Source organism: Piliocolobus tephrosceles, chromosome 3, assembly GCF_002776525.5.
Source record: "Piliocolobus tephrosceles isolate RC106 chromosome 3, ASM277652v3, whole genome shotgun sequence".
NCBI classification, from domain to species: domain Eukaryota; kingdom Metazoa; phylum Chordata; class Mammalia; order Primates; family Cercopithecidae; genus Piliocolobus; species Piliocolobus tephrosceles.
The window spans coordinates 91,994,781-92,066,869 of record NC_045436.1 but is presented as its reverse complement, the minus strand read 5'-3'; the positions used below and the strand labels follow the sequence as shown (position 1 = coordinate 92,066,869).

Sequence of the window (72,089 nt, the reverse complement as noted above, 5' to 3'; positions counted from 1 at the left end):
TGTGTGGTGGGTATGAAGAGCAAATGGGCTGAGTGAGGCTGTGAACAGTTGTCATTAAACTAGGAGAGCTTCTTATTATAGGGACATAATTAGTCTGACCAGAGAGCCTGAATTGGTTAATCACAATACCTTCTGCTATAGATAAAGTAGATAAATATTGACAAATCATTGCTCTTTGGTTCTCACATTTTGCACCCCATATTTATCATTATTCTTCAGTTATTGTAGAATGGCACCGTTGTAGACAATAATAAAATATTCCTAAAGTTATCATTATATTTACTCTCTTTAATAAGGAGCAGCATGGTCTTTTTGATGGAATTTGGAGAACACCCTAATATTATCAGTACCAGTTTAAAAGTTAACTCAGAAAGTGACTTCTATTCATCTCCTTCTCTCCAAATTCTGAGGAGTTCATTATTTTTAGAAATTATATGTTCAACTTATTGTGGGTACTTATTATATTTTGTGATGAATCTTTACCTGTTTTGTCAAAAGGTGACAGCTTTTTTCTTTCCCTTTAGCATGGTCAAATGACAGAGGTAAGGAATGTCACATCATAAAACATATGACTTTATAGGGTTTGAGGTATATAGATTTTTTTTTTCAGTGTATAGAGTGACTTGAAATATACTACAATATTTTCTGTTGTAATTTTTTAGCACATATTTACTATAAGATGGAAGCCGGAATGGCACAATAGTATGCTTTCCATTTCAGACATATCAAATCTGTGGGGTCAACGAGAAACAATACGACAAAGTCCAGAAATCTATTGGAAATGTGGAACTACACTGTGGGTAAAGATGAGGTCTACAGACACTAGAGTTGGAAGTCAGGGAAGAGCAGCAGATGAGGTCAATAAGAGAATCTGTGGAAATGGAAGAGATGCCATGTGGTGTGAAGGGAAGATATATAAAGTATCTGCCATGGTGCTTGGCATGTGCTATGTACCTTATACATGGTAGATGCTAACAGTGGATCTGCAGCTGAGGAACACTGGGATTACAAAAAGGAAAAGAAGCCAGTGAGAGGGAATGTAGCAACATTTTAGAATATAAGGTAAATATACAAAAATCCATTATATTTCTCTATATACTAACAATAAGCAGTTTAAAATTGAAAATTTAAAAATACTATTTACAAAAGCAACAAAAACCATGAAAAACTTGGGATAACTCTAAATCAACTTCATTATTTTTCTCCTTTCATCTTCTGTTTCTAATCCCATTCCTTCTCCTCCAGACACTAGAATTAATGCATATAACATATGCCTTTACAGTATGCTCTCCTAATACTTATTTGGACATATATGTATACTTGAAAAAATACACAGTGGTCTTCCTGTGTATTTAATTTTTTTTATATAATTAGTGTAATCTGGCCTTTCATAATTTGGCCACTGTGTTCAGACAATTAAAAACTTACAAAACAAACAAAGTAAAACAAGACACAACCCCAAGATGTTCAGGAAGTAACTGCAATTACTATATTGGAAGAAATAGACATACACTTGTTATTTTGTTTCTATTATACTCCTGGAGGTATCTGTTTTACTTTTTTGGGGGGGAATTAAAGCTGTTTAAGGAATTTTCTTTTTTAGTACTATACTGAGAAGTAATGGCAATATAGTTTATGTCTTTTGGTTTTATGGTGGTTTTGTTTGTTTATGTGTTTGTTTTGAGAGCTGGGATTCAGTTCTGAGGATTGCCTACAGGAAGACAGTGCAGAAATACTCAGGGACATTTCCTTGACATATTTAGGAAGAGCTGCCACCTGCAGGTAAAAAAATGAAATAAATGCACTGGGCCTTTTTTTCTTCTTTTTTAATGAATGGAATTCATTATCACTACTTGTTTTTCTTTATTTAAAATAATCTTGCTCCCTCTTTCTCCTGCCAATTTATGAATCTTTCCTGCCTTTCCTTTTCTTAATTCCCAATTCTTTCACTTTTTCTTTTGAAGAACATCATTCTCTTCACCTCCTTCATTCAATCTACCTTCTACTCCACCAAAGACACATATGACAAGATGTCTAAAATACAGTGATTAGATTGAAGGATTTAGTTTTAGTTTCAGTTTTCACATTTAGTATGTTAATAGCCCTAGGCTTTGTCACACATAAAACATTATCTTAGATTTTAGCCTCCAAACATTAGGAATATGCTTATTTGATTATTTTATTCTTGTTTTCATAATTTTTTTTTAAAGTCTTATATTCAGCTTTCAGAAGTATCAGTTTAGAATGGTTTCACTGTAAGGTCATACACTTCTTTTATCATTTCTCTTAATCTCTGTGTTTTTCTGAAATTAAAGCTCTATCAATTCTTTCTTAAAGTTGTTTTTGTACTCAAGGCTATTTTTCTTTTGGTCTACAGTTAGATCACAGCTACCTGCATGAGGCTCTACTGACTGGATTTAAATATTTTAGTATTAGTTTCTATTACTTATTTTTGAGTGGAAATGGCTTAATTTCCAATTAAAAATTTGTTCAAGGCCTAAGAGAACTGTATTTTTACATGTGTATTGCTACATTTAAAATGAAGCAATATGTATTAGTCACCCCTTGGTATGGTATGCTGACGAAAACGTTAATTTCCAAATTTTAGTGGCGTAAAATAATAAACATTTACTTTTCATTCACAACACAATCCACTATTAGGACACCCTCCTTCTTCTTGTAGTTGCACCAGCTGGAACATGTGCTGTTCAAGGTTGCCATTGCAAGGAAAAAGAGGGATAGAAAAAGGCTACTTAGTTCTTAACTGTTTTATCATTTATGTGACATTCATTACTACCACTTACATTTTATTGGCCAAAAATTGTCTTAAGTCCCCAAAGGAAGGCTATGAAATGTACACAAGCACATGGATATGTTATGGGAATTAATAGTCTTTATCACAGTACTTTTCTGGTTAGTCTTTGACTTTTTCCCACAGAGAGTAATAATATATGAAATGGAGGAAAAATTTTGAAACAAAAGGATTAGAACCCGATCATATAACTTTCAAAATTAGTAAAGTAGGATTTGGAGGTAAATTAATACATATATGAGCTTATTTTTTATTTATTTATTTATTTTTGAGACGGAGTCTCCCTCTGTCGCGCAGGCTGGAGTGCAGTGGCCGGACCTCAGCTCACTGCAAGCTCCGCCTCCCGGGTTCACGCCATTCTCCTGCCTCAGCCTCCCGAGTAACTGGGACTACAGGTGCCCGCCACCTCACCCGGCTAGTTTTTTGTATTTTTTTAAGTAGAGACGGGGTTTCACCGTGTTAGCCAGGATGGTCTCGATCTCCTGACCTCGTGATCCGCCCGTCTCGGCCTCCCAAAGTGCTGAGATTACAGGCTTGAGCCACCGCGCCTGGCATGAGGCTTATTTTTAAAGCATAAAGTATACTCATATTAATCAATTTATTTCAAAGGGATTTGTAGAGATTTTAAAATACATCCACAAATTCTTTGTCATTCCTCCCTTCTTTTTTTTTATTATACTTTAAGTTCTAGGGTACATGTGCACAAGGTGCAGGTTTGTTACATATGTATACATGTGCCATGTTGGTGTGCTGCACCCATCAACTTGTCAGCACCCATCAACTCGTCCTTTACATCAGGTATAACTCCCAATGCCATCCCTCCCCCCTCCCCCCTCCCCATAATAGGCCCTGGTGTGTGATGTTCCCCTTCTCATGTCCAAGTGATCTCATTGTTCAATTCCCACCTATGAGCGAGAACATGCGGTGTTTGGTTTGCTGTTCTTGCAAAAGTTTGTTGAGATTGATGGTTTCCAGCTGCACCCATGTCCCTACAAAGGACACGATCTCACCCTTTTTTTATGGCTGCATAGTGTTCCATGGTGTATATGTGCCACATTTTCTTAATCCAGTCTGTCACCGATGGACATTTGGGTTGATTCCAAGTCTTTGCTATTATAATAGTGCTGCAGTAAACATACGTGTGCATGTGTCTTTATAGCAGCATGATTTATAATCCTTTGGGTATATACCCAGTAATGCGATGGCTGGGTCATACGGTATTTCTAGTTCTAGATTCTTGAGGTGCCATTCCTCCCTTCTAAAGGTGGAGACTGATTCCTCTCTCTATGAGTATGGGCTGCACTTAGGGACTCACTTCTAATGAACTGAGTATGGTGGAAGTGATGATGTGCAGCTTCCAAGATGAGATCATAGAATGCTTTGTCACCTGCTCCTTGCTCTCTCTTTCAGATCACTGGCCTGGGGGTGGGGCAGGAGCCAGGTGACATGTTGGGAGGATACATCAAACAGCTCTATGTGCAATGAGGAACTGAGGCCTACTGCCAACAGCCGTGCACGTGAGCCTTTGTAGAAATGGATCCTCCAGTTTCAATCAAGGCTGTGAATGCCTGCCGCTCTTGCAACCTCATGAGAGCTCCTGAGCCAGAGCCACCCAGCTAAGTGGCTCTTAAATTCCAGATTCACAGAAACTGAGATAATAAACATTTTAATTTTTAGTCACTATGATTTGGGGTAATTTGCTATGCAGCACTAGATAACTAATTCAAGGTTATAAGAAAAGTCTATTTTATTGGCATAAACATTTTGAAACTGACCCAATAGTCCCACAGACCAGGGGTCCCCAACCCCCATCCATGGCCTGTTGGGAACTGGGATACAAAGCAGGAGGTGAGCTACGAGTGAGCATTACCAACTGAGCTCCATCCCCTATCAGATCAGTAGCAGCATTAGATCCTCTTAGGAGTGTGAAACCTATGGTGGACTGTGGATGCCAGGGATCCAGGTTGCATGCTCCTTATGAGAATCTAATGCCCGATGATCTGAGGTGGAACAGTTTCATCCCACAACCATGGTCCCCAGTGTCCGTGGAAAAATTGTCTTCCACAAAACCAGTGCCTGATGCCAAAAAGGTTGGGGACTACTGCCATAGACTGTTTTTTGGATAAACATAGAAATTAACTGTTCTGGTCTTAAGGCTTGAAACTTACATTTATTTTATCTGAGCTTCTTCCTCTGGAAGGCCTCTTAAAAAATGTATCAAAAAACTGAAACACACAAAATCACTGCATCCAGACAATGAGATGCCAGTCCCTTCATTCATTATGATCACTTCCTCACCTCTCCCTAGTTGCTGTTTTCTTATACATTGTTACATTTCTTTCCTGCTATATAAACCTCTAATTTTAGTTAGTCAGAGACGGATTTGAGACTGATCTCCCATCTCCTCAGCTGTAGCACTGGATTAAAGCCTTCTTCCTTGGCAATAATTGTTGTCTCAGTGATTGGCTTTCTGAGCTGTGAGCAGCGGGACCTAGACAGAATACCTGGTGTTTCAGTAATAATTTCCTATTGAATGCTAACCAAAAATATTCTAATTAACAATTTTTTTCTTTGTTTCGATACAGGGTCTTGCTGTGTTATCCAGGCTGGAGTGCGGTGGCACAATCATGGCTCACTGCAGCCTCAACCTCCCAGGCTCAAGTGATCCTCCCACTTCCGCCTCCCAAGTAACTGGGACCACAAGCTTGTGCCACCATGCCTGGCTAATTTACATTTTTTATTTTTTGTAGGAATCTCACTATTTTGCCCAGGCTGATCTTGAACTCCTGCACTCAAGTGATCCTCCTGCCTCAACCTTTCAAAGTGCTGGGATTCTAGGCATGAAACATCATGTCAACCTTAATTAACACTTTAAAATAAAATTACATGAATATGCCATGTGTGTAGGGAGGGAAAAGAGAAATGAGCGGTTGAGCACCTCAGTGATTTTATTGTCCTCTTATTATACTATATTAACAACCAAATAATTCCAAAGAAAACCCCAGAGAATTTAGATATTTTCATTGAAATCTACCAATAAAATATAGAAATTTAATAACTACTGTATATGCCCAACATTAAAAAAGGATTCCCATTTTAAATTAGTCATAATAAGGTATAATTTATAGTAATTAAAATACAGATTACTTGTTCAGTGTGTAAAAGAAGGAAATGTGTTCATGGCTATGAGAAATCAGATTTTGATCATACATAAGCTGCTAGTTACTTGCTGTAATGAGTCTAATTTGATATTTAGGGTCATATTGTTGTCAGTTTTTACTGTGTGGTAGTTTAGGCTTGGTGGTAAGATGTCTAAAAATGACTAGAACCACTGTCCTATTATAATGAAACTCTGTAAAATAATCAAATTTGCTTTTATTTATGTGTCATATTACCTTTCTTTTGGTGATAGATTTCAAAGTAAAACTTAAGAATTAATATATCACAAAGAGATTTTAAATATGGTCTACATCGATTAGTTTTATTATGCTATCAAGTAAGTAATATTAATAATAACACCATGATCTCCCAAAGAATCAGCTCACAGGATGCTTGTATCCATGAGTCCAATAAACTTGATCATATTGATACCCTGACCTTAGGCATGAGCTCCTAATGAAATAAAAAAAAGATCATTGATATATAATTTACATACGCATATAATTCACCCCTTTAAAATGTAGAGTTCAGTGGCTTTTAGTATATTCACAAGATTGCACAACCATCACCACAATCTAATTCTACAACATTATCATCATCCCCCAAAGAAATCTGGTACCCTAGCAATTACTCCTCATTCTTCCCTCCCCTCAGTCCCTGGTTACCCATAATCTATTTTCTGTCTCTGGACGTTTTATATAAATGAAATTATGCAATATGTGACCCTGTGTATATGGGCTCTTAGCATAATGTTTGCAAGGTTCATCCACATTGTAGCATGTATCAGTATTTCATTTCTTTTCTTTTTTTTTTTTTTTTTTTTGAGATGGAATCCTGCTCTGTTGCCCAGACTGGAGTGCAGTAGCGTGATCTCGGCTCACTGCAAGCTCTACCTCTTGGGCTCAGGCCATTCTCCTGCCTCAGCCTGCCAAGTAACTGGGACTACAGGTGCCCGCCACTACGCCTGGCTAATTTTTTGTATATTTAGTAGAGATGGGGTTTCACCGTGTTCACCGTGTTAGTCAGGATGGTCTCAATCTCCTGACCTCATGATCCTGTGTCCAGAATTGGTTCTTTCCGGGGGGTTCTTGGTCTCACTGACTTCAAGAATGAAGCTGCAGACCCTCGTGGTGAGTGCTATAGTTCTTAAAGATGGTGTGTCCAGAGTTGGTTCCTTCAGATGTTCAGATGTGTCTGAAGTTTCTTCCTTCCAGTGGGTTTGTGGTGCTGCTGACTTCAGGAGTGAAGTCACAGACCTTCACAGTGAGTGTTACAGCTCTTAAAGGTGGTGCGTCCAGGGTTGTTTGTTCCTCCTGGTGGGTTCATGGTCTCGCTGACTTCAGGAGTGAAGCCGCAGACCTTTGTGGTGAGTGTTACAGCTCTCAAAGGTAGTGCGGACCCAAAGAGTGAGCAGCATCAAGATTTGTTGTGAAGAGCAAAAGCACAAAGCTTCCACAGTGTGGAAGGGGACCCTAGCGGGTTAGGGCTGCTGGCTTGGGTGGCCAGCTTTTATTCCCTTATTTGGTGCCGCCCACATCCTGCTGATAGGTCCATTTTACAGAGAGCTGGTTGGTCCATTTTACAGAGAGTTGATTGGTCCATTTTACAGAGTGCTGATTGGTGCGTTTACAAACCTTTAGCTAGACAGAGTTCTGATTGGTGCGTTTTTACAGAGTGCTGATTGGTGTGTTTACACACCTTTGGCTAGGCACAGAGTGCTGATTGGTGCATTTACAATCCTTTAACTAGACAGAAAAGTTCTCCAAGTCCCCACTCGACCCGGGAATTCCAGCTGGCTTCACCTCTCAAGGCCCCCTCTAAACAGGACACCCCAACTGCTGTTGGGAATTGGGCAATGACCACTCTAGCTACTTCCTGCTGGATAGGGGCGATGAAGGAGCCCTGCAGTTGTAGTGTCCTCCAGAGGGGAACTCTTTAGGCCAGTGAAAGGGCCAGTGGGTGGGTCCAGGGGTCCTTGGTAGAAGTTGTTAGTTGAGCTCATTTGGGGTTTCATTTGTAAGACCATCTATAGATTGATGGCCTTGATCCCAGAGGAAACAAATTTGACAAGGAGGTTAAAAATACAGGGCCCAAAAGCAAGTAATAACAAGATGGCTGCCATGGGACCTAGAAAGGGGAGAAGCCGTGTCGCCCAACTCCAGAGGTTGGTATAAGAGTTTGAAAGGCGTTGTCTGATTTCAAAAGCCTTTTCCTGTAAATGCTGGGCAGCATCTCGTACTATCCCTGACTGGTTAGTGTAAAACCAACACTCTTCCCCTAAGAAGGTGCAGAGTCCTCCTTTCTCAGCAGCAAGGAGGTCTAGGCCTCAGCGGTTTTGGAGAGTCACTGCTGCCAAAGAGTCTATTTGGGATTGTAGAGTAAGGATAGATTTTGTTATTTCTTGTAAACTGTCTGAGAAATCCTTTGAGAGTGTGTGGTAGTAGGATAATACATGTTACACTCTTAACTTTTAGCAAATTTTACTTTTGTTGAAAATCTTGTAAGTTCGGGATTTCAATTATTCTTTGCTATCAAGAAGACCTCGTTCAGTCCATATTAGAATTGGTATAGATGGCTCCTTCCTGATACGGTAAGTACTTTACGGTTTGGCTGAGTGCAAACAACACGCAGACCAATTATTAGACAATTTTCCTAACTCTGCTTCTACAAGAGTTTGCTTATCACTTACTGAATACCCATTGTGTCTTTTTCCCTTAATCGCCCAGGAGGAACCATCTATCATCCTGTTCTGAAGGGAATTCCTCCTAGATCTGGTCAGACCTTTGTATGGTAATTAAGATTTAGATCCCCTATTAGGAAACCTGCTGGGTTAAAGATTTTTGATAGGAAGGCTACAGGTTGTCAGTGGCCTCAGTGCTTTCAGGCTATGCCCTTGTTTACACTAACAACAAGGTGGTATTGGAGTGTTATAGGGTTACAGAGAAGACCTTAAATTATCAATTATAGGTTTTAAATTTACCCTGGCTTTTAAAGGAATGGGGTACACTTTTTTCTTTACTACTTCCATCTGTCTTTCTTTCTCTTTGACTTCTTCTTTGTCTCTTTTTCGCTTTCCTTCTCTCTTTGATTCCTCCTTTCTTTCCTTCTTTGACTTTCTCTCTCTCTGTCTCTTCCTCTCTCTGTCTCCTTCTCTTTGTCTCTCTGTTTCTTTCTCTCTCTCTCTTTCTCTGACTTTCTGACTCTTTTTTTCTGCTGCCTCTACCAGCTGCTTATGCTGCTGTTCTCCCCTCTCCTTCCCCTTTTGATGGCTTCGGCAGTGTAAGACTGCCACATCCTTGGGTTTTTGCACTGTGTGCAATAATAAACAATAAAATATGCTTGTGATATTTAATGGGGGTTCCCCCAGAGGTTAGGAACTCCCTTTCTTTCCATATTGCAGCATGGGATTGTAGGATTAGATAAGCATACTTGCTATCTGTATACACCTTTATTCTTCTTCCCTTTCCCAGTTCTAAGGCTCGCGTAAGTGCCACTAGTTCTGCTAACTGGGTGCTGGTCCCTGGGGGAAGAGGCTTACTTTCAAGTACTAATACATCACTAACTATGGCATAACCTGCCCTTCGTATCCCATTCTCCACAAATGAACTCCCATTGGTATATAGGTTAAGGTCAGGATTAGCTAAGGGGACTTCTAAGAGATCCTCTCATGCAGCATGAGTCTGGACTATAATTTGTTGGCAGTCGAGCTCGATTGGTTCCCCATCCTCTGGGAGAAAAGTGGCAGGGTTGAGGGCCACACACATGCGTATTTGAAGCACTGGTCCCTCAAGGAGTAGTGCCTGGTATCTAAGTAGGCGGTTGTCTGATAGCCATAAACTTCCTTTGGCACCTAGCATGCCATTTACATCATGAGTAGTCCAGACAGTGAGATCCTTTCATTGTATTATTTTGATAGCCTCTGACTCTAAAACGGCCACTGCCGCAACTACCTGTGAACAGTGAGGCCAGCCTTTTACTACTACATCAATTTCCTTACTTAGGTATGCCACTGGTCATGGGATTGCCCCACAAGTCTGAGTAAGAACCCCAAGAGCTATTCCTGCTCTCTGTGATGTGTAAAGAGAAGTTTTGCCCTGTGTGAAGGCTTAAGGCTGGAGCTTGAGTTTGTTCCTTCCAATGCCCAGACTTCAGGGTTGATTCCCTCCTCAAGCAGGGTGCAACAAATGGGTAACTTGTTCCCCATATTCATGTAGATAATAGCTCAAACTTTGGGTAATATGTCCCTCCCTAATAAGGGTATGGGACTTTCAGGCATAACAAGAAAGTCATGTGAAAAGATCAAAGTCTCCCAATTACAACTGAGGAGGTGGGAGAAATACCTGGTTACAGGCCATCGTAGGGTTCCTCGGATGGTAACGGACCTTGAGGACAGCTTTTCGGGACAGGAGATTAACACTGAGAAAGCCGTGCCAGTGTCCAGGAAGAAGTCAATTTCCTAGCCCTCAATGGTTAAACATACCTAGGGCTCAGTGAGGGTGATGACATGAACTGGTACTAGCCCCGGGTACCCTGAATCCTGCTGTTGGATCATCTGGTTGGGGGCTTCTGACCTAGAGAACCTTTGTCTTCTGGGGCAGTGCACCTTCCAGTGATTACCTCGACATAGCGGACATGGACAAGGGGGCGACTTGTTTCTCAGTGGACAATCTTTTTTTTAAAGTGTCCTAGTAAAGCACACTGATAACAAACCTTACCAGGTGACTGGCCTGCTCCATTTTCTGTCCTCTCTGAACCATCAAGATTTGTTTGTATGAGAGCCATGACTAAGGCTGAGGCCTTTCTCTGATCTCACTTTTTCTTTTGGGCCTTTTCCTCTTGGTCCCTATTATAGAACACTGAGGTTGCCAGGTTTAATAATGCCTCCAGAGTTTGTTCAGGGTCCAGGGCTCGCTTTTGGAGCTTTCTCCTGATATCTGCGACTGATTGGGAAATAAACTTATCTTTTAGGATCAATTGACACTCTAGTGAGTCAGGTGACAGGGGAGTATATATTCTTAGGGCCTCCCATAGCCACTCGAGGAAGGCAGAAGGATTTTCTTCCTTTCCCTGAGTTATGGTGGACATCATTGAAGAATTCATGGGCTTTTTCCTAATTCTCCTTAGTCCTTCTGGAACACAGGTCAACAGATGTTTACCACTCCAGTCCCCATGATCTGAGTCTAGATCCCAGTGGGGATCCATACTGGGGATGGCTTGCTAACCGGTAGGGAATTTGTCCTTTTTTTTTGGCTGTCATTCTATCATTTACTTGACTAAGATACCAGGTATCTCCAAATTCTTGGGCTGCAGCTAAAACCACGTTCTTTTCATTAAAGGCCAGGGTTTGATCTAACAACAGCCTGACATCTCTCCAAGTGAGATTGAAGGTTTGCCCTAGACCCTGTAGGACGTCTATGTACCTATCAGGATCATCTGAAAACTTCTCTAGGTCTGCCTTGATCTGCTTTAAATCAGAGAGGGAGAAGAGGACATGTACCCGGGTTGGGCCAAATTCCCCTCCCCCTATGGCTTGAAGGGGACATAATCGATACCCAGGGGTTTTTGTTGCCCTTTGGAGATTTCTTTGCTTGTTTCCTTCTGGGTGGGAGAGATTAGAGGAGGCTTTTCATTAATAGGAAGTGGAGCTATAGGGAGGCTAGGATATGGGGGTAAACTGAGAGGTCTTCCTGTGGGATGTAAATTGCAAGCTTTGCATAGTTGTGTATTCTCCTTCAATGAAAAGAAAGCTTGGACATAAGGTATTTCACCCCATTTGCCTTCCCTCTTACAGAAAAGGTCAAGCTGCAGGATAGTATTGTAATTTATACTTCCCTCAGGTGGCCATTTTTCCCCATCAGAGAGAGAATATTGAGGCCGGGCCTTAGTGCAGAAAAACAATGAGCCACGTCTTTTTCAGGGTTTGCGGGTCAAATTGGTCGCAATGGCTTAGGATGCATTTCGAGGGTGAGCCTGTTGATGCCTGAGTGTTTCCCATCTGAAAGACAAAACCGCCCATGGTTTTGGTTTGTTTGTTTCTCCCCCTGCCCAAGAACTTGCAATGGTCCCTGGACGCTGCTGAACGGAATAGTTGAGCTCACCGACGCAGCAGCAGAAACACCTCTTGTCTCCTAAAGTGCTGGGATTACAGGCATGAGCCACGGCTCTCGGCCTTCGTTCCTTGTTATGGTGGAATAATATTCCATTATAAAGATATACCACACTTTGTTTAGCCGTTCAACAGCTGATGGACATTTGGGTTCTTTCCACATTTTGGCTATTAAGAATAATACTGCTATGAGCATTTATGCACAAGTCTTTGTGTGGATGTTTTCATTTCTGTTCAGTATATATGTAGATATGGAACTTCTAGGTCATATAGAAATTCTATGTTTTAACTTTTTGAGGAACTACCAAACTGTTTTCCAGAGCAGTTGCATGATTTTACATTCCCATCAACAACGTATTGAGGATTCCAATTTTGCCACACAACTCTTATTATCTGTTACTGATTGTAGTCAGCCTAGTTTTTGTGAACTAATATCTCGTGATTTTCATTTTCATTTCTTAATGACTAATGATTGTGAGTATTGTTACAGGTACTTATTGGCTATTTGCATATTTTCTCTGGAGAAATAATAAAACCATTTTTAAAACTCTCTCCTGTCACTTATTAATCCAAACATTAGTAGGGGTAGGTATAAAAGTTTTAAAGACATTTTGTGTATGTAATTATAGTTTATTATTCTCATGTTGACAGCATCCGCTTCTCTATGGCCAGTCTCTAGTAGTTAATGTATAGAAATTGCTTATGCTAACCCATGTTAGGAGTGCTGCTTGTCCAGTTTTGCACTTCCTAGATACCCAAATATCCAAGGGTAGAGACTGCTTAGTTCAGATATTTGTAATAGTTCTTACATGGGCTTCCTAAGATGTGAGATTATTAAGAAAACAAAGAATATTAGGTGGAAATAAACACTATATTTAATTTTCTATATTGTTGAGAAGTAAAATTACATGTAACAACTAATACTGTACAGTGAGAATATTGATATTATTAATTTTAGTTATTTTTTGTTCATGCAGTCACTATTTTTCCATGTTATTGGAGGAATTTTAAAATTTGAAGTTTTGTAATTATAAAATTAATACACATTTATTGTAGAAGATTTGAAAACTATAAAAATACAAAAGAGAAAAGAAAAATAGTCTGTTATTTTTCAGAGATAACTACTATTAATATATTGGTATGAGTCCTCTTTGTTGTTACATACATACATTTTAAAATTATTTACTTTATTGTTTAAACTAGTTTGTACATACACATAAAACAAAATTAAAAGGTTCAAAAGGGCATATGGTGAAATGTAAGTCTCTTTTTACATCATGTCCCAGTTTTCCTACCCAAAGCAACCTCTGTTACCAGTATTTTATATAATCTTTGAGATATAGGCACATATACACATGTGTGCGTTTTAAATTCCTCTTTTTTAAGGCATTGATGAGAATTATACATTGTGGATGGTTAAAGACAATGGTCCCTCTTCTGGTCCAATATGATTTCCTTGTCTTTTTGGGTTGTTCCCCTTCTACAGAGCCTAGTCTGCCTAATATTTTGCAGATTTTTCAGTCCCTTTTAATGTTTCCCAAATTCTCTGTAAGTATTGAATTTTCACAAATGGTATTCCTAGGAAACTTTACTTCTACAATATGTTCTATAACATTTCTAGTAGTTATACGAAAAAAAGTTCACGGTTCCCTTAAACTCGCTTGGAGTACTCTAGTTTTGTACCTCCATATGGAATGGAGAGCTATTTTAAATTCTGTTTCTTTTGGCAGAAAGAGTAATTTTTTGATTGAGCTTTAGCTAATAATGGATTTTCATGTTTATTTCTGATTTCAGCTAAATTATAAACTCTGTAATAGTAATGACCAGGCCTTATACCTTGTATTACTTACAGCATGCAATGCCAGCACTGCTCTGAAGATAGCAGATATTTAATAGTGTTTGTGGATTGAGTGATTAAACGGAAAAAGCAGATCTTCAAAACTTGCCAAGAAAGCAAAAAATGAAGCAAAAACAAAACAAAAATTTCAGTACAGAAAACAAACCAAATGAAATCACAAACTGTTTGTTCCCTTTGCAAATGTCTGGATAACAAATAGGTGAGAAATTTTTAAAGTTTTATTTATAATTGACATGTAATTGTACATATTTATGGAGTACAGTGTGATGCTTTAATGCAGATATACATCATACCATGATTAAATCAGGGTAATTAGCACATCCATCACTTTAAACATTTATCATTTCTTCTTGGTGATAACATTCAAAATTCTTTCTAGCAATCTTGAAATATACAATGCATCATTATTAGCTATAGTCACACTACTGTGTAATAGAACACCAGAACTCATTCTTCCTGCCTACCTGCAACTTTGTACCTGTCGGTGAACATCTCTCCATTCTCCTCTCCCCTCAAGAAAATGTTTACTTGGAGAAATTATTGGAAAAATCAATACCAACTTAAAAAAATCCATACTCTTTTTTTTTTTTTTTTAATTGTAGTGCTTAAAAAAATTCTATGCAAGTTTACGTGAAAGGAAATGAAGAAAGCAGTGATGGGGCTTGGTGAATACACAATTGCCCTTAGACTGGGATCTGTGCCAAATTATTTAGTTTCAGCTACTATATCCAACTCCCAGGCTGTCCAGAATGTGGCAACGCCCAGTTGAGCAGGACTGCAAGGCACTTTGGGTTATCACAGAGGGAAGAATTAAGATTTAAGAAATGGTACATTTGGCCCTGCTGTTTGTTTGGTTAGTTAGATTAAAATAGGCATTATTGCCAGCTTGAAAGAAAAAACAAAACAAAACAAAAAAACAGCATTGCTCCAGCAGATGCCCCAAGAGGGCTTCAGAAGAACTTGTCTTGGCCTTGGTTTGGAATTGCTCCTCTCCTACCCAGCTTTCTGTTATGTGGGTAGTGAAAGAGTGGCAGGGGTAGGGAACTCTCTGAAAACTATTTCCAGATATTTCAAAATTTAAACTTTTTAAACTAATCCCTGGTATGCAAACAGTTGAACAAATAACAGTATACAATTAGATTCAAAGTAATAGGTAGTGATAGGAAGCTCTCATTTCAAATAGTTTTCAACCTTTGACTGACCCTTCCATGACATTAAGCTCATTTTCCTAACAACAAATTATGACAGAGCATTTGGAGTACTTCAGGCCCCCATAAACCAGGTGCAATCTAAAGAAAACAGCTCAACATCTGGGCCTTATTACCTTTTCCATCATCCAGGCATCACCAGGTTTCCCCATCTGTGATCAGGCCTGATCACTCATGCAGTTTTTATGGTAGCAAATGAAAATAGTTTGGAAATTTCCATCTCGAAGGCCAACACTTCATGGAAAACCTTAAGAAGTGTTTTATTCATTACTAGAAACTTAGTTTATTAGCATTCTTAGTATGTATTTTTGCAGTTCTTCTGTATTTCATTAAACAGATTATCTTTTAAAAAACCATTTTTCTGCTAGGAAGGGAACAGGTAAAACGGAGAGAAATTTAATGCACTGAATGTATAAAATAGCATGGGTCCAAAACGATAATCTTTCATTATTACCTTGTACAGGGACTACATTCTAGAAGATAAATTAAGCAAAAATGATGAAATGAAAACATATACCTACCAGAGATCACCACTATCAATACTTTACTATGTTTCCTAGAAAATATATGTAAACATTAAAAATATATAAACATAAGAATGCATAATAAATATAAATATATATATATTTAATAAAAATCAAGATTTTTTTAACCCTATCCAATAATGTTTTAACCCTTTGAGAGTTAGACTAAATTGGCATTTACAAATAGAGAAACCAAGGCATGATGCAATTTCTAGAGGACAAGAGTCAAGTATAGACTGCAAGTGACACACTTTTTTCCTTGGTTATGTCACCTGTTCAATGTACAGATCTTCTGCATAATCACTATTGAATGGTTAGAGTTGCTGATCTTCAAAAAATGATAGAGAATATATGGTACATATTTAGGCAAAAATGTTTTCAAATTCATGTAAACCAGAAGAACTCTTCGTGAGAGGGCAAACAGGTGTTGCTGTCAGAAGAAGTTATCAAGCTTGTAAAGCCTCACACTCCAGAGAGTACCCAGCACCTGTTATTTTCCCCTGAGGAGAACCTCTGGTGATACACAGATATATTAAAGATGCTCCATGGTTGGGCATGAACACAAATGGAGGTTGCCAGGCTGCAGGACTCATCTCTACATGCTTCCTTTCTAGGGTCCTCTAAGGCCACAGAACAATATTAATATCAACCTAAGATGTCTTTCTGGAAAGACTTTCTAAGATGTTTCCAGCCTAAGAACTCCCTTATGGATTGACTGGTTCTGAGACCAAACCTTTTTTGGGGTTGGTGGGAAAATGAGGCAGTGTTCCAGGCTGGTCTGTCCTGAGCAGATCAGAAGACTCACTGGTGGTAAGGCTCTTTAGGACCTCTGCGCCAGAGGACTCTAACGCAGTCACAACTGTATGGTGAACGCATATGATAGTAATGACTTAAGCATACCCTGAGAATGACTCTGTATGGCAGACACACCTGAATGACTCTGTATGGCAGACACACCTGAATGCATGTTCTGAGCTAGGGAATCTGGGTGTGGCCAACGTGAAGATTTGTTCCTTTTCTATGAGGAACACCTGAGCCCCCAGCCCATCTTGTGAAACACAGGCCATAAAGGGGGTCCAGGTCCCAAGTTTTGGGCTGAATGAAGGTTGCCAGATGGAGGTCATTAGGAAGAGTGCTAAGTTAAAATGCTAAACCACATGGCTTTTGCAAGCAGTTGTGGTTCTCCTGCCTTGCCCGCTACTACTGGATTCCTTCCCCTGTATGTAAGCCCCCAATAAAATGCATGTCTTGTTTGCTGGCTCTGGGTCTCTTCTTCGGCCTCTTGAACCTGGTGCCATCCCCAGTGGTATCCACAGGGGTTCAGGCACAGCAACAGCTTGTCAACTTCTAGGGTATTTTAGAAATATTCTGGGAGTTTTCCTGGGATTCACAGATGGACCAAGGATCCCACACCCAGGAGGAACTTCTAGGAGTATATGTCAAACTCAAAGACTCTTTTGGGTGTGAGCTAATTGGTTTGTATTAGGACATTTAGATTCCTATTCTTTTTCCCTCAACTAAGAAATTATTAAACATAAATACAAAGCTCACATGAAATTCTCCCTTATTAATTTGTTCATGCAATTATTTATATCTATCAGTATATACTTGTAGATATTTATTTTAATATGTTTAATATGTCATAGAGCGATAATTTTTCAAAGGACTATTAATGTGAATTTTATACTGCTGCTTTGAAATGTATAAAAAGAAGAGGGTGAAAAAGTCGTTAGAAACTCATGTTGTCTCAGCGCAAATGAATTTTTATATGGAAAAGGAGATAATATGTGGTTACTGACATGACTAAGGGTTAAAGTGGAATTCGTTAAAATTATTAATTATTTTTTTTGAGATGGAGTCTTGCTCTGTCACCCAGGCTGGAGTGCAGTGGCGCGATCCCAGCTCACTGCAACCTCTACCTCCTGGGTTCAAGCAATTCTCCTGCCTCAGCCTCCTGAGTAGCTGAGATTACAGGCATGTGCTGCCATGCCCAGCTAATTTTTGTATTTTTTTTAAGTAGATATGGGGTTTCACCATGTTGGCCAACCTGGTCTCGAACTCCTGACCTCAAGTGATCCGCCTGCCTCTGCCTCACAAAGTGCTGGGATTACAGGCGTGAGCCACCACCCGGCCTAAAATTATTTTTTAAGTAAGTGTTTAGTAATGCAGATAATTAAATTTTTGCAACAGAAAAATTGCAAAGATTATAGAGAAGGTTCCTGTCTATCCAGCATACGGTTTTTCCTGTTATTAATATCTTATGTCTACGTACATACTTATAGTACATTTGCTACAACTAAACCAGTATTGATACATTATTATTAATCAAAGCCCATATTTCTTTTAGAATGCCTTACCTTTTCCTAATGTTCTTTTTCTGTTTCAGAATCCTATCTAAGATACCACGTTACATTTAATCATAATGTTTCCTTAGTCTTCACTGGTTTGTGACGGTTTTCCAGACTTGTTTTTGATGACCTTGACGGTTTTGAGGTGTACTGGTCAGATATTTCATAAAATGATCCTCAATTTGGGTTTGTCGATGTTTTCCTCATGATTAGCCTGGCGGTATGGTTTCTGGAGCAGAAGACCACAGATATAAAGTGGCATTCCCATAACATCCTCTCAAAGGTATATGCTATCATCGTGACTTATCACTGATGATACCAAGCTTGATGACCTGGCTGAAGTAGTACTTGTCAGGCTTCTCCCCTACCAAGCTACCCTCCCTACTGCCTTCAATTCTGTATTCTGTGGGAAGTAATTCTCATGGATTAGGGATTTGTGCTCCACCTACCTGAAGGGGCAGTAGCTATATAAATTATTTGGAAATTCTTCTGTGTAAGAGATTTGTCTGTTCTCCCTTATTAATTTATGTAATCATGTATTTCTATCTGGATAAACTCGTGAATATTTATACTTCGGGTTACAATTCAATACTACTTTATATATTTTGTTACTTAAATTGTTCCAGCTTTGGTCTTTTGGAACCTCCTTCAATTGGTGTGCTCTCTCTCTCTCTCGTGTGTGTGTGTGTGTTTGTGTGTGTCTGTGTGTGTCTGTGGAGAGAGAGAGAGAGAGAGAAAGAGAGAGAATGTTTTAGCATTCTTTACTTTCCAGGCTCATCTTTCACATTCCCTGTCTAGTCCTAGAATCAGCTATTTCTCCAGGGAACCTTGATTACCCTTATTACAGAATGGTATTAGAAACAAAGAGATGGATGCTGATGTGCTAGTGGGATGGTGGTGTTTCTAGGCCCTGTCAACTTGGAAAGATATGAGCAGTATACTAACCCCTTGTATACATACATATCTATAATTATTTCTGTATTTATCCATTTGTATCTATATTAAGCTAAAGATGAATTCATTCTGATGCCCCATGCTCTATATTTAAAGAAAAAAGTTAGCAGCAGATGGTGTGTCATAGAATTGCATTTCAGTTTGAGAATTCACCAGTGCCGCTTTTCCTGGTATGAACATTTCTGAAAGTCATTGATGAAGAGAAATGACTCATCTGGTAAAGAAAATAGTCCCAATGGCAGTTTCTTGCTTGATTTGGCAGACATGAAGGAGCATCAGTAAATGGTGCCAGTAAAGCACCTGTAATTTAAAACTAATTTTATAGCCCAGGTCTTTTTGTTTCTAAGTCTTTCTGCCATTGCAAAAATAATGTCTCCTTTGTTAGCCTAGGGCTTTTGCAAGCCAAGTTAGTGGACGAAAGCCTGTCTCATTGACAGTCAGTGACATGGTAAGGGAAGAAAAACACAGTATATTTCCATTACAGAGAGGTGATTGTGAAGATCAGGTATTCAGGAATGGAGTTCTCAAGAAATGTTTCTCACAATTTGAAAAATGGAGAAACACCTGGAGAGCTGTATGGGCCAACATCAGCTCTATCTGAGCGTCTTATAAAAATATCTGAAAGCATAAACTGACAGTTAAGGAAAATGTGGGAGAACCAGTTTTGAAGTGCACTGAGAGATGGCACTAAAGATATGCCATAACTTTTCATAAACATCTGATTTGTGAAACTTCCACTTTTCAGGTAGGGAGAAATACTTGAAAGAAAAGGAGATATGAAAGGGAAGTCCAGGAGGGAACAATGTAACTGAAGGTTTGCTAAAATAGAAAAAGACTAATTAAAATCATAATATGCGTTTAGCATGTTTTCAGACTAAAAAGGTAAGACTTTATGAACATATTAAAAATACATATTAATACATATTAATCACCATTCCTGGCTTATATTACTTACGTGTATATAGAATGTATCCACATGTTTTTTTGTGGGCTGGATATTTTGTGTGAGAGTACTAGTATAGGCTATACATTTTGAATACAGGTTATTCTGGGTACAATTATATTTATCTTGGCCAAACATTTTTAAGTGTATATTGACCATATAGCACAAACAAATTAATATGAAATTTCATTTTAAAATCAAAGCAAGATACATGTTATTCTATAAACATACCCTAATACCATTGACTTATGAAATGGAGGAAAATTTAGAGCTAAGTATTTTCAGAATTGATATCGTTTTGTAAATGTTCAAACCCACAGCAGAATCGTGTGTGAATTGTTGAGTGTGGTTCTGCATCTAAGTTTTCCAAGGCAAAGAGGCAACAGAAAGTGCATGGTATTGTGGTAAATAGAGGCTTAAAGAGAAAAATGCATCTTGTTAAAGAAAGTATGGTTGCACAAAGCACATTTTATTTCTGTTCATTAAATTGTTGACTTATTCCTTATTTTTATGATCATATTAACTCATGAAGCACTCATAGTTGAAATAAGAGATTTCACAAAGATTTCAATCATGAGTGATTGGGAACAGAAGAGCAGTGTAATAGAATTCCCTTGTATTTATCTTTTGTCAACAATGAAATAACTAAACCTTTTGTGGCTCTCACTATATGAGCTTTCCATGGGTAGTGAAGAAGGTCATCTCATTTCTCATGTGTGAATGTTTAATGATAATGACTAGCATTTATTGAAAGCTTGCTATATGCAAGGCACTATGATAAGATACCCAGTAAATCATGCTGTCATAACAATTACCCCATTTTACAGACGAGGGACTTGAAGTTTAAAAAGATGTATTACTTGTACAAGTTCTACACCGAGTAAATGGCACAACCAAGTCTTAAATTCAGGTATGACATGAAGAGGACCTTTTCATCTGGAAGTCTGTTTGGACGTTATTCTAAAATTTTCCTATAACCGAAGAGGAAAAGCATGCCTCAACACTATAGTTTTTGTGCATAATTGGGTTGGGGTCATTGTCTTGCTTGATCATGCCCACTCCTAAGACTCTATTAGGGAGCCCCCAAAATATTCTGAACTAAGACTGTAGAAAGCTCTTGAGTGTTTACTGAATTACCAAATCTGGCTTATGAGACCCTATGTTCCAAAAATGAAACGTCAGTATTACAGCCAAATCTCCAAGTCATCAATCAGTTCCAATAGTGCGTTGGGATGGGGGCACAGCATATGATTTCTTTGAAGTGAGTTCTTCTCTGCCGTTCAAGATCTTATTTCAAACATGCTCCAAAAGTTTGAGGATTAAAACTGCTTTGGGAACTTGGGGAGGGGACCAGAAAGCACAAATCAGAGTTCTGAAAAGACTTACCTACGTCTGTACTTGAAGCTATCCAGTTCCCATGACATGCCCTAACGATGGTTTGTCCTGATATCTTGTGAGGCCTCATCTGGCAGACTTATTAGCGTAAATACTGGTCTATGCAGTTTATATGTACAAAATGTCATTGACTTCCTACTCCTAGCTTTAAGTAATGGGCTTTCTTGTCAACTTTTTTGTTTTTAACCTATTCCTAATAGAGGCAAGCCATTTTTGGCTTCTGGACATACTATTAAGTCAACTAAAGCTTCATCATAACTGAAGACTGGATTTCATGGTAGAAGCTAGGCAACACAACAGACGAAAGGTGTAGGCATTCCCCCAGTTTGTTTTTGTTTTTGTTTTGAGACGGAGTCTTGCTCTGTCGCCCAGCCTGGAGTGCAGTGGCGTGATCTCGGCTCACTGCAAGCTCCTCCTTCCGGGTTCATGCCATTCTCCTGCCTCAGCCTCCTGAGTAGCTGGGACTACAGGCGCCCGCCACCACGCCCGGTTAATTTTTTTGTATTTGTAGTAGAGACAGGGTTTCACCATGTTAGCCAAGTTGGCCTCTATCTCCTCACCTCGTGATCCCCGCTAGCACCTCGGCCTCTCAAAGTGTTGGGATTACAGGTGTGAGCCACCACGCTCGGTCAGTATTCCCTCAAGTTTTAAGCCATCTTAGTCAATGAGTTTATGATTTAAATCAGTGATTTTCATACGGTACTCTGAAGACTAAGGTTTTTAGAAGTGACTCAGGTACCATGGAGGGCAAGGTGAGAAAAGAATGAATTCTATAGTAGATGCTACATTGTGCTGCTCAAATCCTCCCTTCAGAACCAAAGGGTTTATTTTGATAGCTGCTGGGAGTGCCGCTTGATAATCGCCAGCTGTCAGTTCTCCCTGGGAATTGCTTTTTGCAGAAGAAAGCTGTCTTCTCCCAGCATGAAGCAACTCTGAGGGACCATCCTAGCTTCAGACCACTCCATAGAGTTATGGCCCTGTTGTGAATGTATTGCCTAACCCCCTCTGTCCAGTCTTGCGTCTTTTACTATCCTTACAGGTGCCAATCCCAGAGTACTCCCTAGTAGATTTTCTGCATGCTAATTTCTTCCAAGTCTGCTTCCCAGGGAACTTTGACCTACCGCAAAATCAATCATAGCAGCTCTTTTATCATATAAATGATATTTAGGTATCCTATATGTGATATTTGTGTAACATTTTATGTTAACTAAATTTAGAAATCTTTGAAAGCCACTGGTCTATTAAACAAATGCTTCACCTCATACGAAAAATCATCACTAGAGTTTTGTGAAAGATGATTTAGGTTCATCTCTCCAAAGTCATACCCAGGGAGGATGTTTTCCTTTTGTAACTGTTTCTTCTTAACCTTTATTTATATCTTCTGTTTACATACATACTCTTGTGCCCTTTAAGACAGAAAATATATTAAAAAATTATGACTTAAGGTCCTTCAGAGGTAGCCTGCTGTGGCTACCTGGTGCTGTGGTCTCATGGAAAAACTAATCATGACTATTTTTAGAATTTTATACCTAAAAAATGAAGAAAATATTAACAGAAACAATCATGACAGACCAGAGAAGGGCATTCAGTAGATGGTACATATTTTCAAATATGGATGATGTCATTACATATCCTGCTACTCCCAGAAAAATCTCTTGAAGTTTTTGTCTTAACTGTGGTATTAACAAGTACATTGTATATAAAACTTTTTTACATTAAACAACCTCACATTAAAAATACACTATAAACTAGCCTCTTATAATACTGGGGGAAACCAATGGCAAAAAAGGTCCATGGTTTTATGATACAAGTTACTGTTTACGGTGGTGTTTTGGAAAACTGGCAAGGAAATTTCCAACTAAGTCAATGAAAGATTAAATGATAAACTTTAATTGCTGAAAAGATAACTCAAATTTAATAAACATAAATGTGTTTTGGATCCCTAGCAGGCTTCTGCAGAGTTTATTAGATAATTCTAACTTACACAATAGTCAAGGCAACAGAAAGAAGAAAATATAGCTTGGAGGCAGAGACTGGTCTTGATCTTGGTTTTCCCACTTCTCCTTTCCCAGGAAGCCATACACGTCAGGTCTTGGCATTCTGTTCCGGCAATAGGGATGAGGAAAAAAAGATAACCTCTGTTCACCCTCAGGTGTGTTGTTGCTTTGGTCATTCCAAACTGGATGTGGCAGCCATTAACTGGTAAGTAGAACATGTGATAGGGAGTGGGAAGAGACACTCAGAAGGTAGAGTTGTAAAAGAGTATTATTTATTAGAAAGAATAACAAAGTATAGACATGTCATTTAACACATATGTCTGGGCTACTAGGACACTGTAATAGTGAATTTCTTCTGGAGCCTAAAATACCACGCTTAAATACTTGAGAATTTCTGCTCACAAAAAACCTTAAGAGTTGTTTTTTTTTTTTTTTAAATTAAAATGTAGGCCAGGCGTGGTGGCTCACGCCTGTAATCCCAGCACTTTGGGAGGCCGAGGCAGGCAGATCACGAGGTCAAGAGATCATCCTGGCCAACATGGTGAAACCTCGTCTCTACTACAAATACAAAAATTAGCTGGGCATGTGCCTGTAATCCCAACTACTCCTGCTGAGGCAGAAGAATTGCTTGAACCCAGGAGGCGGAGGTTGCAGTGAGCCAAGATCGTGCCACAGTCCTCCAGCCTGGCAACAGAGCAAGACTTCACCTCAAAAAACAAAACAAAACAAAAAATTAAAATGTAATAAATAAAGTTCTATTAAAAAACACTGAACACATGTGAACTTTTGGTAGTATCAGTGACCATACGTATTGCAAAATATCCTTTTCGGAAAAATAGTGAATCAACCAAACACAACACTGAAAATACATTTTCTCCTAAAATACATGAGTGGATAGTGGAAATACTGTATATATATTTCTAAATAACAGCAATATTCTTTTATCAAAAGTGAATAACTTTACAATTATGTATACATCAATCCATGCTCTTTGTGCACAGTAAGTATATTTTTGGAGTCAAAGAACTTCAAAGTACAACTCTAGCTCTTTTTTGTTCGTGGTCTATATGGAGACCATGAGTAGATGAAGTGGGTTTACTTATTTGATAAATCTTTTCAAAGCCTAGTATGTCCCAGGCATTGTGTTGGGCACTAGCAATGCAATTAGAGAATGACAGACATGTTCTCTTTCCTTGTGAAGCCTATTGATTAATGGAAGAAGCTGACAAATAAGCTATTGCAATATAGCATGAGAAGTGCTGACCTGGAAAGTACAGGGTTGCACATAATGAGAAACCAAGCTATAATGAATAACCAAAACTGGATTTAAAGGATTCAGAGAAGTTTCCCTGGAGGACATAATGTCTCACTTGAGGTCTTAAGGCTGTGTAGATGTTGGCCAATCTGGTGGGGACAGTTAAAGAAGGTAAAGCATGTACAAAGTTCTGGAAGTAAAAAAGCATGTCTCTTTAAAGAAACTGGGGAAAAGTTCAGTATAGTTGAGTCTTGGAAATGGAGAGTGGCAGTATAGACAGATGAGGTATGCAATAACCAGTACGTGAAGAGCCTTGTGAAACATATTAAGGCATAAGGACTTTATCATAATGAAAACAGAAAGCCACTGAAAAGATTTAGGTCGAGGATATCAGAATCATATTAGAATAATGCTTTAGAAAGATCTGTAACTAAAAAGTAGAAAATGAAGGCAGGGAGGCTAATCAGGATTCTCAGCATGCCAGATGAGATGATGGTAGAATGGACTAAGTTAGTGATGCTAGGAATGAAGAGAAGTAGAAAGATTAAAGTTTTAGAAGTAAAATAGACTTGGTAATTGGTTACATGTAGGTAGTGTAGGAAATACAGAGTCAAGGATGTCACCTACAACTCCTGCTTGATCTGTTAGGGAAAGGATTGTGTCATTTGCTGAAATGGGAAACAGGAATTAAAGATTTGGGAGAAGGATCTGAGCTCGTTTGGACATGCTGCATCTCGGGTACTATGGGATAACCAAGTACAAATAAATATTGGGCAAGCAATTGAACGTATGAGTCTTAAATTCTGTACAGTGCTCTGATCTAGAGATGCAAACTGGGGAGCTGTTAGGATGCAAATGGTAACTCTGCAGCCATGGGAGTGGTGACATTGCCGAGTTGCTGTGTGGAGTGATGTGAGAGCAGGCTTTTGGACTGAACTCCAACGCATACCAAAAATTAAATGTTGGGTAGAGAAACAGGAGTTGCAAATGACCTCAAATCCACCAATACCCCTGAAGCCATAGTTTGTAAATAAGTTTATATTCTTTTTGGCCAACTCTATTACCAGGCATGAAAGTCTTATTTAATTTTTTGTTGTTTTTTTTGAGATGGAGTTTTGTTCTTGTTGCCCAGGTTGGAGTGCAATGGCGCAATCTCGGCTCACTGCAAACTCTGGCTGCCGGGTTCAAGCGATTCTCCTGCCTCAGCCTCCTGAGTAGGTGGGATTACAGGCAAGTACCACCGCGCCCAGCAAATTTTGTATTTTTTTTTAACAGAGACGGGGTTTCTCCATATAGGTCAGGCTGATTTCAAACTCCCGACCTCAGGTGATCTGCCCGCTTCGGCCTCCCAAAGTGCTGGAATTACAGGTGTGAGCCACCGCCCCTGGCCATCTTGATTTTTTGCTGCTTCTCCCTTTAATTGTAAAGTCATAAATTGGCAATGAGAGCATTTAAAAAGCCTGAAACTAATAAACATTTGTGAAGTAACAATTAAAACATAATCTATGAACCACACAAATAGCCTTTGATTGCTCCATACCTGGCTTTGACTATTTTGAGCTTTCTATATTACAACAGATCTTTACTTACACTGTAATTTTTCCTCTAACAATCTGCAACTTTCACCTTTCCTGATTGCCTGGAGAGTCTTTAGTGGATCTGCAGCCTGGTAACAGCCTAGAGAGATTTTCTGTGGTCAAAACATGATTAAACAGAGATTTGTTGGTCAGAAGATAACCATGGACCATAATACCCACAAAGGAAAGATCCAGATGCGGTTTTGGGTGGGGGATTTACCTCATATGCTTTATTTCACAAAATGTGTTCTGTTCCTTACTTTCGTATCTGTAGGAATAGACGTGAATGTGGCCTCTAGGGTGTGCTGATATATGTTTAACAGATGGCTTTCAAGGGAAAATAAAAGATCCGATTTGTAGTGTTTACTAATTTTTTTGGTGTAAATACTCCCACCATGTCCAATTTCAAACTACCAACTTGACGGCACTGAAGCTAGAAAAAATGTTCACAGTTGGCTCTTGTAAGCCGGTGCAAGCTCGCTCCAGCACACTACTGGACTAAGAATGATCTTCCTGTAGCCAGGAATGGGAAAATACCTTGCCCATGACAACTTAAAGTATGAGAGAACAGAATTCTACAAAATACAGAGTCTTTAAGAAAAATGGATTTACTCATCTACAGTCTGTTTATCTGTAGACTTTGATCTTTTTCCTTTGAATTACAGGCTGGCCATATGAGTATGCATTATATAATAACCTTAGCATTGTAACTTCTATTTCTTTATTCATAAGCAATAACAGTTTCTAAAACTGGCTTGTATTTGTGATGAGAACAATTTTCAATCTAATTCCTTTTTTTTTTGAGACGGAGTCTTACTCTGTTGCCCAGGCTGGAGTGCAGCGGCTTGATCTCAGCTCACTGCCAGCTCCGCCTCCTGGGTTCACGCCATTCTCCTGCCTCAGCCTCCTGAGTAGCTGGCACTGTAGGCGCCCGCCACCACGCCTGGCTAATTTTTGGTATTTTTAGTAGAGACGGGGTTTCACCATGTTAGCCAGGATGGTCTTGATCTCCTGACCTTGTGATCCACCCACCTTGGCTTCCCAAAGTGCTGGGCTTACAGGTGTGAACCACCGCGCCTGGCCCAATCTAATTCTTTATACCATGAACCAAATAAATTACCAGTTTTATTTCAGGATATTTTAGTATAATCTGCATTCTAATATATTTCATAAAAGAAAATATTTTATTTCCATTACATAGGCAAAGTTTGTTTTTTCTCATATCAAAGCCAAATATTTGATGGTATACTGTACTAACAACCAATAATATATGTAGAAAGAATAACAGCAAAATATCTTATTTCTTTATATAATTTAATATATACCCTATTAACACCAGTGTACTGATGCATAGTATTGACAGTATACTAAATAGTTACTATTAAAAATTACTTTAAAAATGTTTTCAACATTAGGTACTGGTGGAACCAGAGCTATTATTTTGTACATAGTATTATTTATGTGTTCCAAAGGAAAAGTAAAATTTCCAGTAGCATTAGAAAAAAAGTACTTATATTTTATGTAGATATACAAAATCTCATGACGTCTACTGAAAACCTCACAATTCTACTGTGCACTAATAAAAACACCTTTTCAAACAACTTGCACTTATACTGAGTTCATTTCATAAAGGTTACTATAAAAATATTGCAAGCGCAATAAAAACACAATGATATCGTACAAAGTCTTTTGTTTTTTAAAAGTCAAATTTCAAAAGGCCTGTATTTATATAAATGCACAATACTTTTTAGTGACCCTAACATTTTTGTTTAGGATTATCTGATTTTAGAAATCTAAGTTGAATGTTCTTCTTTATTTTCTGCTTCAGAATGAGAAGACACTGAGAATGTACAGAGTTTTAGAAATAAGATTGGGTAAAAGCTTTAAAAAGTGGAATAGCAAGCACTCTACATGTTTTACTTGTTGCCCTACCAAAGATAAAAATGCCTGACTGCCCCAATTTTCTGAAATTTAACTTGAATTCTAAATGATCTTAACTACCTCTTTCCTTTATAGTCTTTGAGATGAAAGTGTAAAGATTTCAGGTTCTCTAACAAAACCCAAAATACCACTAAAGCCATTCCCCATTTTCCAGGAATATTTAAAGAAATGCAAATTTCAATATAAAACCTAAAAATGCTGAATTAAGACACCTTAATAACATGGCTAGCCAATTGCTGACATGACTTTAGCCTTAGAAAAATATTATCAAAATTGGCTAAGCTCCAAATTTAAGCATTTGGTTTTATATTGTTAATATTGTACTTTCTGATATAGATATCAAAGAAAAATGATGTTTTTTTCCTGAAAACAACAGTAAAATATAATTTTTTTTTGTGAAAAAGTCCATGTCAAGATAGGAAATACATTGTTTTAAAACAGAATAATTGTTATGAAAGAACTACAAAATTATAAATTTCTAAAAAATATATACTGAAAATGTCTCTCTAGGAAAAAATATGCAACTTGTTAGACACAAGAAAATATGGCATTAGCAGAGGGTGAAGTCAACTAGGCTATAAGACTTCAAAAACTCACAAAAAGTAATTAGCACCAAAATTGTCTGAAACTTCAAATGATATACTAAAGTAGGTCTAGGTCCAAATGTTACATTTTTAAAAAGTTATATTTAACCTGGGAACTTTCCCCAGCAATAATAAATATATTATTTTCAACCTTTAGAAAACGTTCTATATTTACTGATTTTCATCACAATATTAAGGTAGTGTATGCTAATTATCATTTACCTTAGTTTAGGCTGGGTAGGGACAACTGAAATCCAAATATTTCCCAAATATTATGGGATTATTTGGTGGGGAGGGTTAGTGGGGAGCAGTTTTCTAAGTGAAACTTACTTGTAGCTTATTTCATCCTTTTTCTTCTAAAATGTTTTATTGGAACTCTTTATAAGAACTAGATTGCTTGATTTGAATTCCATGTCCTGTTATTTTCCCTGTTCACTTTCTGGTGGTGTTACTTAAGATTTGGCATAGGGATAGAGGTGTATAAAGGGGACAGAGATCATAGTAGTGAAACAAGAGTTTTGAATAAGCTAATGTATATTCAAAATATATATTCAACCCTGTTATGATCAAGAGTTTAGTTTTAAGTAACATCCATGTATAAATTTACTTACAAAACATCCAGCACACAATTTGAAACAAGGCAAACTTTTTCAGTTGTCAAAAAGTGAAATATATAACTTCTTCAATTACATATATGGCTACCAAATGTCAAACAATTCCATTCAGCCATGTTTTACTGTTGCACATAAATAATAACAAGGCAAAGAACAGAAACTAGTCCAAGGGCTTGCAGGCCAAGGAACCACAGCATAACCCAAAAGAAAATGACTATTACTGGTTCCACAATTCGTTCTCCAAAATACATCCTTGTGAAGCCCATGTTGATAAGGTTTTTGTTCAGTTCACCAAAAAGTGTTCCCATTTTCTTGTAGTCATCTCCAACAGGCTCACCAGTGTGGTTTTGTGAATCTTCAACATCCTTTAAAAAAAAAAAAGACAAAACATGAACATAACATGAGAAATACGTAAAGGTCTTTAAGAACCTTAGTTCTTCATCTCCCCAAGTGCTAGGCATATTTGTGATAATTATTCTATAAGTACCTGTTAATTTAATACAATGGGGATGTTCTTTTTGATCCTGGAATTGAACAAAAATGGCTGCTTAAGTGAAGAACCATGTTTGTATTTCTCTTGTGAGTGACCATGATTTCAGAACACCCTTTTCTGCCACTGTCCTGTTTTATGAGGCAAGGTCTGATTGCTCTGTCCTGGTAAGATTCTTTTTTAGACAGTTTCTTTGACACTAAGACTTTAAGAAACTGAGCTCAGCTGACCAAAGCATGTTTGCTGTTACTATAGAGCAATCCTCAGTCACTACTGCTGTGTTCTTTGTCTTAAGCTCAGCTAAGCAGACTTCAGAGCAGGCCCTTGCATAGTTTCCTGTTCATTATACAGATGCCCTAAGTGGCTCTTATTAATTTCATCAGGAGAAACAAATAGTTTTAATAAAATGTTTTTTTTTTTTTTTTTTTTTTTACAATAAGACCAAATGTCTACCCAGTAGTTAGTATCCCAGAAAATGTCTACATGCACCCAATTATATATACCAAAAGTGTTATTTCTATTATCTTCCAGTCATATTACAATTAAGGCCATGACAATTAGTAAGCTACTGTCTCTTGGCTTCAAACCCACTCTTTGGAATTCTGCAAGCATTTCTGGCTCCCTGTTAGGCTCTGCCAATACAGGGACCAGCGTGATACTTCACAAGTAGAGAAGGAAGAAGGAATTTGCTGTTTCCTTCAGATGGGTTTCTTAATCCTGTTAAGTCTCACTCTAGCAACAATTTTTCACTCTGACAGCAACAGTGCCTGCTAGTAGTAGCAGCTGATTGCAATCTGGAGGTTTTCCAACACTTGCAGAACCAATCTCAATGTGCCTTCTTGAGATGCCAGCTCCAATTACTGGGTGCTTCGTCCTCAGATACCTGGTTCCCAGGTCTACAGGCTCCCTCCTCTGAACTCAGAGAAATCAGCACCAGGCAAGCAGTGACCTTGGCCTCCTGAAGTGTTGGAATTACAGGCATGAGCCACCACACCCGGCTTATTTTATATAATTTTTAAAATTACTTTTGGATTTTCACTTCTATCAGAAAAAGACAGAAAAACAAAATGTTGTAGAGTTATCTAGGGAGTTCATGTCCAGGCTGCAACACTTAAACTAGCTGAGTAACATGACCTTAGCCAAATTACTTCACTTTTCCTGAACTTCAGCTTTCTAATCCATAAAATGATTTATGTGATCCTTTTTTGATACTGATAGTTTTCTCTTAAGTTATAATTTGTGGATCTTTTCTTTTTTTAAAAAAATTGATTTCTAAATTATTTTTTTCTTCACTGATACGGGTCAATTTTATGTTTCTTGTACTTTGATATGATCCATAACAATATACTACATTAAAAAAAAAAATCTTGTTCTTGCCTAACATTAAAGCTTTCTTTTCTTTAGGGTAGAACTTGAAGAGTCCTCGATTTAGTATGTAATTCTGCTGATCCCTCATCCCTCTCTGTTTCTCCAGTGTTTAGCATATTGATACTGGTTCTGGCCCTTTTAGTCTTCATTTTTTACTAAAGTTCTTAAAATTTTTTTTTTTTTTTTTACTCTTCCCAGTTTCTTGTAATCTATGCACTCACTGTACTTTGGGGTTTTTTTGTTGTCACTGAAGCTTTTTAAGACTTTTTTTTTTCAGTATTTTTGTGGTTTCAGTACGAAGAAAGTACCCTAATCTGGATATGGTAGGTACTATCTGAAGGTTTAAATTCTTTGTAAAATAAATAAAATCTACAAATGCTTGTGGGTTTTTCAGGGGAAGAAGGAGGTGTTGCAACACTTAAATGAAAATAGAGTTAGTAAATCAGGCCAGATGAGGAGACGGCATATCTCAGATCTTGAGAACAGCTGGTGGGATTGAGACTGGAAGTTGAAGACCCAGTAAGGACAAGTCTGGGAAAGCTGTGGCTGTCGCCACCTGCTTCTTTTTTTTAATTATAAAAAATTTTAAGCACACACAAAACTAGAGAAAATAGTATAATAAACCTACATACCTATCAACCAGATTCAGTAATTTCTAAAACTTTGCCACCTTACTGAAATACTTCTTAATCTGGGCAATCTAACGATGAAGAAAAACGTTTAAAAAAATCACTAGACTAATGCCTAAAAGTAACATATCTTCACAAATGAGGTTCTGTAGAAACATCAAATATATCCAGCAATGAATTGGATAGGGGGTTCAAACAACCCTAAAGGAAGACATTTAAGAATGTGGAAAGGGTCTCAGTTTCCAGGCAGGCAAAAGAAAAAAAAAAAAAAAAAGAATGTGGAAAAGGAAAATAAGCACTATTCTTCAATCAGTGAGATTATAGTCAATCTCATTACAGTATTTTATGTATCTAGGCTATCCTCTCAAATAACACAGTTCTAAAGGATACAAAGACTGGTGTGTTGGTAAATGTTTAACAATGGGCTTTGTTGGGGGTTGGCGGAAGCTCTGTTTTACAGTGTTTGCCAATTCTGTTGTGATTTCCAGTTTCTGTAGTGTTAGTACTTCCACTGTGGCCAATTTCAAACTATTAACAGCCAGTTCACAAAGTTCCTGAAAATTTAACAACTTGCTCTTTGAGGACTGGTAGGAGCCAGCACCAGTACTTCACTGTAAGAGTAAGAGATACTTGAAATAAGTTGAGGTAAAGAGCTGCATAGTTATAGTTGATGAGTTTGATCCCTCCCTTCTTTCTGTCAATTGGTGCGTTTCTATGTTTGTTTTTTTTTAAGTTTACAAAATTGACAAGCTGAGATAATTAAGTAGAATTAACTCATTACAAATATATTGCAATTGGGTAAATTGTATTAAGAAAGGACTATATTATGACTTGAGTTATGAGATACAATGAATTGCATGTGGTGTCACAAAACTACCACAAGTAACAGCATATTGCTTTTTCTGGATTGTCTCATGAGCTATCAAAAGGTCATCCAATTCAATTATTTTTAGAAGTTCTTATTTACAATAAAATTTAAACCATCTGGCTGATTTGTGAGGAAGAGGGCTCTCTTGATGCTCGCTAGGTTAGTGAATGGCACCACTATCCATATACCAGATCCAAAGGTCAGAACTCTAAGGCATTCTTGACCCCCTTCCTCTTCCTCTTCCTCATGACCCACATCCAGGTCATCACCATATCCTCTTTGTTTTTACCTTCTAAACATTTCTTTAAAGTGTATATACTATTCCATCTACTGCTGTAATCCTAAGAATCTACTAAGATCTCTTGCCTATTCCAATAGTTTCCTAACGCTGCTACTGCACAAGTCCATTAGCTCCCCTATAATCTATATACCACAATGTAGCCACAGTGGTTCTTTCCAAGTGCAAATTCAATCATGCCACCTCCGTCCTGCTTTTAAGATCAAGGCCAAAATCTTTAACATGATCTATGAAGCCCTGCTTAGTCTGGCTTCTATCTGAGTCTCTGGTCTCATTCTGTCATCAGCATTCCTCTGTCTTTGTTTTCAGCCACATAGGTCTTTCAGCTCTTGCTCGCCACAGGGATTTGCACATACTATTTTCTCTGCTTAAAAAATTATTTCCTCTCTCCTTTGCTTAGTTAAGGCATCCTCTTCTTTTGGTCTTAGCTTAAGCTTCAACTCAGTCTCACGGCATCAGATAATGCTCTCTCAATGCATTCTAACTCAATGCCAATGTGTGTTATTATTTGATTAATGTCTACCTGTACTATAAGCTTCATGAAGTAGGAGCAGTATTTATTTTTACTGGCAAAATAGCAAAGGCTATGTCCTGGGAATAGCAGCATATAGAAACATCTGAATAAATATTTGTCGAATAAACAGGAAGAATTTATTATGTGTCTTTGTGGCAGGCATTAAAGAAGTATTTGATAGATTCTCTACTTTGCTCCTTTTTTTTTGCCAAACAAAAGATGGGCACTATTTTCCAAAATATTATTTACTACAGTAATCTGAAAACCATGTATATATTTTTATGGGATTAGCAGTATTTCTGTTGTGGATATTACTCAGCATCCAGTCTTCTTTCCTCTTCCCTATTAGAACCTTAAATCCAGCCTTCATTCTTCAGGTGAAGTGAATTCTACCTACTCAGTTCCAGAGATGATTCTAAGAATAATTTTCTCTTTACTAGAGCTAGTTTTGGAAAGGGCATGTGATTCACTTTGGAACAATGACTTCTGCATGTCTTTTGAAAAAATTATTCCTAGCTCTTCTGGGTCAACTTTGGAAAGTTATCCTTATTTTCTTTTATTTTCCACATATACTCAAGTAAAGAGAACTTGTGCTTAATATTAGTTTTCTATTGCTTCCATAAGAATTATAAATGTAATGGTTTAAACCAACATAAATGTATTATTTTATAGTTCTATTAGAAATCATTTTTGCAGGACTGAATTTCTTTCTAGAGGCTCAAAAGAATCTATTTCTGTACTTTTCCAGTTGCTAGAGCTGCCCATATTCCTTGGCTCCTGGACCTCTTCTTTCATCTTCAAAGCTAGCAGTACTGCACCTCTTCGACCATTCTTCAGTAGTTAACATTTTCCTCTGACCACAGTGAGAAAAAGTTCTTTTTTTAAAATTTATTTTACAAATGTATCAGTCTGCAATGAATTGAAAAACAAAAACCTAGCTTTTCACCACATTTTGAGAAAACACTGGTATAACGAACACCTGTATTTTTTATTGCCTACATTTAATTGTTGTTAACAAACAGAAATACAGAATTCTTCATAGAGAAATACTGTATAAAGAGGACATAAAATTAGGAGCCTCAAAAGTTTTAATTTTAAATTATTTCTTTAGCTCTTTTTAAAATCATTTCAACTTTTATTTTACATACAGGGGGTACATGTGCAGGTTTGTTACAAGGGTATACTGCATGATGCTGAGGTTTGGGGTATATATTCCATCACTCAGGTAGTAAGCATAGTACCCAATAGGTAGTTTTTCAACCCACACTCCACTTTCTTCCTCCTCCCTCTAGTAGTCCCCAGTGTCTACTGTTGCCATCCTTATGTCCATGAGTACCCAATGTTTAGCTCCTACTTATAAGTGAGAACACGTGGTATTTGGTTTTCTGTTTCTGCATTAATTTGGTTAGGACAGTGGTCTCCAGCTATATCCATGTTGACTGCTGCAAAGGATATGATTTTGTTCTTCAGGCTGTGCAGTATTACATACACTGTGTGTGTGTGTGTGTGTGTGTGTGTGTGTGTATATATATATATATATCACATTTTCTTTATGCAATCCACCACTGATGGGCACCTAGGTTGATTCTGTCTTTGCTATTGAGAGTAGCACTATGATGAACATATGAGAGCATGTGTCTTTTTGTAAAACAATTTATTTTCTTTGGGTATATATGTAGTAATAGGATTGCTGGGTCAAATGGTAGCTCTGTTTGAAGTTCTTTGAAAAATCTCCAAATCTCCAAACTGCTTTCCACAGTGGCTGAACTAATTCATATTCCCATCAATAATGTATAAGCGTTCCCTTTTCTCCACAGCCTCGCCAGCATCTGTTGTTTTTTGACTTTTTAATAACAGCCATTCTGACTAGTATGATGGTATCTCATTGTGGTTTTGATTTTTATTTCTCTCATGAGTGATGATGAGCATTTTTTTCAGGGCTGCTTTTATGTCTTCCTTTGAGAAATGTCTGTGTATGTCTTTTGTCCTTTTAAAAATAGTGTTATTTGTTTTTTGCTTGTTGATTTAAGTTTCTTATATATTCTGTATATTAGACCCCTGTCAGATGCATAGTTTGTGGAAATTTTCTCCCATTCTTTAAGTTGCCTGTTTACTCTGTTGATAGTTTCTTTTGCTGTGCAGAAATTCTTTAGTTTAATTAGGTCCCATTTGTCAATTTTTGTTCTTGTTGCAATTGCTTTTGGGGGCTTAGCCAAAAATTCTTTGCCAAGGCCAATGTTGACAAGGGTATTTCCTAGATTTTCTTCTAGAATTTATATAGTATGAGGTCTTACATTTAAATCTTTTGATCTTAGACAAAGCAGATGAAACAAGCAATTGGGAAAGGACTCCCTATTTAATGGTGTTGGGATAACTGGCTAGTCATATGCAGAAGAATGAAACTGGATCCATACTTTTCACCATATACAAGAATTGAGTCAAGACAAATTAAAAGTTCTCTGTATTTAAGAACCCATGTGATTAGGTTTGATCCACCTGGATTATTAGGATACTCTCCACATCTCAAAGTCCTTAAATTTAATCACACCTGCAAAATTCCTTTTGCCATGTAAGATATCATATTCTCTGGTTCTGAGGATCAAGATGTGGACATCTTTGGAGAGACCATTATTATGCCTAGCATAGTATTTTATTATAAAATTATTTCTTTATATATCTATGTTCTGTCACTAGCTTTGAACCCGCTAAGGGTATTAAGGGCAATAAACATGTCTTACAAATTTTACATTAGTACTTTGTATATTGCACTGTGCCTGGCCCATCATAGTCTCATAATAAGTATTCGTTGAAGGAAAAATGGAAATATTCTACAATAACATACTATGCAAAAAGCCCACAAAAATTTAAAACAAAGAAAACTTAAATGTATTATCAATATTCATTGTATTCTCCCATGAGCATAGTTGTGAATTTTTTCAAATATTTATAAATTCTAGACTAAATTACAGAAAATGACAGCTGCTAGCTAAAACTTACATGCTCAGTACAATTCCTAACCCACTGTGTTTTAAGGGCAGACACTAATACGAACAGATGAGTTCTTAGGGGTCTGATTCTCTGTCAAGATGCTTGTAATTTTCAGAGTAATAGTAGTGGTAGTGGTATTAATGGTAGAGTAGGAAAGCTAACCCAAGTGCCTCCTATGTAACATGCACTGTGTTTTACATGCATTATCTTGTTTGATCTTTGCAACAATCTGTAAAGGAGGCACTATTATTTCCCCCCATTTATAGATAAGGAAACTGTAAAGTTTAAGAGGAATAAAATGTCTGGACACTGACCTACACTTAGTAATTGAAGGATTTATGACGTGAACCTAGATATTCTTACTCCAGGGGATCCACCAATAATCCCTACACTGTGCACCCTCCAGTTATTATTACATTAGTAACTAGCATCTAGTTAATGCTGCTTAGTTTTCAGAGAAATTTTATGTACTCCACCTCTGAAAAAATAAGCTATATAAATACACTTTCACTTTACACAGAATAAATACATTTTACACAGCAAAATGAATATTACTTTTTTCCTTTACATCTTTTCTCACAGTTTACAGAAAACCTAAAAGTATTCAAGCAGAAAAGTTGTTCAAATTCTTATTTTCATCTTGTACAAAAATTTAAACTATGTAAAGCTATTTGCATCAGGTTAGTACATTTTCATAGTTTTTAAAAGTAGTAATGAATTCAGATTCAAATGTGAAAAAAAAAGACTCGGCAAGAATGAAGAGATACGTGGTTGGCAGAATTGCAATAAGACAACAAACAAAAAACCTCCCCTACAAACAATAAGCAAACCCGTAAGACTTCACTAAACCAGTACATGAGTGCAGAAATACAGATGCAGCTTTTTTCCTGTTCTAATGTTAATCACTTTTGTCTTTGCCAAAATTTATTCTTTGTATGTGAGGTCCCAATGGAAAAACATTTGTCAAATGTAATTTCCTTTGTGGTTTCACAGAGAGTACTGACTGTGACATGCACAAGAAGAGTGTTCTCACCAAAACAGTGATATTCTTTTTTTTGTCCATGATTAAAGACATACATAACAATAGAGGGGTGTTCTAATTGATTCAAAATCCTTCTTAAAAGATACTCAAAATTAATCATGAGAAATTAAAGGTAAACCCTTAAGTAATCACTGGATTTTTGAGAAGCATCTTCAAAGATAATTAAATCACAGTCTCTTACTTTAGAAATTAGGAATGAAGAGGTTAAGTCCCATAGCCCATTAACAAAAAACCAAGGCTTTGGTAGCAAACAGGACAGATTCAAATCCTGCTCTCTCATGTATCAGCTGTGTGACATTGGGCAAATTACTTAACCACTGACTGTCAGTTTCTTCACCCATAGAATGTGTGTAACAATACCTACTTTATAGAATTGTTGTGATAAGAAAACAGATAAAAGCTTTTTGAATAAGCACTCAATATATGGTAATTATTATTACTATATTTTTGGCAGAATTTGTATCTTGTGATTTTTACTGCTATTCTTTATTGTACCATGCTGCCTGAGATAATTAATGCCTTAGTGATCATCCTTCTCATGATAATTAACTTCAGTTGTATTTTTTTCAAGTGTTACGACAATTTAATTATATAGAAATTGAAGTGGGATGTTTTCTGTGGAACATCCCTACCCACAGAACAATCTGTGCACATTAATATTGGTAAAACCTGTTTACTCACTTTGGAAATGGCACAAGTTACATTCTATAAACAGGCGTTTGCTGAGTGAGTTGACAATTTAAGATTCACCAATTGTCTTCCTGTGTCCAGTATTACATGTTGTTTTGTTAATGCATATCATTACATACACAGTATTGAAAGTCTGCTGTTTTTGCCTGCCTAGTATATATACCATATATTCTACTTGATTTAACTTTGGGGAAGCCATACTTTACCTGCTCTTAGTCCATGTGTTGGTTGAAGATGTCTCCATTCCCCAGCTCCAAGCCTGCCCAATAAGAACATTTCATTTTCTTTCCTTTTTTTTTGAGACAGAGTCTCGCTTTGTCACCCATGTTGGAGTGCCACACCGTGATCTTGGCTCACTGCAACCTCTGCCTCCCGGGTCCAAGCGATTCTCCTGCCTCAGCCTCCTGAGTAGCTGGGATTACAGGTGCCTGCCACCACACCCAGCTAATTTTTATATTTTTAGTAGAGATAGGGATTCACCATGTTGGCCAGGCTGGTCTCGAACTCCTGACCTCAGGTTATCCACCCACCTCAGCCTACCAAAGTGCTGGGAGTACAGGCATGAGCTACCATGCCCGGCTGAATATTTCATTTTCTTGGGCACGTATTTACTTAATTAATGAGTATGTAATGCAAGACAGGCCAATGAAAGCTCTAGTCAAGACTTTTACTGCAACTATTGAAAAAGAGACAGGTTTTTGTTTTTTTTTTTTTGAAAAAAAACAAATTGTAGTTAGATAGCTGGTGAGATGTAGGCCATATTACTAGGAGGGGAAAGCTTGCTAAGAACAAAGCCAACATAAAGTAAAGCCAAGAAATGGATAGAGACAGTTTCATTGACACAATTTCAGTACTCAGATATAGCTAGCATATCTACTTTTGGTCTTTTTCATAACATGAGCCAATAAATTCCTATTTTCCAAAATCTAGTATGAGTTGGATTTTTGTCACTTGAAACCAAGAGTTCTGACTATAGATGATGATAATAATAATAGCCACCACTAATCAGAATTTACCCATATGCTAGATATTGTGGTAAACACTTTACACATTCAGCCAGGGACTAGTAGCTTGGAGATTCCCACTCTGGCAACTGACAGAGAAATGCCTTGGGCATATACACAGTTTTTCAGACTGCCAGGGATGACTGTGATGTCATTTTAAAGCCTGGCTTCCAAGGAGTAAGGGGTCAGAATAGTTTATTGTTCAATTGGTGTTTGGTCAGATGTTGAATTTAAGCCCCTTGTGCCATTGAGGCTATTGTCCTGTGTTGATGGGTCTATGTACAGCACAGAGAATGCTTTCAAGTCTACCCCATATCCTACTATAATTGCTCCTGAGTGGGTGTAGCCTAGCACATGAGCCCTGCTTTATCGATTCTCACAGTTGACCTTGATCCCAGGAAGGCTCTTCTTGGCTCTTTCCCTGGTTCTCTCTTTAAAACTTCTGGCTGCTGTATTGTTTTGATGGTGCCACTAGTAATACGTTTTGATGTATTATGGCGCTATCAGCCTCCTCTTAATTGCTCTTCACCAAGCTCTGTATTGCTTTCAACAACAAATTTAGTCATGAAGTTCTCCATTCCCTTCCCCAATTAAACAAAGTCCTCTCAGGGAAATCTATGGAGCTCTTCACTCATAAGATCTGCCTTTCCTCCTGGGCAGGGCTCCTGCACCATTGCACTAGTTTTCCCTGGGGTGACACCCTGCTGTAAAATTACACACTTGAGGTTGGGGAGCAGCCCCTGGTTTTCCTGGGTTACCTCTCCTGGGAGGGAACCTCTGCCCTCCAGTGAGTGCAGGGAGGGGAAGGCTGGGCCTCTGTGTTCTCGACTTGCTGTGCCTCACTTAGAGACTGGTTGGGGGAAGAGAGACTTGGTCCTCTCAGCTATGCCTACCTGGAATTGAGATTCCACAACACAGAGCTAGGAGGAGGAGGGGCAGAGAGCTGAGAAACACCAGAGGCCTACTCCTCCAGGGCGAAACTGTAGTCTGAGATTTAGTATATTTTCTTGAATGAATAATTCTCTATTTGCTGAATACCTCGAGGATGGTTCTTGGAGACTTTAAAAGATTGCTTTATTTTGTTTTGCTTAATAATTTTCAACAGTTAAATTGCTGCTTTGCTGAGGAGATAGTCTGCTGAATTCCTTACCTCATTGTTCTGGAAGCCCTACCTTGGTTATTTCTGGACATTACTTTTGATGGTGAACTGTGAGACAACTTCTGTGAGGCTGAATCAGAGGATGCTATATGGTAGGTAGCTAGTTCTCTGGAATGAGTCCTGGGACCGTAAGCACCTTTAAGAGTGTTTATTATTCTTCACATGTCCTGTGATCAAACTCTCAGTATAAAAGTTTGACTTATGAGGATCCATTTAATCAGGCAGTTCTTACTAACATTTAAAAAAGGCTTTAAATATATACTTGAAGATTAAATGAATTAAAAAAGGCTCCCTTTTTCTCCTTCTTCACTATATTTTCACAAATATCATCAGGTGGGCAATTTTCCATCATTGTGCAGTAGTCTACCAAGTACTTTAGCTGGTAATTAACTTATTTTTTCATTAAGCCTAAAGAAAGTTAACCAGAAACCCAAATCTCAGAATAGTCCTGTTTTTTCCTTAGTTGCTTTCAATACATTAAATGTCACTCTCAAACCTATTTTTTAGAAAAACTTTTAGCACAATTAAAATACTTTCTATCATTATTTATAACTCTCTGGAGAAGTTCTTTAAAAATGTAGAAATATAAAAAGTAAATCAAGAATGCTCTGCGAACAATAAAATGGTCTCCTCCTTCTACGGCCCACATTAAATCTCTGGCAGGGCAGGGCATAGTGGCCCACACCTATAATCTCAGCACTTTGGGAGGCTGAGGTGGGCAGATCATTTGAGTTCAGGAGTTCAAGAGCAGCCTGGGCAACACAGTGAGACCCTAACTGTACAAAAAAATACAGAAATTAGCGGGGTATGGTGGTGGGCACCTGTAGTCCCAGCTGCTCAGGAGGCTGAGGTAGGAAAATAGCTTGAGCCCAGGAGGCAGAGGCTGCAGTGCACCACTGCACTCCAGCCTGGGTGACAAAGCCAGACCTTGCCTCAAAACAAACAAACAAAGTATCTGGCAGCCCAGAAAGAAAACAAATAGCAAATAAATAAACATATTAATGTACAAATGAACAAATAAAACTGTGTTGTCATTTATATTCAGCGTAACATTTATGATTATTTTGCTTTAAAAACTCTTTACTCTCTAGAACCAATTCAACAAACATTTTTTCTGGTACCTATAAAGCATTAGATAAATAAGACTACATCCTTAACTTTGAGAAGCTAGTAATCTAGTGTGGAGGTTAACATTTATAAACAAATACATATATTTTAAGGCAAAATGTGATCAACATTTAAGAGCTGTAAAATGCTTGGCATTTAGTTCAAGAAAGGTCAATTTGGTCAAAAGCTAAATCAAAAGAATTGGCAAAAACCCCACTAATGCACTGCTTTCAAATATGTAAATGATGCTTTAAAAAATGATATGGTGTGTTTAACTGCTTTTGTATTATTATGTAAAAGGATAGCTGGTTATAGCTCTCATATACCACGAACTGATTCTGTGGTTTACAAAACATCTTCACTTCAGAATTTAGTCACCTGCAAAGACTCATTTCTTGCTTTTTATTCCTCTTCATCTCAAAGGCTGTCCCTATGTAGATATGCTCTGAAATATGTAAGCCTTGAAAACAATAATGCTTAAATGAAATTTTTAACTTATTTCATGACACATTTATTAATTTAAAAAATGAACATTAATTGAATAGTATGTTCTGGGCAATATTTTCAGTACTATGATCTTCAAAACATAAAGGAAACTGAGGAAGAAAGATTACATAATTTAGTCAAGATCCATTAGTAATTGGTGGAATCTAGACACATTCAGGCAATCTGGCTCTAAAGCCTATGTTCTAAAGCCTACACTATATGCTTCATTATAAATATACAATCAGTCTTGTGATGATTCACACTCTAATTGTTTCAATGTATCAGTTTTTAAAAGTAGTTCAGTTATACTTGTCTTGATTAACTTATATTCAGCAAAAATAATACCTTTTTTTTTTTTTTTTTTTGAGATGGAGTCCTGCTCTGTCGCCCAGGCTGGAGTGCAGTGGCACGATCTCGGCTCACTGCAACCTCCACCTCCAGGGTTCATGCCATTCTCCTGCCTCAGCCACCTGAGTAGCTGGGACTACAGGTGCCCGCCACCACGCCCAGCTAATTTTTTATATTTTTAGTAGAGAAGGGGAGTCACCGTGTTAGCCAGGATGGTCTAGATGTTCTGACCTTATGATTCACCTGCCTCGGCCTCCCAAAGTGCTGGGATCACAGGCGTGAGCCACCATGCCCGGCCATAAACTCAAGATTTTATAATCTTCATAACAAAACAAAAGATGACATTTAGAACTGAATCACTTGGGCCTTTCTCTCCTTATCCCCTCCCAGTTCAAAATGCTTGTATCTTTTAATAGCCAGCATTATCTTAGATCTGCAGTTGGCCCATCACACTCAAGCCTTAGCACAGTCTTTTTTGTAGTTTTTATTTTTCTGGAAAATTGGCTTAGCTTGCTCCCCATAGCCACTCTGTTTCCTGTCATAACACTGCTTTCCCTGGGCATACAGAGAATCACTGCCCTTCTTGTACTGTGTCAGTTTGTGGGGCTGGTGCTTGCCACACTTCATACAGAAAGTCCAGTGGGTTTTAGGAATGTTTACCATGTTTGTGGGGGCGCTATCAGCACAGAAAGAAAGTAAAAATAATAATTTTAAAATGGTTTTGTGGTTTTTGCATTTCTTTCCTGTACAATAACAGCTTCTTGTTTTATACACACATCTGGCTCACTATAGTATAGAACCTGGTCTCAATTGTCATACTTATTATTTGACCAGGATTTTAAAATTTTCATCTTTTCTTAAAAATAAAAAACAAAACCAATCTCTAACCTTTAATCCCATTCCTACCCCCAGAAGAAAAGAAAAACTACAGAAGTTGGCACAAAGACTAAGCACACTGAGCACTTCAAAGGTGGGCTTTTTTTTTTTCTCCTAACTGTATTCAGTTAAGAGAGAAATGTATCATATTTGGCCAAAAAATAACCGTTTGTTTTCCCCTGAAATTTTCTTGCCTTAATATTATAGTTGTTCCCCTTATCCAGTTTCTCTTTTCCCAGTTTCAGTTAGCTGTAGTCAGCTGTGGTCTGAAAATATCAAATGGAAAATTTCAGAAATAAATAATTTGTAAGTTTTAAATTGTGGGCCATTTTGAGTACAGCGATGAAATCTCACACCATCTTGCTCTATCCTGCTTGGAACATGACTCAAGCTTTTGTCCAGCGTATCCATGCTGTTGACACAATCCACCCATTAGTCGCTTAGTAGTCACCTCAATTATTAGATTGACAGATCACAAGAAGGGTGAGTATAATACAATAAGATTATTTTGAGAGAGAGACCACATTCATACAAGTTTTATTACAGTGTATTATTATAATTGTTCTAATTTATTCTTATTGTTAATCTCTTACTGTGTCTTTACTTATAAATGAAATGTAATCATAGGTATGTACACATAGGAAAAACAGTATATATAGGGTTCAGTACTATTATCAATTTCAGCATCCACTGGGGGTCTTAGAATGTATCCCCTGCAGATAAGGGCGGATACTGTATGTGCTTAATGACTAAGAACGATGAACTTCTAACATGAGCAGAATGTGCTCCAATAATCATGGAAAGGCTGCCTTTCTAGAAAACATAATTTTAAACTGAATTTAGTTATAGAGAGACTGAAAGAAGGAAGAAGAATGACAGAAAGAAATTAGTTTGGAGTGAGTCTCAGAGGGATTTGAGACTAAAAAATATTTTCCCAACAAACAACTGGAATTTTGTTCCACTTAATCCACTCTACCATCCCACTCAACCTCTCCAAAGAAAGGCTTTTTGAAAAATGCCTTGTTACCTTCTTATAAAAGGTCAGGAGTCTCACATTTGTGAAACACAAGTAAGACACAGTATCATACAGGAAGAGAAGATAAACAAATACATGACAATACATACCAAGAAAGAAGCAGAATTTTTAAAGCCTCTGGATTAGTTACATATTTAGTCCTTTTGACTTCTATTTTCTCCTTGCAGTTGAGAATACATAATGTCTACCATTTCAACTATGAATTCATAGCTACGTTTTCTCCCCATGCCCTGACTTCCTACAGTCTCCGATTTCCCTGTTTCTTTTAGGCTGCTAAGTGTTATTGGTAAAAATTGTGTTGAGATGCTTCACTATAAAATTATGTTGTCTCAATGTTCCTGGTATTCCTTCCATACTCCCAAATCCTTTCAGTCACCTCTTGATAATTGTCCATCCAATTCCTGAAGATTCTTTTGGATCTTTCTTACTCTTTTGTTGTCTCTTTCTTAGAGGTACTGCCATTTCTTTTTAAGATCAGCATTTACTCACAATCCCAACTCCTCTTATTCATGCATCTAAGTACAAAAATAGATTTTATACTGGAACATATACCTTTTCATTCCTTAAGCAAAATATAGATCCTGATTGGAAATGGATTAGTTTGTGTGTTTGATGAGTCACTTCCCTTTAGGACAAAACGAAGAAAAGCAATAATATTCAAAATCAGAGGCACCAGAATGAATCTGAGGCACTAACTAGATGACGACTGATTCTTAAAAACATTGAGTGTTTCACTGATGGCCGCTCTTCTGGTAGTTTGGCCAGCATCTGTTGAAATAATTATCAGCATTTATGATTTTGTAAATATTTCTTTTAAATTAAATTTTAGGATAGGAGTTTTAAGTTTGTACCTAGTCCAAGGTAAAGCTATATGGAAGATTGAAGACTATTTTGCTTATGCTGTTGTATCTTTTCCATATTATATTTAAAGAGTTGAACATGTAGGCATGACTAATATAAGTATCAAAGGCTGGGTGCCATGGCTCACGCCTGTAATCCCAGCACTCTGGGAGGCCGAGGCAGGCGGATTACTTGAGGTCAGGAGTTCAACACCAGCCTGACCAATATGCTGACACTCCGTCTCTACTAAAAATACAAAATTAAGCCAGGTGTGGGGGCACACGCCTGTAATCTCAGCTACTTGGAAGGCTGAGGTGGAAGAATCGCTTGAATCTGGGAGGTGGAAGTTGCAATGAGCTAAGATTGCGCCATTGCACTCCAGCCTGGGCAACAGGAGCCAAACACTGTCTCAAATTAAAAAAATAAATTCAAATATAGGAACCATCCTTGTTAGAACTAAGTTTCTTTTAAAATTAACTTATCAATAATTTCTTAGTAAGATCTATGATGGAATTTTGTCTCATAGCAAAGTTAACAGTACTTACAAATCTGACAATTTTTCAAAAAGCTATGAAAATGCCATTCATATATATTAATTGTTTGGGAGTTTATTGTTTCCTGTACAATAACAGCTTCTTGTTTTATACACTTCACTTTTTGTCAACCCATTGACTTGGCTGATTTTTTTCTTTGCAGTTCTGAAATAACCACTACTGGACAATTCTTATTAAATGAAGTATCTATTAAGCTATCAATCATTTGAACTAAGTAGGGAAAAAAGGTTAATTGCTTTTCATTATTTATAGGACTAAAGAGTCCGTAGGAATCTAGTCTTGTAGATAAAGAAAAGTGTGTGAATCTGTGACATTTCTTGTGAAAAAACTCTTTGAAAAACAGCATATCTATATAAAGTCACCATATTTCATAACAAAGTATATTAGTTGTTTTAATTTTAGGTGAATGGTGATACAGTGAAAATTACTAGAAGTCTTCTGCTTACTGTAACACAGTTTGTGCTTACACACCAAAGTTATGATCCTCTCCTCTCAGGAAGTTTTGCACCTGCATTTTATGCAAGATGTGCTGTGCCCTACTTGTGGCAAGCCTGCACAGACCTGACTGATTTGCCAGACTGATTGCTGCTTACTTTCAGGAAGCCACACACTGGTTCTTGATGTCTGTCATGTCCTCTCTTGAGAATCTTTGATTACTAAGCTCCAACTCAGATAATTCACAATCCTTGATTCACAGAATAGGCTAGCTTGCAAAATAAACTCTTTAGTCAATTTAGTTCAATTCAACAAATAATAATTGAATGCTTACCAAGAGTAAGGTTAAGTGCTGTAGGGCATACCAAATAATAACCCATAGTCCCTGCTATTAAGCTACTTAGTATATAAAGATATGTACCCAAATTACCATATAAAACACTGCTGCACTATCCCTTCCTAATTAAAATGACCCATATTTTCATAAAAGATTCATAGTTTTCTTCTTATCTTTCAGAACATCACTTCTCAGCTCAGGCAACTCTTCAGATTTCTAGACTAGAATGCTCAACTACATATTCAACATTTCTACATGAATGTCTTATAGGAACCTCAAATTCAACAGGCCCAGTACCAAATTCATAATCACCTGCTCTAAAATTGGTCTTCCTCCAGTATCCTCTGCCTCAATGAATGGCACAACCTGCAGTGCAAGCCAGAAGCCTACTAGTCATTCTAGGTGTCTTCATCTCCCTTTTTCTCTTTGGTCTACTTCCGCTGGCCCATTCCCTTCTGAGTTTATAGTTAGAACTCCTCGGGGCTCATCTAGAGGGCATCTTATCTTTTTACTCTATGTTCTCTTCTGATGGAGAGTTCATCTTCTCTAATGATTTTTATTAATACGTATATAGTTTACATGCTGAAGACCCAATTTTTAAATCATACCTTGGCCAACAGAAAATTATTAGTATTTTTAATATCTTCAGAAAAAAATCCTTGTAATTTTGATCTTTTTCCATCTTCCTTTGCTTATAGCCATTTGTTCAATGAACTGTCAAACACATATATTCCAAGCATTAGCTCCACACAAAATCACAATCAGGTGGGTGCTATTAGACTCTAGAGGTCTAACTGACTCCAGAGGACTTCCCCTAAAAATCAGCCAGCCAGGATTTGAAAGCAAGAGTAGTCTGACAACAAATTCTGAGCTCATTCCAATAAACTGTTGGAAAATCTCTTTCTCAGAAAACATGCTTTGCCATAAAAAACTTACATTCTCCTTCTCAACCTCACCCCTTCACATAAAATAATCAAATTTCTAAATCTCTTATTGTAAAGGAGTTGAACCAGGTATTAAAAGGAAAGCAGAATAAACAAATTCATTGTAAGGTGTGAATATATAATCTTCATTAAGAAATGTACTTTTAAAAAACATTTTTAAAAAATTTCCCAGGACTTTGGGAGGCTGAGGCAGGCAGATCACAAGGTCAGGAGATCAAGACCATCCTGGCTAACACGGTGAAACCCCATCTCTAATTAAAAAAAAAAAAAAAAAAAAATTAGCCAGGCGTGGTGGCAGGGCTGTAGTCCCAGCTACTTGAGAGAGGCTGAGGCAGAAGAATAGGGTGAACCTGGGAGGCGGAGCTTGCAGTGAGCCGAGATCGCACCTCTGCACTCCAGCCTGGGCGACAGAGCGAGACTCCGTCTCAAAAAAAAAAAGAAATTCTGAGTACATAGTAGGTGTATATATTGGTGGGGCACATGACATATTTTGATATAGGTATACAATGTGAAATTAGCATATCATGGAAAATGGGGTATCCATCCCCTCAAGCATTTAATTTTGTGTTACAAACAATCCAATTCTACTCTTTTAGTTACTTTAAAATGTACAATTATTTTGACAACAATCACTCTGTTGTATATCAAATACTAGGTCTCATTCATTCATTCCATTCTTTTTGTAAACATTAACCATCCTCACTTCCCCCTCACGCCCCACTACCCTTCCCAGCCTCTGGTAGCCATCCTTCTACTCTCTACCTTCATGAGTTCAATTATTTTGATTTTTAGATCCCACAAATAAGTGAGAATATGCGACGTTTGTCTTCCTGTGCCTGGCTTATTTCACTTAACATAATGACCTCCAGTTGCAAAAGATGACCTCTATCTTTTTAATGGCTGACTAGTACTCCCTTGGGTATAAGTACTACATTTTCTTTATCCATTCATCTGTTAATGGACAATTAGGTTGCTTCCAAATCTTAGCTATTGTGAACACTGCTGTAACAAATATGAGAGTGCAGATATCTCTTTGAGATACTAATTTCCTTTCTTTTGGGGATATACCCAGCAGTGGGATTGACAGACTGTATGGAAGCTCAATTTTTAGTTTTTTGAGGAATCTCCAGACTGTTCTCCATAGTGGTCATACTAATGTACATTCCCACCAACAGTGTATGAGGCTTCCCTTTTCTCCACATCCTCACTAGTTTTTTTTTATTGCCTGTCTTTGGATAAAAAACATTTCAACTGGTGTGAGATGATATCTCATTGTAGTTTTGATTTACATTTCTCTGATGCTCAGTGATGTTGAGCATCTTTTCATATGCCTGTTTGTCATTTGTATGTCTTATTTTTGTTTTTGCTTTTGAGACAGGGTCTCATTCTGTCATCCAGACTGGAGTGCGGTGGTGTGACCACAGCTTACTGAAGCCTTGAAGGAACTCCTAGGCTCAGGTGATTCTCCCACCTCAGCCTACCAAATAGCTGAGCCCATGCCTGGCTAGTTTACTTGTATTTTTTGTAGAGATGGGGTTTCACCATATTGCCCAGGCTGGTCTCAAACTCCTGAGTTCAAGTGATCGGCCTGCCTTGGCCTCCCAAAGTGTTGGGACTACAGGCATGAACCACGGCACCTGGCCTGTATGTCTTCTTTTGAGGAATGTCTATTTAAATCTTTTGCCCACGTTAAAATTGAATTATTAGACTTTTTTCCTATAGAGTTGTTTGAGTTCCTTATATATTCTGGTTATTAATCCCTTGTCAGATAGGTAGTTTACAAATATTTTCTCCCATTCTGTGGGTTGTATCTTCACTTGGTTGTTTCTTTAGCTGTGCAGAAGCTTTTTTTTTTTTTTTTTCAGTTTAATTTTTATTATTATACTTTAAGTTCTAGGATACATGTGCACAACGTGCAGGTTTGTTACATATCTACACATGTGCCATGTTGGTGTGCTGCACCCATTAACTTGTCATTAACATTAGGTATATCTCCTAATGCTATCCCTCCCCTCTCCCCCCATCCCACAATAGGTCCCGGTGTGTGATGTTCCCCACCCTATGTCTAAGTGTTCTCATTGTTCAATTCCCACCTATGAGTGAGAACATGCGGTGTTTGGTTTTCTGTCCTTGCAACAGTTTGCTCAGAATGATGGTTTCCAGCTTCATCCATGTCCTTACAAAGGACATGAACTCATCCTTTTTTTTTAAATTATATTTTAAGTTCTAGGATACATGTGCATAACGTGCAGGTTACATATGTATACATGTGCCATGTTGGTGTGCTGCAACCATTAACTCGTCATTTACACTAGGTATATCCCCGAATGCTATCCCTTCCCCCTCCCCCCACCCCACGACAGGCCCCAGTGTGTGATGTTCCCCACTCTGTATCCAAGTGCTCTCATTGTTCAGTTCCCACCTATGAGTGAGAACATGTGGTGTTTGGTTTTCTGTCCTTGCAACAGTTTGCTCAGAATGATGGTTTCCAGCTTCATCCATGTCTCTACAAAGAAGATGAACTCACTCTTTTTTATGGCTGCATAGTATTCCATGGTGTGTATGTGTCACAATTTCTTAGTCCAGTCTATCGTTGATGAACATTTGGGTTGGTTCCAAGTCTTTGCTACTGTGAATAGTGCTGCAATAAACATATGTGTGCATGTGTCTTTATAGCAGCATGATTTATAATCCTTTGGGTATATACCCAGTAATGGGATCACTGGGTCAAATAGTATTTCTAGTTCTAGATCCTTGAGGAATCACCACACTGTCTTCCACAATGGTTGAACTAGCTTACAGTCCCAACAGTGTAAAAGTGTTTCCTATTTCTCCACGTCCTCTCCAGCACCAGTTGTTTCCTGACTTTTTAATGATCACCATTCTAACGCATGTGAGATGGTATCTCATTGTGATTTTGATTTGCATTTCTCTGATGGCCAGTGATGATGAGCATTTTTTCATGTGTCTGTTGGCTGCATAAATGTCTTCTTTTGAGAAGTGTCTGTTCATATCCTTTGCCCACTTTTTGATGGGGTTGATTTTTTCTTGTAAATTTGTTTAAGTTCTTTGTAGATTCTGGATATTAGCCCTTTGTCAGATGGGTAGATGGTAAAATTTTTCTCCCATTCTGTAGGTTGCCTGTTCATTCTGATGGTAGTTTCTTTTGCTGTGCAGAAGCCCTTTAGTTTAATTAGATTCCATTTGTCAATTTTGGCTTTTGTTGCCATTGCTTTTGGTGTTTTAGTCATGAAGTCCTTGCCCATGCTTATGTCCTGAATGGTATTACCTAGGTTTTCTTCTAGGGTTTTTATGGTTTTAAGTCTAACATTTAAGTCTTTAATCCATCTTGAATTAATTTTTGTATAACGTGTAAGGAAGGGATCCAGTTTCAGCTTTCTACATATGGCTAGCCAGTTTTCTCAGCACCATTTATTAAATAGGGAATCCTTTCCCTATTGCTTGTTTGTGTCAGGTTTGTCAAAGATCAGATGGTTGTAGAGGTGTGGTATTATTTCTGAGGGCTCTATTCTGTTCCACTGGTCATCTCTGTTTTTGTACCAGTACCATGCTGTTTTGGTTACTGTAGCCTTGTAGTATAGTTTGAAGTCAGGTAGCATGATGCTTCCAGCTTTGTTCTTTTGGCTTAGGATTTTCTTGGCAATGCGGGCTCTTTTTTGGTTTCATATGAACTTTAAAGTAGTTTTTTCCAATTCTGTGAAGAAAGGCATTGCTAGCTTGATAGGGATGGCACTGAATCTATAAATTACCTTGGGCAGTATGGTCATTTTCATGATATTGATTCTTCCTATCCATGAGCATGGAATGTTCTTTCATTTGTTTGTGTCCTCTTTTATTTCCTTGAGCAGTGGTTTGCAGTTCTCCTTGAAGAGGTCCTTCACATCACTTGTAAGATGGATTCCTAGGTATTTAATTCTCTTTGAAGCAATTGTGAATGGGAGTTCACTCATGATTTGGCTCTCTGTATGTCTGTTATTGGTGTATAGGAATGCTTGTGATTTTTGCACATTGGTTTTGTATCCTGAGACTTTGCTGAAGTTGCTTATCAGCTTAAGGGGATTTTGGGCTGAGACGATGGAGTTTTCTAAATATATAATCACGTCATCTGCAAACAGGGGCAATTTGACTTCCTCTTTTCCTAATTTATTTCTTTCTCTTGCCTGATTGCCCTGGCCAGAACTTCCAACACTTTGTTGAACAGGAGTGGTGAGAGAGGGCACCTCTGTCTTGTACCAGTTTTCAAAGGGAATGCTTTCAGTTTTTGCCCATTTAGTATGATATTGGCTGTGGGTTTGTCATAAATAGCTCTTATTATTTGGAGATACGTTCCATCAATACCTAGTTTATTCAGAGTTTTTAGCATGAAGGTGTTGAATTTTGTTGAAGGCCTTTTCTGCATCTATTGAGATAATCATGCGGTTTTTGTCTTTGGTTCTGCTTATATGATGGATTATGCTTATTGATTTGTGTATGTTGAACCAGCCTTGCATCCCAGGGATGAAGCCAATTTGATCATGCTGGATAAGCTTTTTGATGTGCCACTGGATTTGATTTGCCAGTATTTTATTGAGGATTTTTGAATCGATGTTCATCGGGGATACTGGTCTAAAATTCTTTTTGTTGGTTTCTGCCAGGCTTTGGTATCAGGATGATGCTTGCCTCATAAAATGAGTTAGGGAGGATTCCTTCTTTTTTTATTGACTGGAGTAGTTTCAGAAGGAATGGTATCAGCCCCTCTTTGTACCTCTGGTAGAATTCAGCTGTGAATCCGTCTGGTCCTGGACTTTGGTTGGTTGGTAGGCTATTAATTATTGCCTCAATTTCAGAGTCTGTTATTGGTCTATTCAGGGATTCAAATTCTTCCTGGTTTAGTCTTGGGAGAGTGTATGTGTCCAGAAATTTATCTGTTTCTTCTAGATTTTCTAGTTTATTTGCATAGGGGTGTTTATAGTATTCTCTAATGGTAGTCTGTATTTCTGTGGGGTCGGTGGCGATATCCCCTGTATCATTTTTTACTGCCTCTATTTGATTCTTCTCTATTACTCTTGCTAGCGGTCTATCAATTTTGTTGATCTTTTCAAAAAACCAGCTCCTGGATTCATTGATTTTTTGAAGGGTTTTTTGTGTCTCTATCTCCTTCAGTTCTACTCTGATCTTAGTTATTTCTTGCCTTCTGCTAGCTTTTGAATGTGTTTGCTCTTGCTTCTCTAGTTCTTTTAATTAATGTTAGGGTGTCAATTTTAGATCTTTCCTGTTTTCTCTTGTGGGCATTTAGTGCTATAAATTTCCCTTTACACACTGCTTTAAATGTGTCCCAGAGATTCTGGTACATTGTGTCTTTGTTCCCATTGGTTTCAAAGAACATCTTTATTTCTTCACAGAAGGTTTTTAACTTGATGTGATCTCATTTGTACATTTTTGCTTTAGTTGCCTGTACTTGTGGGTATTACTCAAGAATTTTTTGTCCAAACCAATGTCCTGGAGCTTTTCCCCAATGTTTTCTTGTAGTAGTTTCATAGTTTGAGGTGTTTAAGTATTTAATTCATTTTGATTTTTGTATATGGCAAGAGATAGGGATGTAGTTTCATTCTTCTGCATATGGATATCCAGTTCTCCTACAGCATCATTTATTGAAAAGACTGTCTTTTCCCTAGTGTATATTCTTGGCACCCTTGTTGAAAATGTGTTTACTGTAGGTGTGTAGATTTGTTTCTGGGCTCTTTATTCTATTCCATTGATCTATGTGTCTGTTTTTATGCCAGTACCACACAGTTTTGGTTACTAAAGCTCTGTAGTATAATATGAAGTCAGGTAATGTGTTTCCTCCAGTTTTGTTCTTTTTGCTCAGGATAGCTTTGGCTATTCTGGATCTTCTGTGATTCTAAATAAATTTTGGGATTGTTATTTCTATTTCTGTGATGAATGTCATTGGTATTTTGATAGAGATTGCATTGAATCTGTACATTGCTTTGGGTAGTATGGACATTTCAACAATATTGATTCTTCCAATCCATGAACATGCAATATCTTTCCATTTTTTGGTGTCCTCTTCAATTTTGTTCGTCAGTGTTATACAGTTTCCATTGTAGAGATCTTTCACTTATTTGGTAAAATGTATTAATGTATTCTTAGGTATTTAATTTTATTTGTAGCTATTGTAAATTGGATAACTTTAAAAATTTTCCTTTTTCAGATTGTTCACTGTTGGTATAGAGAAATGCTACTGATTTTTTTTTTTTTTTTTTTTTTGAGATGGTGTTTTGCTCTGTTGCCCAGGCTGGAGTACAGCAGCGTGATCTTGGCTCACTGCAACCTCTGCCTCCTGGGTTCAAGTGATTATCTTGTCTCGGCCTCCGAGTAGCTGGGATTACAGGCATGCATCACCATGCCCAGTTAATTTTTATATCTTTTAGTAGAGATGGGGTTTCATCATGTTGGCCAGACTGGTCTTGAACTCCTGACCTCAAGTGATCTGCCCACCTCGGCCTCCCAAAGTGCTGGGATTACAGGCATGAGCCACTGTGCCCAGCCAGAAATGCTACTGATTCTTGTGTGTTGGTTTTGTATTATGCAACTTTATTGAATTTATCAGTTTTAATAGTTTGATGAAGTCCTTCGGTTTTTCCAAATATAACATCTTATCATATACAAACAAGTATAATTTGAATTCTTCCTTTCCAATCTGGATGCCCTTTATATCTTTCTCTTGTTTGATTGCTCTAGCTAGGACTTCCATTACTATGTTGAATAACACTGGTGACCAGTGGACATCCTTCTCATGTTCTAGATCTTAGAGGAAGGGCTTTCAGTTTTTCTCCATTCAGTATGATGCTAGCTGTGGGTCTGTCATATGTGGCTTTTATTATGTTGAGGTATTTTCTTTCTATAACCAGTTTTTTAGTGTTTTATTTTTTTTAATCATGAAGGATGTTGAATTTTATCAAATGCTTTTTCAGCATCAATTGAAATGATCATATGGTTTTTATCCTTCATTCTGTTGATACATCACATTGATTGATTTATGTTGAACTATCCTTGCATCCCTGGGATAAATCGCACTTGGTCATGATGAATAATGTTTTTAGTATATTGTTTGGCTTGCTAATATTTTCTTGTGGATTTGTACATCAATAGTCATCAGAGATACTGGTCTGCAGTTTTCTTTCTTTGATGTGTCTTTGGCTTTGGTATAATAAACGCACTTTTTAAAAGAGGAAATTTGCTAACTGAAATAAGTCCATAGTTAGTTTACTTTTTCCTTCTATCTTTCCACAAAGAATTTGCATTTGCTTACAGTAGGAGCAAATAAAATAGCAACAAAATATAGAGAACTGGAAGTGGGGATTGTGAGAAAGAATTGAGAATCTAGATTGAAGACAGGTATGTTACTGTAATTACTAACACTGGGACTTAAATTGCTCTACCCTACTAAAGAGTCAAAGCAAACAGAGGGGCACAGCCAAGTAGGTAATTCTCACTTCCTTTGGGTCTTTGCTTAACTATTACCTCAATGAGCTCTTCCATGACGACTTTATTTAAAAGTGAAATAAGCCAGGCACAGAAGGACAAATATTACATGTTTTTACTCATACGTGGGAGTTAAAAAGGTTGATTTTTTTTGGAGACAGAGTAGAATGACAGTTAACAGAGCTGGGAAGTATGTATGTATGGGGGGAAAGGGGGTGTTAAAGCACAATCATACAGTAAGAAAAAATCTAGCGTTCAATAGCACAGTTAGGTGACTGCAGTTAACAGCACTATATTGTATAGTTCAAAAAAGCTAGAAGAGAATATTTGAATGTTCCCAACGCAAAGAAATAATAAATGTTTGAGATGATGAATATCCTAAATATACTGATTTAATCATTACACAATGCATGCTTCAAAATATCACATGTACCCCATAAATATGTTCAAATATTACATATCAATAGCAATGAAAAAATAAGAATAACAATAAAAATAGCAATCCTAGCTCACATCCACACTCCCTGTCTACCTTCCTGCTTTTTTTTCCATACTGCATATAACCCAATGATTTACTTGTTGGCTGATATACTTGTTCATTTATGCATTGTCTCTCTTTCCCTACTACAACACAAGATTAATCAGAAATGAAATGTGGCCTGTTTTTATTTGTTTCCTTATATCTTGACTTAGATCAATGCCTGGAAAAACAGTAGGTGCTCATTAAATTTTTGAAATGAATGGGTTAAAAGCTATCAAGAACGTATATGCTAGCCAGAAAAATAAATAATAATAAACACAGAAACATTTATATAATACAATTACAATCAGTTGTTAAAACAATTTATGTTCAATATTATGTAAAAGGAGAAAGTATCTTTAGTATATATAGCAAGATTGTTAGAGCAAGTTAAGGTTGAAAATCATAGCCAAATATAGAGTGCCCAAAGTCTTTGATTTCCGAATAGCGAATCATTTAAACTCCAAGAAGAAAATATTATCATCTAGAAATGGCAGAATCATTATACCTTTTTCAGTATATTACTGTTAAATAAACCATAATAAAAAATTATAATCAATAAAATAAATAATAAAGGACAAAGTTTGGTATCTATTTTTTTCTTTATGTTATTTTTCTCAAGTGTTTTACATTGGATATTTTTGTTGATGCCAAAGATAGTCATGCTAATTGGTTAATTTCCTATGGAAAAAAATCATTTTGTTCCTGCCCTTCTTTAAATTTAAAAGCTTAAATGAAATGTGCCTCTACATTGCTGTGAAACTCTTGAGTAGACAAAGTTATCTCTGAACAAGTGACCACTCAACACACGGAAAAAATATGCTAGGATGATAAGAACAAGCAATTAGGATTTCTGTGCTAAATAAAAGCTAGACATAGATATGGAATCCTTTGAGCAGCAATCTTGTTCTCACCAAAAGTTTTTGGAAATGTTTGGGGTGTTTTTTTGGGAGTGATCTCAGATTCAGGTTAATTTTAGTTGTATAATAACAGAAGAATGTCAAAAAGAAATCAACTTTTACTTTTTTTCATGTAAATTATGCACTTTCACATGTACACTGAATGTATGCATTCAATAGTACTAGGAAAGAAGACTGGAATAGAATTAGTATTTTCTAACATCACATGACACTCTAAAGAGATACATATAGCCCTGCTATTCAGAAATTAATCTACTGTGTGTAGAAAATTTTAGAAATTATCTTTGTCTATTATCAAATTATCTTTATCTATTTAGAATAAGCCAAAAAAATTATTGGGTGTCTCTACGGCATTGTTTAGAACATTGTTAGTCTTCATGGTCTCTGAGTTATTTTAAAGTCTATAAATTACAGGTAATTGAGAGCAATGCAAAAATATTCTTATCTATAGGAATAAATTCTGTTCCAGTTAAGGTTCAATTGACTTCCTTCTCTCTGCCTGTGGAAAAAGCCAGTTTTGAAATCCATTTCAACATATCTTCTCCATAAATATTTTTAGTTCTTTGATTTCTTCTTTGAAAAGGTTGTAACATTTACTGGGTTCCCTCTAAATAATGAGTTACATAAAATATTTAACACGTGTTCCTTTTATATTTAATGAGAGCCATACTTTTACCTTTTTGAAAATTATAATTTAACATTGTCACAATTGAAACGGCTGATAAGAATTTTATTCACTGTCTTTCTACTAGCTCTGGGCTTCACTGACTATCTGGGTTTCTTACTATCCTATTTTCATAAAAACAAAAAACAGAATTCAAAATTTAGAGCAATACAAGTTAATACCCCCAGTTTCTATGTGTATCAGCCTTTTACCTTCTTTATATTGTGATATTTTTAAATACAGCATTTCAAGGACTACATCCTTGCCTACAATTTTACAAATGTTTCACAGAAATCTTTTAAGCTCAATGCACAACTAACATCACTAGTTCCTCTTCTGTTAATTCTGATAAGAGGACATGTTCCTGTTATACACAAAGTCCAAGTTTCTCCCTCTTGAAAACTAATTTCTGTCATGGTAATTTTACATTTCTTCAGCAAAAACATCAATTGAGTTTTTACTAGCAAGTATGTTTTTGAATAGAAGTTTTGACAGATTCATCTGTAGTAGCTCAGAGATGCCCAAATAATTTTCTGAAACGTTTGCCATATAATGTAATCTCTGTCCTCATGGGGACTGGGCACACACTCAACATTTTAGAGTGTGCCTGTGGAGAGGTCAGTGAAGAGTGGCAGAGAATAAACATATTAACTAACAAGGAAGATAATTCCAACTAGCAAGAAGAGCTATGAGGAAAAGAAAACAGGCTAGTGGAAGAGAGGATTATGGGGTGGGAGGTTCTTTCCACAAAGTAGTCAGAGCTGAACTTTCTGAGAAAGTAATAGATATGCTGGGATATGAAGCTCTGCCAAGGGAAGATCTGGGGGAAGAGTTCCAGGTACATCACCTGAGATAGAATTGATCTGTCTGTGCTACTGCAGTGATCGTGACTGTCATCCACAATAAGAAATATACAGTATTATATATCCTGAACTAGTACATATTAAGTTCCACAAAGTGACACGCATACCATGTGTGATGTATTCTAGTAATTTCCATATTATCCTATCCTGTTTAAAATCCACTAAATTGATTTCATGGCCAAACACTAGCTTGGTAGTTTAGGGCTTTTAAGCATGGATTTGAATCTCAACTCTGCAACTTTCTAGCAGCTATACTTTCACTGTTACTTAACCTCCTTGCTCTGCAATTTGTACATGTTAAAGTAGGGGCAATAATAGTATCTGTTCATAAGGTTTGATATCATATTTCCTTCTAGAAATACTGAACTAGCTTATACCTCTAATTTTTAGTGTATTTTATACACTATATCTCATATAGCCATATAGTATTTTATACACTGTATCTCTAAACCCACACCTTTCATCTTTTTAATCTTTGACAAATTGATAGGTGAAAAATCATGCCTAATTGTTTTAATTTGCATTTCTTTTCTTTCTAGTGAGGCTGGACATATTTTCCTATTTATCGGATTCTATAAGAAGTTGCAGTTTTCATTTCCTACAAAACATTAAAAAATGATATAATTAAATGTAACAATTTACTACCTATATAAGGCTTCATCTAATAACAGCATTATATTATATATTACATAATTTATAACTTCTTTATCATTATAACTTGTCATTTATCAGTAAATGAAAAATTATAGCATTGTTTTATACTTACCTCCCACTAAACTACATAGAACCAATAAAAGAAAAAAGATTTTTTTGAGGGGATGGATAAAAACCAATGAGAATATCAACTAGAACTTAGTCTTTGAAATGATTATAAACTGAAAAATATCAAAATTTGCATTCATTTTTCATTTTAACTACTGGGATTCAATATTTTTAAAATTATAAGTCATAATTGCAAATACACAAATGAAACCACCAGGTAGTCAAAAAGATACACTCAATTTCAGTAATATCTAACAGACATATTGGAACAACCGCCTATTGTAGTGAAATAAATGGTTATGCAATGGAAAAATAAATAAGAGAAGGGCTTTTCATAAACTAATGATATATAATAGTGGGCCACGAATTCAAGAATATGCCTACTGAAGCCTCTTTTTTGGGGGCGGGGGCCGGGGGTGGGGCGGTGGGCGCAGAGTTTTGCTCTGTCGCCCAGGCTGGAGTACAGTGGCATGAGCTCAGCTCACTGCAACCTCTGCCTCCTGGGTTCAAGCGATTCTTCTACCTCAGCCTCCCGAGTAGCTGGGATTACAGATGTTCACCACCACACCCAGCTAATTTTTGTATTTTTTTGTAGAGGTGGGGTTTCACCATGTTGGCCAAGCTGGTCTCGAACTCCTGGCCTCAGGTGACCCACCTGCCTCAGCCTCCCAAAGTGCTGGGATCACAGGTATGAGCCATCGTGCCCTGCCCAAGCCTCTTTTTGATTTCAAACTGCAGGTTAAGAAATTTCTACATTTTATACTTTTTCAAAAACCTCCTTTTTTTAATAAAAAAATATGAAATCTCTGGTGACATTACTTAGTACCTTGTATATGCAGGACAATATGCTAGATGCTACAACAAGATGGGTGAACTTATTCGTTAAAAGTAGCCAGGCTGGGCACAGTGGCTCATGCCTGTAATCCCACACCGTGGAAGGCCGAGGCAGGCAGATTGCTTGAGGCCAGCAGTTCATAACTAGCCTGGGCAACATGGCAAAACTCCATCTCTACTAAAAATACAAAAAGTCAGGCATGGTGGTATGCACCTGTAGTCCCGGGAACTTGGTAGGCTGAGGCACAAGAATTGCTTGAACCTGGGAAGTGGGGGTTGCAGTGAGCTGAGATCCTACCATTGCACTCCTGCTTGGGCAACAGAGGAAAACTCTGTCTCAAAAATAAACAGAAATAAATTTAAAAAAAAAATAAAGTATCAAACTTAGGGAAAAAAAAGTAGTCAAAATCAAGTATCTCTCCTGAAAAATGACTTTCCTTCTCAATTCTCAATTTGTGGCAGTGAAAATTTCACTTCTGTTGTTATTACCTCTAAAACTCATGGAATAAGAAATCCTCAATTCAGTCAGACTGATGGAATTCACAATCACACAACATCAAACTTAAATTCCCTACCTCTGTAGACCATCTGCAGACATTTAAGTAAAACTTTAATCAAGAGGATTAAATTTTTGTTTAACCAAAACAAAAATTAAATTATTTTGGATTAATTGGAAGAGGAAATAAAAGAAATTCTCAAATACAGATATTTAAAAAGTTACATGAAAATAAATATAGTGAAAACCACAATGGGAATTTAACTGTCTTAACATTATGTTTAGATATTAAGTATTAATAATAATTTTATCCTTTATTTTCCATAAAGTTAAAAACATTTGTATCATGCTTTCCTTTTGATTAGAACCCTGATAAGCTACAGTTGTTGCCATAAGAAACTAGCAAGAAATAAAGCCAATCACTTCCTCTTCCTATGCCAAGATAAGACTCAGCTGCCAATGAAGTTAAATGGTTGTGGGGAGGGGGGAACACTGGGTATGGGGAAAAAGACCAGAAGATAGGAAGTATCTTCTGCATCAGGTTAGTTAGAAACTTGGCTGATCTGCTCAAAAGAAGCTACACTTCAAATATCTTATTAATTCTCTTAAACACACAAACACAATGAAATAAAACATAACTAGCAGAAACAAGGGTTTTGGAGATAGGTGGCTGTTACTGCAAGATAAGACGATGACCCCAGAAAAGACAGAAAATGAGGATAGTTTTGCTAAGTCTTAAAGAACACATGAATGGAGACACAGAACTTCTACATATTTTGGTTACAGCAAGACTGATGTCATGGTACTTTTAGTTTTTCCCTTTAATCTTACCTTATCACTTCTTTTGAATAGGAAACTGAGAATAGTTTGTACAGAGGAGGTGGGTATTTTTCCTTTCAAGGATTAGTGAGCAACAAGGGGAAAAAAAAACCAACTAGAGATCTACATAAAAAACAACATAATTTAGGTTGACAGGTTTACTTTTTTCTTTAAAGATTGTGAAAAAATGTATTTAATGTTTAGAAAAGACAATCTTAACACTTTGTTCAATAAATATTCTATAAATGTGAGAATTACATGTACTAAAAGCACAGTTCTATGATGTGTTAGTTGAGGGAAATGAGAGGAGGAAAATCAGAGAAAAAGATGAAAAATAGAAAAGGTGAGGGAAAAATAAGGAGCAAATATTTATTGAGGGCCTACCTCCCACGTGTTAAGGCATTTTACATACAAAATGAGACTGAATCTTCATAAAAACTTTAAGAAGTGGGTAGCATTATACCCATTACAAATGAGGAAATTGAATCTCTGAGGGATTAAGTAATCAGGATCACGGGGGCTAATAAAGTAGTAAAACCAGGATTCAAAATTAGATCTGTCATACTTCAAACCCCTTTTCATTGTTTCATAATGCTCAGCTTCCGTAAAGAAGTGGAAGAGGTAGGGGAAGATGTATGCAGAAGAAGAGAAAGTGGTCGAGATGGGTGGAGAAGGATAAAACACATGGGAGAATGAGACTCAACAGGGACAGAAAGTAGGTGGTTGGTAGGAAAGAAAGGCAGAAAAGGAATGTGCGAGAAAGCAAAATACAGCAAGTTGCATTTGAGGAGTTGCTAGAAGAGACACAGAGAAAAGGGATCATTTGGAAGTCTGTTTAAAATACAGGTTTCAAGCAAATAAACAATTTTAAACTATCTATTGGAATATCTATTATCAGAGTAATTACTTTTGACAACTCAAAGGACTTTAACCCTTACATATTTTGAGTATTGTTTCTCAACTTTGGCACTATTGAAATTTTGTGCCTGACAATACTTCGCTGTAGGGGACTATAGCATTATAGGATGTTTAGCAGCATTCCTGGCCTTTTCATATTAGATGTCAGTACCACCCCCTTAGTCTCAACAATAAAAAAATGTCCAGACATTGTCAAATGCCCCCTGTGGACAAAACACCCTCAGTTGAGAACCACTGATTTAGAAATTCCAGTCAGGATGATTTAAAAAAAATGAACAAAAGATGCCTATCAAATGCAAAATTATTCCCTGAGTTACTCTAGTGACTGGATGTCCTTAAGAACAAGATGAGATTAAGTTAGGGCAGAATTCATCTAAGCTCACAGCACTTGTTACAATATTGCTTGCAAACTACTTTTAAAATATGTGCAAGGAAGTGAGTATAAGCTAATATTTAGTTTTGAACTACACAATCTAAAGAAGGGCAGAAAATTTGTCAGACTGTTCTTCCACATGTAATGTGCTTTTTGTATTTATGAAACAAACAAAAAACACTAGCTTTGGTGTTCAGAAACCTGGGTTCTAGTCTGCTCTAGCATGAGTTAGCTGTAGGACCTATAGCAAATAATGTGGCCTAGGGAACAACTATTGGCTTCTCATATTTTACCAAGAGTTTAAATATACACTTCTAAGAAAATAGTTAAACAACTTCATGTGTATGTATTACTGATACTATGTTGAAGGGCAAGTGTGGTGAATACAGTATATTGACTTGCTTATTCTCCATTCCCTTGCCAAAATGTGGTCCATGGGCACAGCATCAGTATCACTTAGGAGCTTGTAGAGATGCAAAATCTCAGACCTCACTCCAAACCAACTGAATCAAAATCTGCATTTAATAAGAGATGATTCCTATGCACATTAAAGATGAGGAATACTTGTGTCAGTTTCCATTGCTATAAAAAAATCAGACACAGATAATATAGCACTGGATAATTTATAAAGAAGAGAGGTTTATTTGGCTCATGGTTCTGCAGGCTGTACAGAAAACATATTGCTGGCATCTGCTTCTGGTAAGGGCCTTAGGAAGCTTACAAGCATGGTGGAAAGTGAAGGGAGAGCAGGCAGTGTCACATGGCAAGAAGGAGGGAGGGAGGGAGGGAGAGAGAGAATAAGAGGTTCCAGATTCTTTTAAACAACCAGATCTCGTGTGAACTAAGTGAGTGACAATTTACCTATCACCAAAGGGATAGCACTAAGCCATTTATGAGGGATCTACCCCCACGATCAAAACACCTCCCACGAGACCCCACCTCCAACACTGTAGATCACTCTTCAGTATGAGATTTGGAGGCAACAAACATCCAAACTATATTAACACTGTTCTATTCTGCTTTTCTCCTAAGGTGTTTTTCTAATTGCAAAGGCTGGAAAACTTAAAATTGCCTTTCTCAGATTTTGTTTCAGTTAGGACTTTGGTTCAAAATTAGGTCTAACAGCTAACACTCACATGCTAGCTATGTGCCAGAGACTGCTCTAAGTACATCTCATGTATTATTAACTCATATAATCCTTCCAATAATCCTATGAAGTTGATACAATTATTCCCATTATGCAGACGCAGAAACTGAAGCCCAGAGAGGTTACTTGCCTAAAGTTATAGTCAATAAAAGGCAAACCCAGGTATCCCTGATCTGGAATCTGTACTGTTAATCATATTTCTACTGGCAGATAAAAAGGCATGGGCCCCCCCACTGACCCCCCATTTTGTTTCTTTTTTACAGCTCATCTCATGGAACACACTTTGGCAAGTGCTGTTACAGAAGTTCCTTCATTTATTTACTTAAATTTATCTATGAGCCAGCATTGTTCTGAAAGTTCTAGGCATTGCAAAAGGCAAGAAATAGAAATGAGACATTGTCATTTGAAAGGAAGCAAAATCATTCTTATCTATAAACTGGATAATTATATACCTAGAAGATGCAAAAAATCAAGTCTAAGAGATACACTAGTATTTATTAGTACCAGTATAAAAATTTAGAAAGGTGGCCAGTTAAAAATGAAATACATAAAAGTCAATAGCTAGACACCAGAAATAAATGATATGGAAAAAATCCTTTTCATAATACCAACAAAAATAAAAAAACTTAATATAGACTTTAATATAATTCTTAATATGATAAAAGATTATACAGCATGATTTATAAAAGAAAGCTTGAAGCAACTTCAATGTGCGGTGTTAGGGGAATGAATTATTTGGCAGTCCTAAAGAGAGTTTTCACATAGAATTTCCATAACATGGGAAAATGACACAACCTTTTGTAAAAGAAGACACAAAATTCTATTTATATTAAAACATGTTAAAAATACGTGTGTGGCTGGACACAGAGGTTCAGACCTGTAATCGCAGTACTTTGGGAGGCTGAGATGGGAGGATTGCTTGAGGCCAGTAGTTTGAGATTAGCCTGCGCAACATAGCAAAACCCTATCTCAAAAAAAAAAAAAAAAAAAGTGTGTATATATGCATATGCATATACACATAGACAAATGAATATACTGTAGTAATACCAAATGTTTCATATTTGATATCAAAATATTATTCAGAGTGGGATTTCAAAGGCTTTTTTCTTCTTTAGATCTTTTTATAGTTCTAATTTTCCAAAGCACACATTACTTTTATAATCATAAAGATGTTAAAGCTAGAGTTAATAATTCTAAAGTCAATCTAAGGATAATGGGACTTCCCTATTCTCTAGGTAAGAGGGTCATGTTAGGTTATTTCAGATTGTAAGTGACCTGTACATTGTGCCACATCTAATCAGATGCTATTGACATTTAAGATATATAATAATGGACTGGAAATGTTTAGCCTTCCAGCTACGCATCGAGGCACAGAAATTCTTACGTAAAGCCACCTGACATTCACCCTCAGGAACATACTTGGATCATCGCTCATGCACACAATTACCAACATATATATGGAATAGCTATGTCCTGTCTCTTCAGTTCCTTGGGCATTCCTTGAAATTCCTTCTTTCCCTTGCTTCTCTCTCTTTAGACACCTGATCCTACTTCAAACCTGGCACAGTTTCTTCATCTATGGGACTTGATTCATTCTCCCAATGCCTTCTTTCTTAAGTGACTTGATTTTAACCAGGCCTCCTCTGTCAGTCGCCCTACCTGGAAAGACTCAGGCCAAAAGGACAGAGGAACCTTCATTTTTTGCTCAAATGGAGTAGCATCTAAGGACAAACTGTAAAAAATGATGCAGACAATATCTTAACTAGTAATAAAACACCTATGTTAATACTAGCATTTCAGTATTATATGAAATAAATAACAAAATAAAGATACATTTTGTTCTGGTATTATAACAACAAGCTGATCAAAGAGCCTTCCAGGTTGAGGAAAAGGAATGAACCTTTCAGATAGAAGTTGAAAGAAAAATCAGTGAAGGAAGGGATGTATGTGGAGGAGGCTTTAGCTTGAGAAATAGCCCAAGAAAGAAACCTCCATCAAATTATCAGGAAAGAGCAAACTCTGTGAGGGGAATAGAAATAGAAAGGGACTTAGTACAGAAAATTAGGTGTTGACAAAATCACTGAAAGAGTTAGAGGAGCACAAGTCGGGTGCCTCTGGAGTTACCGAGTTCAAGAGCATACAACCATAGCTCTTTTCCCGGTTAGAAGGAGCGCCTCTGCTAGCTCCTGCCTCTAATTTCCTCTCAATATCCATGAGGCCATCCATGACTTGGAACACCAAGTGAGCATGCCAAGTAGAAAAGACGGCAGGAAGATGGCCTCTGTCTCATTTCCAGCTAATTAGTTTTGGTTCTGTTTCTGTTTATATCATTGTTTTCATGGAAAACTTCACTTTAAGTTCTAAATCATTAACTTAGAAACCAATCTTTCAAAAATATTCCATTTGTAATCTGGCGTCCTTGTATCCTTAAAACAACCAACAAGACAAACAAAAATCATCTCCCTAAATAAAAACTAAATAAAAACTAAATAAAACGAGTCCTTGGGATATGTTCCATTGTTGTTAATTACATTTCTCCCTCAAATATCTTTACACATGTAATGCATAACAGTTTTACATTTACGGGACTTGGAAAAAAACAGCAAGGCTTTATGATAATATTACCAAGAAACGATTTATCAGAAAAGTTTGCTTTTTACACCAATGGGTTGGGTTGCACCAAGTTTTTGCTTATTTTTGGCTTCTTGACAAATTCTTCTTTGGTGCTAACGTAGTAGGTAATGCCTATCTCAGAAGTGATTTTCAATTATTGTGTATGGGGGCTTCGAATACATTAATAAATTTTGAGGCAAAAAGAGAATGATAAAAATAACACTTCAAAGGAGTACAGGAAAATGAACTTTCATGCCATTCAATGAAGGAGCAGGTATGCAAAGTGATATCTGTTTTCTAAGATACACATTTCATTTTTTGTTTTTATCTTTTTACTTTGTTACATAAGCAATTCTGTGCTATTAGTGATGTCTACCTAATCATACTAATGAAGTGCACAGAAGCTTAAATGAAGTATTTTATATGCTCCCTTACAACCATTTGAAAATTTACTTTGGAAACCCCTGCTCAGATGCAACCCCTCCCCACCCCAAAGGAATTCTTGTGCTGTCTTCTTCACTTTTCCAGTTGAGCAATTCAAGCTAGAGGAAACCAAGCCCTTGAGCAACTGAGTACCGTTAACAGGAAAAACCACTAGGAAGGGAATCAGATGAACTAGCTACCAAATTATTTGCTTGAGTCATTTTCTCTTATATTGTCACAGATGAAAAATTACACTCCACGTGGTGATCAAACCTAACGCTAAGGCAAATTTTGTGTGCTACACAGTGTTACTATTTCCTAAGTAACCTATTGAAACAATATAAGGTATACATCTATTAACGCATTTAGTGATGATACTGGAATTTGTGAAATGTGACAGAAAGGATAAATGAAGATGAGGAGACACAGGTATTAATTGTTCTAACAGTACAGGCTGTAATAAAGACCAATAATCATTTGAATTCCTGCTCCTTAACGTGATTCTAAAGATCGGCTTACCTCAGGTATTCGGAAAGTCTAAATACTGTATTTGCTGTAGAAAATTCATCCAACATACAATTCAATTTTAAAATTAAACCTTTTGCCTAATCTTTAGATAGCTGATGTTACAATGCCCATTATCACACTTTATTTAAATGAGATCAAACTCAGCGAGTTTAAAAAATTACCCAACTTCTCTTTTCCCTTATTATGGCTGGCCTCTTATACTTTCTCTTTAGTATAATACTAACCGAAAGCAATATTCTTGCCTCTCCACTTTTTAACTGAAGCTTTGATCTCATCTGTGTTTATGTGAAGAACTTGCTCTGGGAGAGTCCCTGTCAAGACATCCATTGTAACACCCGCTCCTACTCATGCTTTCAGCGCTACCCTTGGACGGAATCCACCCACACCTTCCAGACACGCTAGGTGTGGGCTCGGAAACGCAAGATGGAGAGCGGGAGGGGAGTCCTGGCGCAAGGCACGGACTCGAAGTTGAAAAAGAAGTGTTTACAAGTGAGGCTTTTAAATAAATCACCGCTATGGAGGGCATTTCCTCCGAGCCCTGGGCGCCGGCCTGAGAATCCTCTGCCGGACGCCAGGGGACGGGCCACGCTGACCCCGTCAGACACGCGACCCCGGGGCCGGCGCTGGCGTCCGCACTCGCGCTACCCCGCAGCTCCTCCCGGGAGCGCCGTCTAACCGCTCCCGGCGGCGGCTTCCCAGAGAGCCGCGGAACCAGTGCCCCACACGGGGCAGAGCTGCGGCGCGGCCCGCGGGCCGGGCCCCTTCCCTCCACCGCTGGGCGGGGCTCGCAGCCCCCGACCCTGACGCTCCGCCGCCGCCCCTCCCCGCGCTCACCTGCTCGTTCTCTTTCGGCCGCTGTCCGCGCCGCCGCGGGCTCGCCCCGGGATCCCGCTCGGTCCCTGCCGCCGCCTGCTTCGCCAGCGCGTCCCCGTCCTCGTCGCGCTCCCAGCCGTCGCCGCCCCGCAGCAGCTCCCCGACTGAGCACATCCCGCCACCAACTCCTGCCGCCCGGGACAGCCGCCGGAGGACCACGCCGCGACGCACCAGGGAGCGCCGCCGCCCGAGGGCTGCCCTGGGACCCGCCGTACCCGCCGCTGACAGGAGCCTCCGGAGCGCGCCCCGCCGGCCTGGTCGCCTGAAGTACCAGCCCGGCCCCTCCTGTCACTGGCTCGCCCAACCCCCGGCCGTCGGGGCGGAGCCATACAGGGGAGGGGCCAAGATAGGGGGCGGGGCCAAAGAGGTGTGTGTGTGTGTGTTGGGGGTGTGTATGAGAGATTGAGAGGCCGACAGCCTGAGAAGAAGGGGGTTGTGTGAAAAACTATGGACATAGACTGCATGAGGAGATTATACACGATGAGAGAGGCTGTGTGTATGTATGAGGGACATTGTGCGTGTGTAAGAAACCATTAGAGAGTGTGAGAGAGACGTTGAGCGTCATTTGTGTGTGTGAGAGAGATTCTATAGAAAAGAAACTGCATATAAGAGATTGTATGCACTTTGGGAGGCCGAGGTGGGCGGATTGCTTGAGCCCAGGAGTTGGAGACCAGCCTGGGCAACCCCGTCTCTACTAAAAATACAATTAGCCAGGCGTGGTGGTGGCATTTTGGTTCCAGCTACTCAGGAGGCTGAGGTGGGAGGATCTCTTCAGCCCGGGAAGTCGAGGCTGCAGTGATCAGAGATCACACCACTGCACTCCAGCCTGGGTGACAGAGCCAGACCCTGTCTCAGAGAGAGAGAGAGAGAGAGAGAGATTGTATGTGTATGCAAGAGACTGTGAGAGAGAGACTGTATGAGGGAACAACAGAAACAGAGAGATCAAGTGTGAAAGAGAAACTAGTGTGAGAGAGCCAGTAGATATATTTAAGAGAGAGTGCATTTTTTTTTTTTTTTTTTTTTTGAGGCGGAGTCTCACTCTGTCGCCCAGACTGGAGTGCAGTGGCCGGATCTCAGCTCACTGCAAGCTCTGCCTCCCGGGTTTATGCCATTCTCCTACCTCAGCCTCCGGAGTAGCTGGGACTACAGGCGCCCGCCACCTCGCCCGGCTAGTTTTTGTATTTTTAGTAGAGACGGAGTTTCACCGTGTTAACCAGGATGGTCTCGATCTCCTGACCTCGTGATCCGCCCGTCTCGGCCTCCCAAAGTGCTGGGATTACAAGCTTGAGCCACCGCGCCCGGCCCCGAGAGTGCATTTATGTAAGAGATGAGTGTGTGTGGGTTTGCTTGTGAGAAACACACATACACCCAGTTACACTCTCCAGCAGGGTCCCCCTGTTCTTGCCTGAGTAGCTGCCCATCCTTTTCAAGGAACACACATTTCACTATCCCTCTTGTTCCTTTAGCCTCCTTTCCTAGTGTCTCACTGAAGGTCTGTGTATTTGTCCCTTTCTGTTGAGTGCTTCCTAGTGTGTGTAGTTTGTTGGAGCCTTGGGTCGTTTGATGGTGTATCAAATGGTGTATCTTTATATAACTGGGTAAGAATACATCTTTCTCAGTGGGTGGTAAGGGGAATATGTCCAATTTGTAATTCTTTTTTGTACTACCCTATCCATTTTGTTCAAGGAAAATGGAGGGGTGTTTAAATAAAATACCATATTTTTTTCTGTGTGTGCCTTATCTGTACATTGAGAAAACGATGGGTTAATTGTATAGGTAAAATATCAGAAAAGTAAATATGGAAAGTAAACGTGTACACATGGAGAAGAGTAAGAGTTATTTGGGACCTTCTATTAAAATGTTTTCAGGCTCAGAAAAGGAATTAAAATAGGCAGAATCCCACAGGCTTATTTTAAAGACCTGTTTCCTGTTTTTTTGTAGTCAGGAGACTCTCAGAGTCTTTCTCACACACCCACAATCTTTCATACACACAATCTCTCTCATACACACATGATTTCACATACATATAGTTTGTCTCATATATATACAACCTCTCGCACACACCATCTCTCACACATAGTTTCTCACACACGCCCTCTCTAATTGTCTCTTCCACAAACAGTCTCTAGGGGCCAGAAAATATGCTGTTGGATATCAAAAATTAGAAAGAAAATGAATCTGGCTCACTCCCTTTCTTAAAAGTCTTTAAAACCCTAGAAAAGAGTATTTAATATTATATACGTATAATCAGAAACAAATGTCACCATGGGAACCCAGTAGACTCTCTGATGGCCTCATTGTTTTTCCCCTAAAGACAACATTTTCATTCTTGGAATTTTGGTTTGGCTATTAGTAGTGTTTCTTATAAAAACCAACTTTTATTTTGACTGGGCGCAGTGGCTCACACCTGTAATCCCAGCACTTTGGGAGGCCAAGGCAGGCGGATCACAAGGTCAAGAGATGGAGACCATCCTGGCCAACATGGTGAAACCCCATCTCTACTACAAATACAAAAATTAGCTGGGTGTTGTGGCACACACCTGTAGTCCCAGTTACTCAGGAGGCTGAGGCAGGAGAATCACTTGAACCCAGGAGGTGGAGGTTGAGTGAACTGAGATCATGCCACTACATGCCAGCCTGGTGACAGAGCAAGACTGTCTCAAAAAACAAAAAATAAAAAAATAAAAATAAACTTTTTTTGATAAAACTTTAGAATTATATGCAGCAAACCAGAGAACATCAGCTCTTTATTGCCAACCCCATGAACTAAGGCACATTTTGAAGTTCTCTCTTGTGGCATTTGGTAACTTGATAAGTCAAACAACTATGCACTCTTCAATCAGGCTAAAGTGAGCAGAAATTCTGTATATATAAAAAGATTCAGAAGGCACAGAATATCTATATAGCTGGGCAGGTACAATACAGAAGTTAGCTTTGTTCAGCTTAGGGGACAAGTCTTAAAAAGTCCTTTAGAGTATACTGTCTCGTCTTTTGTAGATTCCAACTTCTTGATTCTTTGAGAAGTGTATTCATTCAGTTTTTTAGCAGGTATTTATTGAATGCTAATAGGCCTTAGGCCCACTCTAAGTCCCTATTCTCTTATTGAATGCTACTAGGCCTTAGGCCCAGGTCTAGGTCCCTATTCTTGTGAAGCTTCATTTTAATCCAATTCTTTTGTTATTTTCTTGGCAGAAGTCAAGAACTTTCACCAAAGAGTAGCCAGAATCCTTGGATCTCCACCTAGGACTGAAGACAGAACCTTTTTTTTCCCCCCCACTAATATCATTTACCTTTAGTTTAGTGAGTGAGTTCTTCTTTAAACTGTTATTCTTTTGTTCATAGAGTCTGGTTTTTCCTGGAGATCTGGAGAACCACCTCTTTAAATAAATCTAGCATTTTACATAAAAGACATTATCCAGATTACATCCTAATCTTATGGAAGACGAGAGCTATTTTCACTCTGCTGCACAATGTGAAAAATATACACATAAAGCTAGCACTGCCAGTTTCCCAAGGGAAATATAAGATTGTTATTACCTAGGCAACTATAACGTGTTGGTCTCAAATCATATGTAGTGGGTTTTTTTGTTTGTTTGTTTGTTTGTTCGTTTTTTGACAGAGTCTCTCTCTTCCGCCTAGGCTGGAGTACAGTAGCGCGATCACAGCTTACTGCAACCTCCGCCTCCCAGGCTCAGGTGATCCTCCTGCCCTGCCTCAGCTCTCTAAGTAGCTGGGACTACAGGTGTGTGCCACCATGCCAGGCTAATTTTTGTATCTTTGTAGAGATGGGATTTTTGTCATGTTGGCCAGGCTGGTCTCGAACTCCTGCGCTCAGGTGATCCACCCACCTTGGCCTCCCAAAGTCAAATCATATGGAGTTGTGATTTTATTAGTGTGTTTTGTGCTTTCCCAGAAATTAATAAGTGGCAAGAAACAGATGCATGTCTAAGGAATGGCCTGTCTAGTGCAAATGTGGTTTGTGCAGTTGCTATGGGAACAAGGACTTTTAATCCTTCTCTTTCATGCCTTTATTATTTTTAATGTTCTTCTTATTTCATTTGTACATCTTTCCAGAGGGAGAAACGAGCAAATCAGAGAGTTCTGGACTCAATTGGTAATATAATCTTAGAAAAACAAATGCAGTTATTTGTGGAAACTACCCAAAACTTCATTTGTCGGTTTGATTTTTGACACGCTATAATGTTATTCTAAGCTTCCTATATTCTTTAATTTTTCTCCTATGATTTTCATCTGCTTCCTTTCTATTTAGCATGGCACAGGGAATTATTTTTGAGATGTTTGGAATATGAACCAAAATTCCAGGAAACTGTATGGTTCTTGCACAATTTATGTAAATTTAGAGGAAAGGAAACTTGGAGAACCCTCACTTCCTTTAGTGTTCTTTCAGTTTAAGGAAGCTCTATCAGCTAAAACAATGCTCTATTAATGCTCTCGTTCCTTCCCAGACAGTCCATTCTGATTGGGAGAAGGAAAAATTTGCTCTTTCTGTTGGAATTAATTTTTGTTTTATTTTTTGAGACATTTAGAGTCTTGCTCTGT

The 72,089-nt window shown here is 37.9% G+C and overlaps 1 protein-coding gene and 1 long non-coding RNA gene across 2 annotated transcripts; both read right to left on the bottom strand.

Moving 5' to 3' along the window:
• Positions 1–23,235: 23,235 nt before the first annotated feature.
• LOC111547895 lies at positions 23,236–27,044 on the bottom strand. The gene is made up of 2 exons (XR_002733261.3): positions 26,150–27,044; positions 23,236–23,506 (listed from the first exon to the last, which is right to left on the bottom strand). It is a non-coding gene; the product is annotated as an uncharacterized LOC111547895 (long non-coding RNA).
• Positions 27,045–27,241: 197 nt separating this feature from the next.
• FAM241A (family with sequence similarity 241 member A) lies at positions 27,242–67,856 on the bottom strand. Its single transcript, XM_023219941.2, has 2 exons — positions 67,491–67,856; positions 27,242–29,640 (listed from the first exon to the last, which is right to left on the bottom strand). Exons 1-2 carry the CDS (start codon positions 67,641–67,643, stop codon positions 29,395–29,397), a joined length of 399 nt encoding a protein of 132 aa, XP_023075709.1. The 5' UTR covers positions 67,644–67,856; the 3' UTR covers positions 27,242–29,394.
• Between the last annotated feature and the right edge of the window lie 4,233 nt (positions 67,857–72,089).

What these genes read in the sequence shown, in the direction of transcription:
- FAM241A (XM_023219941.2), bottom strand. Translation starts at nt 67,643, where the DNA reads ATGTGCTCAGTCGGGGAGCTGCTGCGGGGCGGCGACGGCTGGGAGCGC. An exon ending in GGCCGAAAGAGAACGAGCAG is followed by an intron (nt 29,641 to 67,490) that starts GTGAGCGCGGGG and finishes TTTTTTTTAAAG; the next exon opens with GATGTTGAAGATTCACAAAA.